Genomic DNA, 72089 nt, shown 5'->3' with positions numbered 1-72089 from the left:
TTCACTGAAATGGAGCAGAAGGAAGAGGTAGATTTGAAACAGGATAAATTTAAGGAGGATGAGCTTGACGGTGGCATGCATGAAGTAGGTCTCTCTAGAAACATGGGCCATTCCAGATCCCTAGGCTGTTGGTGCTGGTTGGACTGGGAGCCTAAGAAACTGAGGCTGTGCTGCACACCAAATGCAGGACAAAAGCTCACAGGTCTGTGGAGGCGCCCCCACCCCACAACTTCCCACAATGGTTGGGGCTGCCACTTGTCTGCTGTCTGGATGATATGGCAGCCTGGACCAGAGGGCAGGAGGTGATCTGTGGAGGGTGTAGAATAGTCTTGAGCCCCATGACCATAACTGTAATAATGCCAAAGCCTTCCAGCACTGGTGTCATTGTGGACTGCAGCTGATCTGACCATCTTCAGCCCTTCTGACACTGGAACCTCCATCTTACCTGGGTGTGTTTCATTTTGCTTGCTGTCTCCCAGGGAGGTGGAAGCAGTGTGAGGTTTGATTTGTTGTCTAGTGCTCATCCTCAATGGATGGATAGATAGATAGTAGACAGATGGATAGATAGATAGAATTATAGGCCTATTATCCTAATGAACATATAAACACAAATTCTCAATAAAATACTTGCAAATAAAGATCAGGATTACATTTAAAAAAATTATCCACCGTGGTCAAGTTGTCTTCACCTCAAACATGCAAGGGTAATTCAACATACACAAATCAACATATTTATTACACCACATAAAATGAGTAAAGGACAAAAACAATATGACCCTCTGAATATATGAAAAAAGCCTATGTAAAACCCAGCTTTCATCAATGATAAAAGTCCTGGAGAATCTAGGGATATAGAGGATGTAAGTCAACATAATAAAGTAATTGTACAACAAGCCCACAGCATCATCATACTAAATAGAGAAAAATGCAGAGCAATTCCAAAAGGGAGGAAGAAGAAAAGGATGTTCACTCCTTCCACTCCTATTCATTATAAAACTTGAATTCTTAGCAGGAGCAATAAGACAAGTGAAGGAGATAAAGGGGATACAAATGGAAAGGGAGAAGTCAAAATGACCTTATTTGCAGATGATATGATTCTAAACAAATAAAACTAATAATTTATCAGAAGTCCCTTAAGCCTGACAAATAGATTCATAAAAGTGAAAGACTGCAAAATGAACACACAAAAGTCAGTTGCCTTCCTGTATACCAATCACAAACCTACTGACAAAGAAATCAGGGAAACAGTTCCACTCACAAAAGACTTAAAAAGTATGACAAGACATTTTATATAAGCACACATTAAAAGCATGCTATTAATAAAAATGCTATGAAGTACCCAAGAGCAATCCTAAATACATGCAAGACCTTCAAAGTTGATGTTCTGAAAGACGCTAAAGACTTAAATGAATGGAAGTTTTAAAAGTTTTGTGGATAAGTAGGTAATATAAATAGTCAATTTTACTAAATTAATAATACTAATGCAATAGATGCTGAATTAGAAAATGTGAATACAATACATCACCCATTTCTGTGGAACTTCATAACGTGACCATAAATGTTCTATTATTGGACAATTTTTAAAGTGGAACAGGCAGGAACATCCAGAGATAATTTGAAAAGGGTAAAGTAGGGAAGCATGTCATATTAGAGAGAAACATGACATATGAGATAAAAAATAAAAAAAACACTTTAATGGAAATATTTAAGCAGTGGGTGTGATTGTTAGAGTAGATACTGCAACAGATTGCAGCATCCAGAAGTTTGTAATTGTTGAAAAAAGTGGCTACAGTCTGGAAGGAGAAGGACGGGCTATGAGAGCATGCCCTGAGAATATGGCAAGTGTTCTAGTTAGCTTTCTATTGTAATAAAAGTCCAAAGAGCCAAATTGGGAAAGTGAAGGGTTTATTCACCTCACAGTTGGCAGTCCATCATCAAGGGAAGCCAAGGCAAGATCCCAAGGCAGGGTCTTGAAACCACAGAGAATGCTGTTTACTGTTCTGCTTAGGTAGCTTTTCTCTGAGGCCCAGGATAACTTGCGCACCCACAGAGGGCTGAGCCATCCTCCATCAGTTAGCAACAAGAAAATGCCAAAAAAGCATGCTTGCAAGCCAGTTTGATGGAGTAAAATCCTAAACTTCCCTTAACCTTAACCTTCCCTTAACCGTAGCCTTAGCCAGGTGCTTGCTTATTTCAGAGAACTCAACCCTCCTCCTCAGTGATTATGACCGAATTCCTTGGCATGCTTTTGCATATTATTGGGTATGGATGTGAGGAGGGTAAGAGGCAATTTTAGGCAGTGTTTATAAAGTGAGTGTTCAACTCCCCATGGATGAATTACTGAAAAAAATTCTTATGAAGCAGAGAGAAATCTCTAGCTTTGGAAGGAGGAGGTGCTGAATGACTTCCCCTGTGTCACAGGAGAGACTCCTGAAAAGGAAACCACAGCTTCTGGCCAGTTCATGGAGAACTAATTAGCAAAGAGGCAAAGGCTTTGCCCCATGACATCAGCAGACCCTTGGCTGGGCATTCTATTGTATCCTGGACAGCTCTTGGAATCCCCAGTGATGTCACTACTGTTGTAGCAACACTGACTGCCTTGAGGACATTTGTTCAGTGACCACAAGCTTGGCCTCTAGACATGCTGTCCAGACTCAGAGGTCTGTTTAGGAGAGGGAATGGACTGCCTGGAGAGACCAGAGTGAGGCACAAGGAAGCTGCTCCTAGGTCTCCCTGGAAAACATGGGAAAAATGGTTCTGGGGAAGACACAGTGAGTTTTGGCAGGGGCTGGGGAGCTTTCTGGATGTGGTGGGCTTCAGCTTTCCATGGCTAGGACTAAAGAACTGGGAACTTCTGGGATGGAGGCACAGAGAAATTAATGATATTTCTGTACCATGACTGGATTTCACTGCCACTGGAGTCATTTATTTATGTGCCAGTGATAACAGGGAAAGGAGAGTACCCTGGAAAATCCTGAGGTTCTCATACATGATATCATAGCCACTAGCAGGGCAGGAGCCCCCAAGTGCTGCTGTCTTCCAGTGACCCCTGAGGTTTCTGAATTACGAGCTGTTGATGGCACACAGGTCTCCAGGTCAGCCAGAAAGCTGTTAGATTCAGTGGACCTGGACTGAGACTGTCCCCTTTCTGCCAGCTGTGGGTGTCCTGGAGTGTCAGTGAAGATGGCTTTGTGAATCTGACAACTATGTTTTGTCCCTGCATGGCTTTTCCATTGACATGAGACTCTGAAGCATAGACCAAGGTACTTGGGCCTCCCAACATTACCAAAGTGATTATAACAGTAGCAATTTTCTCCATGCATCTGAAAGCACATGGCTGAGGGCTCTGCAGCCAAGGTGCATCCTCTACAGTGTGAGTAAGCCTTAAGAGGCTGTCCACTGGGTCCCCTTGTGCAGGGAGACAGAAGAGACCAACTAACTTCTAAGACATTGACCTCCCTATAGAGAGATGGGAAACTGACATCCACAGAGGGGAGACTCAAGTCTGAGCTTTCAGAACCTGCCTGGGCAAAGACTCATCTGTCAGTCACTTTCTGTGTATCCTTCAGTGTGTAAGGATTAACTGAGATGAGGTAGTGTGCAGGGCAGGTGCTGTGCTTTGACTTCTAGAATTGGGTATTACTGAGATAGCTCACCTTGTCTAGCATGACTTGTCAGTGTGATATAACATCTGAAAAGACATAGTTTGCCTCACATCACTCATTTCTTCTGGGATCCACCAAGTATGCTTTTGAAGACACAGTCTAGACTTCTGGTGAATGTTCAATCCAGACCAAACAGGGTGCTAGTTCTTCATTTCAGGACTGTCAGTAAAATGAAAAGTGTGAAGTGTGGCTCTGGGAAAGGTCTATGACGAAGGACCCCTAATAATCTGTCCTCTTTTGCCCTTTGCCTGCCTCTCTCATGCTCCCATGGATGTTGTAATTTAAGCTGGCTGTGTCACCTTTCCTAAGGGCATGCGCATTGTCACAGGAGGCTCCAATCAAAGAATTTGGCTTTTGTGTAGCTCTAGGGGTAGCACCACTGCAGTGACACACTACATATTATCCCCATGACTATGACACATTTGATTTTCTGTAAATGCCTTTGTATATCTGTGTGGAGCCTCTCACTAGCCATTCACCTTTCCTCAAACCCCAGTGCAGGAATGGAGCCTTACGCTTGTGAGAGTGTTTGCTCTTACATCTGAGGGCTCCCTGGAGAACTCTGGTTCTTAGTATCGCCAGGCAGACATGTCACAAGTTGATAACATTTTGGTATTTCATGAGGGCTAGAATGTATTCTGCTGATGATTCGGGGTAATTTTCCTCATTTTTTATGGGACTTATCTTTGTTCTGACAGGACACCCACAATCTCCCACCACATCTGCATATTGTAACAGGATTGGGTGTTCTCCACAATGTGCTTGTTTACATCAGGGGACTGATCTCTCCTCCCCACCATCCTGACCTAATACCCTAGCAACCTTTATTTCTCATGTTATTTATTAGAGATCTGAAGAAGTGATGAACCATTTCGGCAGATTTATTTGGAAGAGAGACTTCAAATTCCCATACTTGAAGTAGTAAAAATATTCTGATGAAGCAGAGAGAGAATGATCACTGGCTTTGTAAATAGGAGGTACTGAAGTTCTTTCCTTATGTTTCTGGAAAGGCTCCTGAGAAGGGCAACATGGCTTTTTGTGCTTTGCAGAAGAGCTAGTTAGTAGGTAGTGGAGGGCTGCTGGAGGTGACCCTAGTAGTCCTTTCTCTATAAATTCTATCTTATCCTGTAGAGACCTTGATATTCTCTGTGACGTTACCAGTGTTGTGGCAACACCTCATGCCTGTCGGGTATTCGTTCAGTGCCCACAGACATGTTAGCAAGACTGAGCTAGCTGCTTGGGAGAGAGAATAGAGAACATGGAGTGACCAGAGGAGGGCAGAAGGAAGCTGGCCTTTGGACTTAGTGTAAAGTCTGGAGAAATAAATGGTTTTGGAGAAGGCACAGTGAGTCCTGAGCAGGGGATTGGGACCTTCATGGAGGAGGTGAAGTTAAGCTGGGCCTTCCAGTATGGGGCTCAGCATCTGGGAGCTTCTGCAAACAATGGGCCTATCCTGCTTCTCCAGGCTTCTTAAGAACAGACCTAGATTCAAGAGTCTCTGATGGTGAGTTTAGGAGAGCCATGAATTATTCAGGCTGCAGCTGCCTTTCTGGGAACTCCTTCATTTCATTCAGACTGGCAAAGAGGGGCAGGAGGAACGGATGGACTAATGATCTGTCCCTCTCTGGGTAGGGTGTTCCTGTAATTCATCTTAGTGGATTCCTACAGTTTCCATGGGAATCTGATGCCAATAAGAAGGGAGGGAAACTCCCCTGGCCATCCACCACAACCTCAGACATTCAGATGCTTTGGTCCTGGGGAAGTGTGATCAGAACTTGGTGCTGCTAAGTTCTAGGCACAACAGGACTTACCTGCATCACATCAGATATGAGCTGACACTGTCCTTCAAATCTACATGGCTGTGCTAGCTTATGCCTTCCAGAGTCAGGGGATTGCATTAGGGAGGGAGACACATGCCTAGCCATGGTGCTTGATACTGTAGCAGGGACATTTGGAGTAGTTGTTGGCTGCCAGCAGCTATGACTTTCCTTGAAGTGTTGTGGTGGAAAAGTTCCCATCAGAGGTCCTGCCCCTTACTACAGAGGCTAGGTCCCAATACAAGCCTGAGTCAGGCATCTGCATGCCAGACATTATATTCTAAAGAAACGGAGGAGTCCATTCTGCTTGATGGTTTGGGGAAGGCTCCATCCCATTTTCAGAGCCATACATGTTGCAAGTTTCTGAAGCTGTACCAGGACATTGTCCAGTGCCAGTATTCTTGGTGACACACACTGCAGTGCCCATGCTCCTCATGGTGGTGTCAATGGTGTCTATTGGTTAAAATATTAAGGCAAGTCCACGTAGTTAAAAGGGAGGTTTATTTTGTGGGGTAACTTACAAGTGAAGGGATAGGTTACAGGGTCTGGGAAAGGTAAAGCATAGTCTGGCGGTGTTCTTGGGAGAACTCTGCTCGGTCTACCTCCAGCATTCAGGGTCCAGGAACCAAGAGAGCCAGCCCAGCTGGATCTCGGTCTTCAGGGGTCCTCTCTCAGCTCCACCTTGTAGGTGTGACAGTTACCGAATCCTCAGTGAGGGTGGTACTTCCAGATCAAAGCTGGAACAGCTACCGACTACAGGTGTCATCTCAGGAATAGAATTCGTATATTGGTGCTGTTGTCTGAAATCCCACTTGTATGACCCCAGGGAAATTTCAAATCTAAGTGAATCCTTTTTGCTTTGAAAGCAATAGAAGGCATCTAGCTGTTGTTGACAGTGAAGACCACACAGTAGTCATCCCAGTCCTTTCTGTTTTAGGAAGGAGTTTTTTTCCCTCACATCACAGGATGTATGGAGTAAGCAATACAAGGTCTGGAAGTGTTCAAGTCAAAATTCACATGACCCGAGACACCATACTCTTTATTACAGGTCCAATGAGCTGTTGTTTTAGGCCTTTCTCTTTTTATTTAAAGAGCACCCCTTTGTTTTACCTATGGACACTTTTTTTCTTAACCACAGTTACTATCAAACAAATTATTTGAATTCCAAATCTTCAATTATACAGAAAGACCAGAATCTTTAAGTACAGGGTTTCTAGCTGCTCTCCTCTTACTCAAAAAACCACAGACTGGTATTTCATCCTTTTTCAGCCATGCATAGACATAAAGCAGCCACTGAAAGTCATCATGACCATGAGATCTCCAGCTGATTCCCATGTTCCTGTTGATTATTGACACTCCTTCCTTTCAACCTCAGATGGAGCCATTTGCTCAGGAATGTTAGTAGATAGGATTAAGACTTTGATGGCTATTTTTAGAAGTCAACATGATGACATCTAGGAATAATATAACCCCAAGATGGAGGGAACACCTGTGGTCTATTTCTGCTTAGTTAAAGTAGGAAGAACTACTTTATTGTGGAACTTTGAGGAATGAAGTCACACCTTTAATTCAGATCTTTAATCTAGATGTAATCTGAACCATTCCTTCTGCTGGAAGCGTATAGAAGGACATGGAAGAAGGAAGCTTTTACTCTTTCTCTGCTTGCTCTCACCTTGTTAGCACATCCATTCTTTCACTGACATTAGAGTCTATTACTTTAAGGTTACAGCATAATATCAGAGACAGCCAGTGTTTAGGCCGAAGAAACTACTGGATACTTGAACTTCCATTCATTTCCAGCCATTGTTGGATTAGCTAGAGTACAGGCTGTAAGTCATTCTAACAAATCCCCTTTTAAAATAAACATTTATTTTTATAACTTATGTTACTCTAGAGGCCTGATAATACACCAGGCACGTAGAGAGGACATTCTAGAGCAGTTTGGGTCTCATAAGAGTCTCAGCTCACTTACAAATTCTCAATGGCCATCTTCCCTTAACCTCAGCATTCCTCAGGTGTTTGCTCAGTTCATAGAACTCCATGCTCCTCCTCCACATCGTCATGATCTAATTCCTTGGCATGCTTTATTTCTCCTATTATTGAGTATGGATGTTAAGGAGAGGAAGGGCCATTCTTGGGTAGTGCTTATAAAGTGAGTGTTCAGCTCTCCATGGGTAAAGTAGTGAAAAGACTCTAAGGAAATAGAAACAATTTCCTAGCATTAGAAAGAGGAGGTACTGAATGGCTTCACCTGTGTCACAGGAAAGACTCCTGGAAAAAAATCTCAGTTTCTTGTCAGTTCAGGGAGAATTTATTAGCAAGGAGGCAAAGGCTGTTCCGTGTGACCTCAGGAGTCCCTTCTCTGGAAATTCTATTGTATCCTGGAGAGCAGAGCTCTTGGAATCCCCTGTGATGTCAATAGTGTTGTAGCAACACCGGGTGCCTTTAGGATGTCCGTTCAATGCCTATACAGTTTGCCTATAGACATTTTGTAAAGACTTAGGCATCTACTTGGGAGAGAGAATGGACTTTGTGGAGATAGCAGAGCAAGGCAGAAGGAAGCTGACCCTAGGTCTCACTGGAAATAATGGAGAAATCAGTGGTCCTGGGGAAGATGCAGTGAGTTCAGGGAAGGTTCTGGGGAGCTTTCTGGATGTGATGGGCTTGAGCCTTCCAGGATCAATCAGGAACTGGCAGCTTCTGAGAAGCAATAGACCTATCCTGCATCTCTGGGTTCCTAAAAAGCAGATCCAGATCAAGGGTTCATGATGGTTAATATGACATAGTCAGGAATTGACAAGGCTGTAGCCTTTGTCCTGGGGACCCTCTGCTGTCACTCTGAGTGGGGAAGGAGGCACAGAGGAATGTTTAGATTTCAGTACCATCATTGCACTTCACTCCCACTGGAGTCCTTAGGGTGTGTGCCAGCAAAACAGGGACAGGAGAGTGCCCTGGCAAAGCCTGAGCTTGTCTTACTTTACATCGTAGACACTAGCAGGGCTGAGGCACCAAGTGCTGCTGTCTTTCACTGACCCCCTAAGATTATGACTTCCCAGCTGTGGGTGGGACGCAGGTCTCCAGTTCAGCCTGAGAACTGTTAGATTCAGTGGACCTGGACTGAGACTGTCCCCTTCTTACAGGATCTAGGTGTCCTGGGATGCCAGTGAAGATGGCTTTGTGAATCTATTGACTATATTCTACTGCTGCATGGCTTCTCCATTAACATGATACTCTGAAGCATTGTCCAAGTGATTTGGGCATCCCTATACTACTTGAGTGCTTGTGAGAGTAGCAATTATCTCCAGGATTATGTCCAGGAAAGGACATGACTGATGGCTCTGAAGCTTGTGTATCTTCTGTAGCTGTGAATAAGCCTTAGGAGGCTGTCCCCTAGGTCACCCTTTGCTGGAAGACAGGGGAAGCCAGGTAACTTCTGAGACACCCATCTCCCTATAGAAAGATGCGAGAACTGAAATCCACAGAGGGAGAGACTCAAGTCTAGTCTTTCAGAACCAGCTAGGGCAAAGTTTCATCTGTCAGTCACTTCCTGATCACCCTTTAGTGTGTCAGGATTGACTGAGAGGAGGTAGTGTGTAGGGCAGGTGGTGTCCATTGATTTCTAGAATTGGTGATTACTGAGATACCTAACCTTGCCTAAAATGTTTGTCAGTATGATATAACATCTGAATGGACATAGTTTACCCCACATCACTCATTTCTTCTGGGGTCCACCAGGTACACTTCCGAAGCCACAGTCTAGACTTCTGGTGAATTTTCAATCCAGGCTGAACATGGTGCTAGCTCTTCATTTTAGGACTGTCAGTAAATTCAAATGTGTGAAATGTGGCTCTGGGAAAGGTCTATGGTGAAGGACCAAAAATAATCTGTCCTCTTGAGCCCTTTGCCTGCCTCTCTCATGCTCCGATGCATATTGTAATTTAATCTGGCTGTGTCACCTTTCCTAAGGGCATGTGCATTGTCACAGGTGGCTCCAGATCAAGGAATTTGGCTTTCATGTAACTCTAGGTGAAGTACCACAGCAGTGACACACTACATACTATCCCCATGACTATGACACATTTGATTTTCTGTAAATACTATTGCATGTCTGTGTGGCCTCTCAATAGCCATTCATCTTTCTTCAAACTTTAATGCAGGAATGGCCCATCATTCTTCATGGGAATTTTTGCTCTTGTGTCTGAGGGCTCCCCTGGGGAACTCTGGTTCTTATATCTCCAGCCTGACATGTCACTAGTTAATCACACTTTCGGTATCTATGATGGCTGTAATGAATTCTACTGAAGGTGAGGGGTAATTTTCATCAATTATGGAAGTTATCTTTGTTCTGACATGACACCCACAATCTCCCATCCCACTAACAGCCTTGTGCATCCTCCACAAGGTGGTTGTTGCTTTCAGGAGACTGAACTTTCCTCCCCACCATCCTTATTTAGTGGCCTAGATACTTTTTTTCTTGTGTTATTGACTAGAGGTTTCATGAGTTGGATGAGCCATTTCCTGGGATGTGTTTGGAAGTGAGTCTTCAACTTTCTGTACATGAAATGGTGAATATATTCTAATGAAGCAAAAAGAGATCCCTGGGTTTGTAATGAGCAGGTGATGAAGGTCTTCCCTTACATTTTTGGGAAGGCTCCTGGAAAGGGCAGTATGGCTTCCAGTAAATTGCAGAAGATGTAGTTTGTAGGTAGGTGAGGGGTACTGCTCATGAACCCAATAGTTCCTTCTCATGACAAGCTATTGTATTCTGGAGCGCCCGTGGCATTCTCTTGATAACACCAGTGTTGTGGAAACACCAGGTGACTGTGGGGTATTCTTTCACTGCCCATAGACATGTCAGCAAGACTGAGAAGGCTGCTTGGGAGAGAGAATGGAGAACATGGGGAGACCAGAGAGAGACAGAAGGAAGCTGGGCTTCAGTTTCAGTGTAAAACATTGAGAAATAAATGGTTCTGGGGAGGGAACAGTGAGTCCTAGGACGGGGTGGGAGCTTTCTGGAGGACGTGCAGCTTGAGCAGGGCCTTCCAGTAGTGGGGCTCAGTATCTGTGAATTTCTGGTAAGCAATGGATTTATCCTGCTTCTCTGGGTTCCCTAAGAGCAGACCCAGAGTCAACAATTTCTGATGGTTAGTTTGGGAGAGCCATGAATATTCAAACCTGAAGTGGCTTTTCTGTGAGATCCTTAATCTCATTCTGAGTGGAAAGGAAGGCCAGCATGAGCAAAGTGGTAACTAATTAGGTGTCCTTCTCTGGGTAGGGTGTTCCTGCACTTCATCCTAGTGGATTCCCTCAGTTTCCATGGGAATCTGATGCTAATAAGAAGGGAGGGAATCTCCCTTGACCATCCATCAAAGTCTCAGACTTTCAGATACTTTAGTCCTGGATACATGTGTTGAGGACTTAGTACTGCTATGCTCTAGGGACAATAAGACTTGCTTGCACCACATCAGATATGAGGTGACACTGTCCTCCAAATCTACATGGCTGGGCTATCTTATGCCTTCCAGGCCTGGGGAATGCATTAAAGAGGGAGGCACATGCCTAGCCATGGTGGTTGAGGACAGATACATAGCTCAAAAGTATTAATTTGAGGATAATTGACCTACTCTTTGGGGCTCTCAGTGGGTCCCTAGCATTTCCTCTTCCTGGAGCTTCCTCTTGGGACTAGCATGGATTCTCCTGGCCCTATGCCATTCAAGTATACAAGTTCACTTTGCTTTATCTACCTGCAGGGACTACTGGGAAAGCACCAACCCAAACCTCCACCTCCACTGAGCAGGAGCAGCAGATGACAAAGTTGGAGAAACTCACCCTTCACCTACAGAGTATAACATACGAGCTAATTGAACTGTATGGATTCCTGGCCAGTTATACCGACAAGGATTTGCAGAACAGGTAGTCATTATGTACACTTCTCTGCTGACCATCTTGACCCCACAGTGTGTAGCTAAGCTTTCCTGAGGAGCTGGAGGCTAAACCTCCAGGGTGTCCTCGTGCCTAAACTAATTTTCCTGAGTGCACAGAATTTGGAACCTGGGTAGGTGTGAGATGGAGACACAGGCTATTCTTATTCATCCAAATGAATAGCAGACCCTGTGGCCTGAATCACAGTCTGGGGATAGGGACATTAGTTTGTGAGTTCTCAGCATGCATTTCAAGAGGCCTTGGCAGGTGTTGGCTTCTGGGAGATGCTAGGTTTTATGAGTTTGTGGTGAGTCTTTGTAGTTGAACAACAGATGATTATGTGCTGAAGGCTCCTGTCAGAGCTGGAGGGGCCTGGTCCCATTCATCCATCTCAGTTTGTGGCTGGAAGGTTTGATGTTTATCAGTGGTTCTCCCTTGTCCTCCTCCTTATACTTTGAGGCAATTCCACCTACCTGCATTTCATGGGCATCCTGACTGTATGTGGTGTGTTTGTGTAGGGGGGATGTAATAGCCTGAAGCTTTTCTTGGCTCCTCCTTATACTCTGAGACAGTGCAAACTCTCTGTATCACATGTGCATTCTGAGCATATGTGGTGTGTGTGTGCGTGTGTGTGTGTGTGTGTGTGTGTGTGCGTGTGTGTGTCTGTGTGTGTATGTGTGCATGTGTGTGTGTTTTGTGTGCGTGTGTGTGTGTGTGTGTGTGTGCGTGTTGTGTTTGTGTGTGTGTTAATGTGTGTGTTAGAGGGCACGAGGGTGTGTGTGTGTACTCCTTGGAGTCTAGGTTCTGTGGCAGGGCCTGAGGATTTGCCATTTTCACATTTTCCATGGGATGCCAGTGATAACACCAGGGAGCTTCATCGTGGCCACTGTTCTCACTTTGGTGAAACTTTGGAATCTCTTGTGGAGTTTATAAAGCCTTCCTGAAGCTGGGACTCCTCCCTATAAATACTCAATGTGTGCTCTGGTCCTCTGTGTAGCAATAGACAGCCATACATGAGAATCCCTGTGGTAAAAACAGGAAAAATGTCACTATAGGTTTCCGGTGGCACCAGATATGTGGCACAGACTCCTGGGAACTTCTCAGGTAGATAATCTATAGCTCCAAGTCCACTGAGGGTGCTCATGCAGCCCTGGATAACTCTCTTGAACAACGTTCTTCTTCTGTCCTAAGGACATGATAGGAAGTTTAATAAGCACCAGGAGGTCCCAGTGTATAAGTGCCAGGCTGTGGCATCCATGGGGCTGAGGTGTCCAGAACATAGCCTGATTCCATAGGATCCTTGTGGCCTGTGTTCATGGGGTCCTTTTCTCCTGGGGCCATGCCCTACTACAGGCTGAATTCTTTTGGGATGCTAAAAACGGAGCATAAGCAGGTGATGTCGGACTTGCAGAAATTGCCCATGGAGATCAGTGATGGTGTGAACAAGGTCAAAGAGCTGATTGAGTAGAATGTATCCTACAGATATGTGCTGGATTTATCTTGGGAGGGACTGATTCTACCATCTTTCTCTTTCACCCAAAGTGAGGGCCCTGGTTCTTGCCTGTGTACCTCTTAACAAGCAGTCTGACATGTGGTCCTTGGCCTTGTGCCTCTTGGACTCAATTTTGCTAAGTGTGAAAAGACACTGAGTCCCTCCAAGAGATGTCCTGTCATCCTTGGGATACCCTTAATAGAAAAATGGTTTGCACCATGAAGAGAGTGTCAGGTATCCTAGTACCTCTGGAGCTCTGACTAGGGCTTCACAGAGCTGTATTCCATGGTAGCCATAGACAGAACTGATTCTGTTTGGGGCTTTTTCCCTCCTTTTGAGACTGTTTTCACTCTACCTGCTGCTGCTTTCCCAATATCATGAACAGTTAAGAACAGGTGTAGACTGCACGCTGTTCTCAGAGGCACAGGATCCCTTTTGGCATCAGGGTTTTCAGAAGTAGTTTGAATCTTTCTGGAATTTGGTTATTCTCTGGATTTGGCCTGCATCTAAGTGATGCTGGCTTGGCTACTGAGATCTTCATTTGTGGGCTCTCCGGGCATCTGGGACTTTTCAGCACTGGTGGTACTTGGACGTAGGAAGGGCAAATGGAGGCTGGCTGGGACACACCATGCTTTGGTGGATTTTCAGTTACCTCCATGGCCAGATCCTCCAAGATTGGACTCATCTGAAGGAGAATGTACATGTGTTGAGATTCAAGAACAGACTGCTGTGGAAGGAGCAGACTGAACTGCAAGAGTCCTGTGAGGAGCTGAAGAGGCTCCTGATGGAGGCCCATGAGATGATCTGTGACCCTCAGCAGGTAGGCTGAGACAGCAGGGGCAGGCTGCCCACTTGTTCAACCATAAACATAGAGACACCCATATAACCATCCACCCTTCCATCCAGACTCCCACCTACATACCATCTAATTGTTGATTTCTATGATCATTCCCGAGTCTTTCTGGAGAGTTAGCCTCTTGCGAGAATCTGGATAATTGTCAAGCAAACCTTCCTGCTCTCCTAGAAACTGCAGTACATTGAGAGAGCTGGGTCAGCCACATATCACACACCCACATGTCATTATGATCAGAGGGCTGCTATGCAGGGAGCTACTTAGTGAACAGCACAAAGCTTTCATTGATGATGTCAGTGGCCTGTGGCTCATTTGCTTTGCATGGGTCATGTGAGATCACAGGTAGGAAGCAGCCTTCAAGGACTAGAGTCCAGCCCCAGTGCCAAGTGAGTGGTTCTCATTGTCAACATTTTGGGTGGCATGTGGTCTTCTCCTTTCTTCCTGCATCCCAGTGTGCTCTCTTCCTCTTGCCAAGCTCTTGGTTCATAGTGACAGAAGCCTGAGTACCACCTTTTCAGTCATTTTTCTGTGTGTGGTGCTGGACAGTTCTCCCATCCTGGAGCTTCCAGTCTGGAGCTGACTGGATGCCCATAGATGTGGGAGGATTTTGACAAGCTGATTGTTAGAGTGACTGATTTGAGGCTATATGAGTACATGTTCTCCTATCACCTCAACAGAGTCTGAATAACTTGTGTGCTCTCCTAGGAATTTTTAGGCCCCAAGGGATGGATAGCCGTGTAGTGGGTGTCAGTTGAAATACCTGATGTGCATATTTTATTCAACTGTTCATACAGCATGATGTACTCTTTATTGTTTTCTGCTCACTCTGATTTCTGTGGTCTGTGTGTGATCTATGCAGGCATGTGTAAATATGTACTTTGGTGTGTGTGTTCTGAGGCTACATAATGAAATCCGTGTTGTCATCTGTTGCTCACTCCCTTATTCCCTTGAGCCCAGGTCTTTCACTGGCCCTGAAATATTCTCTTTGGGCTAATCTAGCTGGCCAGCACTCTTTGGATCTCCTGTCCTCCAAGGTAGCCTTTCTGCCTTGTTTTGTCTAATCCAATGTTACACATTTAAATTGCTCAGAAAGAGGAAGGACACATTTGCTTTCTCTTTTGTCTGTTTACTTTAATGTTTTGATGCTAATGTGTTCTCTAATAAATAACAAAAATCAAACAATACAGCTATTTTAAAAATAAACAGTAGGCTTCTTTCCTTTCAGTGCACAGAGCTAACACCACAGGAAATGTCTGGTTTGTCCCTGGCTTCTCAACAGAGAATCCCACAGTGCATCTCCTTGCTGACATTGTGTTGCTGACTATATCATGTGCACGGCTGTGTCTCAGAACAGATTCCCTCACATAGTTGTGCAGAGTGCTGCATTCCTGAAAAGCACTGCAGGTGATATCACTGGCCTCCTCCTGACTGACATTGGGCTGAATTCATATCATATGCACTGTCATCTGTTGAAATTTCCTGGGTGTTGACCGTGGGTCACTTTATTTTTCTTGGGCTATCAAGGTCATCTGTGGAGGAGCCAGGGTAAGTTTAATGAAGAGACTGTGATAGGTGAACTTGGAACCTGTGGGGTCAGTGAGTTTTGTGATGGATAAAATTCGCTCAAGGAAAAGTAAGTGCAGGCCGAGGTAGCAGTGCATTGCTGAGTCTAAGAGCCTTATAGACAGCATAGAGAACCCACTACCTCCACATGCATCAGAAAAGGTGATGCAAGGCAGCAGTCCTCTCACTGACCATTCTAGGTTCAGGAAGCATTTGTGTGTGTGTGTGTGTGTGTGTGTGTGTGTGTGTGTGTGTGTGTGTGTGTTGTGCTTTTCTGTGCATCTCTGTATGTATGTGTGTATGAACTTCTCCTCTGTGTGTGTGTTTGTGTGAATACTGTCTATTGCTTACACAGTAGTGTTCCTTTGTGTGTGTATGTGACCATGTGTGGATGAGTGTATATGTGTGTGTGTCCATGCTTCCTGTATGTATAGGGATAAGTATTTGTGTGTGTTTGTGAGTACAGGTGCTTATAGGTCCAGGTGTGTGTTTGTACTGTGGATTTTAAATTCTCTTATTTGTTTTTATTTCTACATATTTATATATTCACTTGCTCATCTTTAATGATGATGGAACCAACTTTGTTGAAAAAGTACTGTGCCCCCTCACTTGGAATCCATCAAATAATATATGCTGCTGCCAATCTTTCCGCATGTCCACCTTGTTCACTAGAAAAAAGGGACAAAAACTACTGTATCTCAATGGTTTTCAGGTATTTGTAGAGACAAAAATATTTATCTGCCCAGAAATCCTTGGAGCAAACCAAAGGAATGTGGTACATGAAGTTTAGGAGGAGGTCACTGTGGCAAATCAAGGTGTCTGAGAGGTAGGATAGCCTGGCTGAGGGTTTGTGTCCTCCTCTGCTCTGGGTGAATGGTGACTGCACACTCAATGGTCAGGTGGCTTGCTGTGTCTTCTCTGTATCCTGTTTTGTCCTCATCCACATTGCCTGCTACCACTTGCTTTCCCCTTTTGTCTAACCTTGGCTCCGTTAACCTTGGCCTTGGAGCTTGGCCTGCATGTTAGTGCTTAAGAGATTCTGACTTGCAGTGTGCTTCCAGCTGCATCTCAGTCCAGCAGAAGTCCCCTAGCCATGCTGTGGTGTGAGAATGGGGCTGTCTCAGTACACCCCATTTAGGCTCCTGAGGGTCTAAATTACTCCACATGTGCTGTGTCTGTAGCACTCAGTAACTTCTTTTCTCCAAAGTTGTTTACTCTGAGTTAAAATCAGCCTCACGGAGGTTTTGGAGAAATGAGGACCCTCAGACATTGCTGGTAGTGTAAAATGGTGTAGCACAGTGAGAAGCTACACACAAGTCTTCGGAAAGTTGAATTGCAATCCCCAGGTGACCCAGTGATTCCAGAACATAAAGTAGGTGTCCACATAGTCCCCACATAGCTAGGGGACATCAAGGTTTTATCAGCACTCCTGGGAGCAGCCTCCTGATGCCCATCATTCACTGAGTGGAAAAGCACACTGTGGTCAGGCTCTTTCATGGAATATTGTTCAGCATAAAGTAATACATAAAATCATTTGGTACTGACCTAGTCAGTCATTTGAAACTCAAATAATTCCCTGGCACAAACACCTCACAGGAAGGAACTGTTTTTTTGGATCCTGGTTATGGAGATTTTCTAGTTTTCTGAGCTCTTTGCTTTGAGTCCAAAGTGAGGCAACCTGTGGTAAAGGGAGCCCCTTTTGAAGGAAGTTGCTCACTTTGGGGGAACTGGGAAACAGTGAACAAGACCAGTGGGGTAGTCCACAACCATCCAGTAGTCCTTTGCTGGGGAACATTCCTATATTGCACAGCCTGGGGAACTTCTTAAGCAGACTTTGTCCAGGACTCCAGAGGGCCACCTGTCTGTGCACAAGGTCGAAGGATAGACACTTCAGTGACTGAACTCCCTATCTCTCATACCCTCTGTGTTCTTCTCTCATCCAACAGGTTTATCTTCTTTTCGTTAGTATCCCTGGTGGTTGCTCCTTATGTTAGCATGAACTGTGGAGCTAAACATGTTACTGCATTACAGTGTGATTGTATGTGTGCACACATGTATTTGTGTGTGTTCATGAATTTCTGTGTGTGCATGTGAGTGAGCAAGTCTCCACTGAGAACACAATCTTCTAATGAACAGGAGCAAGAGAGCCTGGATGAGAGACTGAAGGATCTGCTGAAGCAGAAGTAGCTGGTCACCCAGCAAGAGGACTTGGCAGAAAAGCTGCAACATCACTTCAATGTCTCTGAGATGAGGTGAGAGCTCATCCACATTGCCTACTACTGGCTGGGAGAAGTGGTTAGAACCATGTAGGTCACCTATCCCTGGTCTCTGTCCTTTTGGGATTCCCACCATCTGAATAGCTCCCAGCCACAGCAAGGGAAAGAACATCTCAGGATATTGTACTGGCCTGGTCAACAAGAACCTCTCCAGGAAACATTATGTTTGATCTTTAGTGTTTCTGGGTTTGTGTACCCCTTATACCCATCTGAGTTCTCTGGAATCTTCTCACTTTCCCCTGTGTCTCCCCACAAATCTCCCTATACTGTCCTCAGCCTAGCAGGAGGAGGGATAGTTGTGGAGGACAGTGTGTGCCTCTACCACTTTATTTTCCTTCCAGAACATCACCTTTAGGGAGAATTTCCTACCTTTGCACAGATCTGCATGCAGCACACTCTTGCTGATTACAGGTTCTCTGCAGTGTGAATCTGTTTCCTGTGAAAAGATTATTCTGTTATAAGAACATTTAGGAGTTGAGGATTGAACTGAGGGAGGATTCTGTTCTTTACCAATAATCAGATCCTTCACTGCTTTTCTTTTGTAGGCTCTCCTAGAGGGTCTACATTCAATTTCCAAGGTTGCTCATATTCACCTGTATCTAATCAGGGCTGTGTATATCTGCCCTGAACTGTTACACAGTCATTACTACATTTTTTTTCTCAATGTAATATATCTAGACAACTGGAGAAACGTGCTGAATTTTCTTACCCATACAATATATTTCTCAGCTCATCTTCTAGCAGATTTTAAAATCTGAGGAAACAATCAAGGGCCAGGTGCACTCTGATCCTTCTCCCTTGGGGAGTGCAGGGAATGACCTAAGCTGAAAAGTCATGCTGGATTGTCCAGCTGATTAGAGCTGGTTCAGGCTCAACAGCTGACATGGTAGGTCCCCACCAAGCCTGTTCCCTAACTGCCTTCCTCCTCTAGGTCAGAAAATCTCCAGTCTGAGTTTGGAAAGGCCACAGCCCAGGATGAGAGCCTCCTGCAGACAGATCTGCTGCAGCAGGAGCAATAAGTCTCACAGACAAGTGAGCCACCATTGCATCCCATCCCCAGAAAACATGGTGTTGGTGGGAGATTGGGGGCTCTTGACTTTGGCTTCCAGTGTGAATAGGCCTTGATTTTTTTCTGGGTCTGATTGCCTTTCCTTCTCATATAGCAGATCCTGGGAGAACTGAGGAGGCCAAAGAATCTACAGATGCCTAAAACCCATGACATTCTATACTCTGAGATCAAGGCCTCCTCCTCAGAAGACACTCCTTTAGAGCTGTGAACTCACCAGTGATGAAAATACCAGCTGTCTTCCAGGTGATCCAGCCCCAATCAGATATATTGGTCTGCTGACTTAGTCTTCCCAAAGAAAAGAAAGTAACCGAAAATGAGATTGAGACACAGAAAATCTGAGGTAAGAATTACTGAGAACCCTGACATTCAATGGCAAGTGGCCACTGTGAGGGGTACTACAACATGGAGGGTAGAGATGTTGGTCAGCAAGACTATTTCTGTCAGTTTAATGTCGATGGCTTTGGCAAGCTGACTGAGTTCTCAGCCCTCCCTATGCGGTGTGAAATGTGTCATGGATGATTGTGTTGATGTCAAGCTCCTCTAAAAAGACCACACCCAAAAGCATCATATTTTATTCTCCAGTTGAGTGTTGAAGCTGACACAATGTTATGTACCAGTGTTGCTGAAGATAATGCACCAAAGAGATCTCCACAGTCCATCATTCCTCGTATTAGTCATTTTTCCTTCTTATGTAAAATGAGTGGTTAGTCTTCAGTTTCACAGCCTGGCCTGAAGTGACTGGTCCTGAGAAAGGATTTACAGAAGACACCTGAGTCATCTTTGATGTTCTTGGGCACTCAGATGCTGCCCATGGATTTGTTGGGTCTCCAGTAAGCACAGAAGTGTCTGAAAGAATCAAATGGTGACCTGAACATTACAGGATCGGCAGTGGGTGATAATTTATCAAAAGCTTCCCAAGGGGCACAAAGTTTGCTCCAGGAAATGTCTCATTGTTAGTCCCTGTGAGGACTTGGCCTACAAAGCCTGAAGGAGGCGTGGCTATACTAGCTTTGAAAAGGCTTTTCACAATTGCTGACTGCCATCCTCCCATGTTTCCAAGCCCAGCCACAGGCTGTAGGTCTGTGCTGCTAAATGTGCAGCAAGAGAATGCTGCTGACCTTAATTTTTTTGTTTGGTTTTTGGTTGGGTTTTGTTTGCTTAGGTTTTGGGTTTTCTTTGTTATAGATTGAGCTTTTGCTATTTATTTGTTCTTTCATTTGTTCTTGTTGTTTTTTTGGGTATTTTGATAAGGATATTCACTGTTTATGTTGACTGATCTATTTAAGCCCTTATTTAGTAAAATAACTGTATTTTTATTAACAATAAAGTGATGTTGAACTCTTCTGTCTTAGAACCAATTTCTTTGGTCAGGTGTGTTGTCTCACTCCAGTACCCCAGAAACTCCTGTAACATCAGAACACTCTTACGGGCCTTGCTTTTGCTATATATTGAGTTCCCAGTCAGCCAGGTCTACACATAACTTAGGATGTGGATATCCATTGTATGTTGGGAAAACTATTGATACTGTATCTTTGTGTCCATATATTTAGCTCTCCCTAAAAGATACTATTCTGTATACACATTTCCTGAAAAGATAATGAGCACCCAATTAATGAGAAACATAACAATATTGCTCTAAAGCCTCTCAGGAAATGAAAACATTGATTAAGGGAGCATTAAATAAATCCATGGCATGCTTGCCACCTGGGGCTATGAAAATGTCCTTTCCTGGGCTGCTGCCAAGGGCCATGTCCTGTCTTTGGCCCTGAGGAAGCTGTGGGGGTCTGTGTTGATATCCATATCTCATTTTACCAGTGAGGGCCTTGCAGCCACCTGCAGTCTGGGCCACCACCTATGACCATGTTGTTGTCAAAATGATATGCCCCCCAAAAGAGCATGTGTGTCTTAGAAGCCTGTGCTGCCACGTAGAACCATAATGACATCTGGGCCAGGGCTGTTGCTGAGGGGTGTGTCTGGGTCCATGGCCCTGGAGCAGCCAGGGTCTGTTTGATGTCTCAGGCTCCTGTGGCCATCAAAGACAGTGCAGATGCCTGGAATCTGGGCCACTACCTGTGCACATGGTGCTGCTGGGTCCAATCCAATCTGAGTGACCTACACTGCCAACCAGGCCCATGGTCACATCCAGGTCTGGGCTTCTGTCTAGGACCATGTCTGGGTCGATGTTTCAAAGACACCCAGTATCTGTATTCATGTCCATGGCCTGTGTTGACAACAAAGACCACACAGAGGGAGGTAGAGGTCTAGGCTTCCATCTAGGTCCATGTTAGTGCCCAAGGGCTGTCCTTCTGCTGGGGCCATACAGATCTGAGTGGCCAATGCTGCCACTAGGGGCCCTGGTGTCCTCCAGGTCTAGGTTGCTTTTAAAGGACATGTCTGTATCCCTTGCCCTGCAACAGCCTTGTCTATGTTGATGTCATTGGCTCCTGTTACCTCCAAAGACAGGGTAGGTTAACACAGATTAACTTCACCCTTCCAGGCTGCAGCACTGGGGGATCTGTACCTGCTCCTCACCAACTGTAGCAGTCGGGTGAGTGGGTCCTGTACCTGGACCGAGCAGTACATTAGAGAGTACCTTGTTAGTGGTGGTCCAGTGAGCTGTCCCTGAGGTTGTGTGAACAAAGAACTGAGTCCACCTCCTTCTTCCACCTTGTGTTGTTCAGGGTGAGAGAGAGATGTCTGCCCCACCTACTCACATGGTACCTGCAGCTGGTGGGAGAGTTGGCCTCTGGGGAATAAGAACAGGAGAGCTGGGGCAGCCTCTCACCAACTGCAGCAATTGGGATTGTGGGCTCAGCACCTCACCTGGACAAAACAGCAGAGATGTCTCTTGTGGTCCAAGGGTGATTAAGTCAGAAACGAGGGCGTGAGAGTAGGAAAACTGGCCTCTCTCCGTTCTGCCTGCTGAATGGGTGAGCTAGCTGGGACAGTGCTGGAGAGCTTTCCTGGGTGGTAAGGTGAGGAAAGGTGGTGGGCTAAACAAACTGTTACCATCCAGACCAGAACCAGGGCTGAGTTCTCCTACCCTAGCATCATCTTCATCTATGAACTGTGGAGCATTCAAAAGGCCGGGACATGCCTATTCAAAGCTGCAGAATCTCTATGACACAAGGCCTCATCAATAGGATATCCAACAAGTTAAGGTCCACCATCTGTAGTGTAGAGAAGCCAGAGAGGCCTGGAACACTTACAAGAAAAGATCTATGGACTAAAGGGACTCACTGGATCACACTACAGCCTCCTCTCCAAGATTTTTGTTTGTTTCTCATTTTGGGTTTTCTTTTAAATTTTGTTTTGTTTTGTGGGGGAGGTTTCAAGGGCAGAGCTCAGGTGTGAGGGAATGAGTTGGGGGGAAAGTGGGATTGGGATGCATGATGTGAAGCCAACAGACAATCAATAAAACATTTAAAATAAAAAAGAAATTAGGAAAACCAGAACTATAGTTCTGCTGTAGAGGGACTATTCACTCTTGCACACCTGTTCACAAATAACCTGTCCAAGGCTTAATATTAATTCAAACTGTTTGATCTATGGCTCAGGCTTCTTGCTAGTTAGCTCCTTCGACTTAAATGAACCTATTTCTATTCATCTGTGTTTTGCCACATGGCTATGGATCGAACTAGAAAATACCCCCCTGAGTGAGATAACCTAAACTCAGAAAGACAAACATGGTATATACTCACTTATAAGTGGATACTAGATGTAAAGCAAAGGATAACCAGACTACAACCCACAGCTCCAGAGAAGCTAGGAAACAGGGAGACCCTCAGAGGAATGCATGGATCACCTTGGGAAGGGGAAACAGAGGGTATCTCGATGAGTAAACTGGGGTTGGGGAGATGGTAAAGGATAGGGGATGGGAGATGAGAACATAGGGAAACAGGATCGTCAAGCTGGAACATGGATGGAGTGGGAGAGCAATGAAAGAGATACCATGATAGAGGGAGACATCATGGGCACAGGGAGAAATTGGGTGCTAGGGAAGTTCCCAGGAATCCACAAGGATGACCCCAGCTTAGACTACTAGCAATAGTAGAGAGGGTGCCTGAGCTGGCTTACCCAGGTAATCAGATTGGCAAACACCCCAACTGCCATCATAGAGCCTTAATCCAGTAACTGATGGAAGCATTTGCAGAGATCCACAGTCCAGCACCAGGTTGAGCTCCAGGAGTCCAGTTGAAGAGAGGGAAGGGATTCTCTGAGCAAGGGGCATCAAGATCATGATGGGGAAAACTACAGAGCCAACCAAACCAAACTAGTGGGAACTCATGAACTTTAGACCAAAAGCTGTGAAGCCTCCATGGGACTAGACTAGGCCCTCTGCATAAGCAAGACAGCTGTGTAGCTTGGTCTGCTTAAGGGGCCCCCTGGCAATAGGATCAGGATCCATCCTTGGTGCATGAGCTGGCTTTTGGAGCCCGTTACCTATGGTGAGACACCTTGCACAGTCTTGATGCAGGGGGAGGGGCCTGGAACCGCCTTAACTGAATGTATCAGGCTTTGCTGACTTCCCATGTGAGGCCTTACCATTTTGGAAGAGGGAATGGGGTGGTGTGTTGCTGGGGAGGCTGGGGGGAGGGGAGGAGAGAAGAGAAGAGGATCAGTGGTTGGTATGTAAAATGAATAAAACATTTGTTTTTTTGTGTGTGTGTTTTATTGAGACAGGGTTTCTCTGTGTAGTTTTGATGCCTGTTCTGGATCTTTCTCTGTGGACCAAGCTGGCCTCAAACTCACAGAGATCTGCCTGGCTCTGCCTCCTGAATGCTGGGATTAAAGCGTGTGCCACCACCAATCGAATAGAACTTTAATAAGAAAAACAGTAAGTTTAAAAAAAAGGAAAAAATTCTGAGCTATATCTCTAGTCCTTTAAAAAAGTTTTATACCAGGAGGTGGTGGCCCATGCCATTAATCCCAGCACTTGGGAGGCAGAGGCAGGTGGATCTCCATGAGTTTGAGGCCAGCACAGTCTGTAGAGCAAGTTCTAGGACAGCCAAAGCTACAGAAAAACCCTGCCTCAAAAAACAAACAAAACAAATTTCTATAGTTAATATGTAAACAGTGTATGTCTTATAAAATATTTCTAGATAAATTTTAGGTAAAATACTAGTAAGAAATAAACATGCAATGGTTTATGAAGGAAAGTTAAGATATGATTGATTTGGATTGCAAATATAGTAATAAATGTACCAAGTGATGTGCACGTTTAAGGCAAGAGAATAAAGGAAGGGATGTACTGTGTTTGAGAGTAATGCATAGTCTACCTACTAGCACTATATGCTTTAATGGGAATATGATTATAGTGTAAATGAAGTGCAAGAATTTTTTAAGTGTTGCATTCAAACCCACTGTCTCATATTAGGAAAGGATTCCATCACTGACCATATGAAACAGAAAAGCTTCTGTACAGCAAAGGACACCATCATTGGAGAAAGAGGCAGGCTACAGAATGGGAAAAAATCTTTACTAGCTATACAGTTGACAGAAGCCTGCTGCCTAGAATATTAAAACTAACTAACTAACCAACTAACTAACTAACTAGAAAAACAAACATCAAGCAAAAGAGCAACCCAGCTGGACCATGGAGGTGCACGGCTTGAATCCTAGCACATGGGAGGCAGAGGCAGGTAGATCTCAGTGAGTTCAAGGTCAGCCTGGTGTACAAAACAAGTTCCAGGATAGCCAGGGCTGTTGCACAGAGAAACTGTCTATAAATAAATGAATAAATAATAAATAAATAAATAAATAAAAACAATGACAAAAACAAAAATAGGCAACCCAATTTAAAAAATGGGGCACGAAATGTAGCCAGGAGTTTTCCTGTGTCCACCAGGCTCTTGCAGCCACTAAGACTGTTTGGCCTAATGGCTCAGGCTTTTTGCTAGCTAGATCTTACACTAAAATTAACCCATTTTTATAAATCTATACCTTCCCACGTGGCTCGTGCCTTACCAGTATCTTTACATTTTTTGTCCTCTGTGTCTGGCTGGTGACTCCTGACCCTTCCCACAATTCTCTTCTCTACTTGTCCCACCTATACTTCTTGCCTGGCCGATCAGCACTTTACTTATTAACCAATCAGAGCAACACACTCATAGTATACAGAGCAATATCCACAGCAATGGAACTAAACAAATAGTTCCCAAAATATGTAAACCAAATGACTGATAAAGTTTTTTAAAGGGACCTCCCATCTGGACAAGAGGTGAGTACCTGGGGTCAGACCCAAAGAGGTCTGCCCCTAGATCCCATCCCTGGGCACCAGCCATTCCGGGGAAGACCTGCCCAACTGGGCCCCAGGTTCTGGCCATCAGGCAGGATCCCCTACACCCCCACTGCGAAGACCCCTGGCAGACTCTGCAAACTCCACGCCATGCCCCCACGCCCATCTGCCCAAGACCACAGCCACTTCCTGAGACTTAGAGACCAGCCCCCAGCTCCCATACTGCCCCAGACCTCCCATCTGGACAAAAGTTCCCATCCATCCCTGGAGCTCCCATCTTGGCAAGAGAGAGAGGCTTCCTGAATCTCTCAGCTCTGTCTGGACGAAGAGCACTGATAAGACCAAGAATGAATCCACAAGGAGATGGGCAGACATCAAGGCAGAAGTACATACAACAAAATGAAGAGCAGTACAGCATCACCAGAACTTAGCCCTCCTCAGCTATACCTGAACATCACAAAATGGAAAAAGCAGAAGAAAGCAACCTTATGAATAAAACCATGAAGAAGGTAGAGGCTTATATAGAAGAAATCACAAATGAAATTGAGAAAAGACAAACAAAAAATGGGAAGAACGCTATAAAATACTAGAGGAAAGGACAAATAAAGCAGAAGAAAACAATAAATCCCTGAAAGAAAATCATCAAAAAGCAATGAAAGAGATGAAGGAAACAGTTCAAGACCTGAAAAGGGAAATAGAAAAAATGAAGAAGACACAAACAGAGGGAATGCTGGAAATAGAAAATCTGAGTAAAAGATCGGGAACTTCAGATGCAAGTATAACCAACAGAATGCAAGAGATGGAAGAGAGGATCTCTAGCGTTGAAGATACGGTAGAAGAAATAGATTCCTCAGTCAAAGAAAACACTAAAAACAACAAAGTCATGACCCAAAATGTCCAAGAAATTGGGGACACCATGAAAAGACCAAACCTAAGAATAATAGGGATAGAGGAAGAATACCAACTCAAAGGCATAGAAAATATATTCAACAGGATCATAGAAGAAAACTTTCCCAACTTAAAGAAGGAAATGCCTACGAAGATACAAGAAGCCTATAGAACACCAAACAGACTAAACCCCCCAAAAAATTCCCCTCGCCACATAATAATTAAACAACTAAACACACAGAATAAAGAAAGTATATTAAGAGCAGCAAAGGAAAAAGGACAAGTGACTTATAAAGGCAAACCCATCAGAATAACACCCAATTTCTCAATGGAAACTTTGAAAGCCAGAAGGACCTGAACAGCTGTAATGAAGACACTAAGAGACCATGGATGCCAGCCTAGACTAATATACCCAGGAAAACTTTGAATCATCATAGACAGAGTGAACAAGTCATTCCAAGACAAAGCCAGATTTAAACAATACTCATCCACAAACCCAGTCCTACAGAAAGCACTAGATGAAAAATTCCAACCTAAGGAAGTCAGATACACCCTTGAAAACACAGACAATAGATAATGCCACAGCAGTAAAGCCCAAAGAAGAGAAGTACACTACCACTAAAAAATAACAGGAATGAACAATCACTGGTCATTAATATCCCTTAATATCAATGGACTTAATTCACCTATAAAAGACACAGGCTTACAGAATGGATATGAAAGCAGGACCTATCTTTCTCCTGCACACAATAAACACACCTCAAATTCAAAGATAGACACTACCTCAGAATAAAAGGCTGGGAAAAGATTTTCCAATCAAACAGTCTTAAGAAACAAGTCGGTGTGGCCATCCTAATATCCAGCCAAATAGATTTCAAACTAAAATCAATCAAAAGAGATCAAGAAGGGCATTACATACTCATCACAGGAAAGTCCCTCCAAGATGAAGTTTCAATTCTGAACCTTTATGCCCCAAACACAAGCTCACCCACATATGTAAAAGAAACATTACTGAAGCTTAAGCCACATGTAAAACCGCAAACATTAACAGTGGGAGACTTCAACACCCCACTTTCACCACTGGACAGATATCCTAAATCGAAACTTAACAGAGAAACAAAGGACTTAACTGATGTTATGACTCAAATGGACTTAATTGATATCTACAGAACATTCCATCCTAACAAAAAAGAGTATACCTTCTTCTCAGCACCTCATGGAACCTTCTCTAAAACTGATCACATATTTGGCCACAAAGCAAATCTCAACAGATACAAAACAATTGGAATAACCTCCTGTGTTCTATCAGACCACCATGGTTTAAAGTTAGATTTCAATAACAACAAAAACTACAGAAAGCCTACAATCTCATGGAAACTGAATAATGCTCAACTGAATCACCAATGGGTTAAGGAGGAAATAAAGAAAGAAATTAAAGACTTCCTAGAGATCAAGGAAAATGAAGACACCACATACCCAAACTTATGGGACACTATGAAAGCAGTGCTAAGAGGGAAATACATAGCACTAACTGCCCACATAAAGAAGTTGGAGAAATCTCACACTAGTGACATAACAGCACAACTGAAAGCTCTAGAACAAGAAGAAGCAAAGTCTCCAAGGAAGAATAGATGCCAGGAAATAAGCAAATTGAGAGCTGAAATCAATAAAATAGAAACAAAGACAACAATACAAAGAATTAATGAAACGAAGAGTTGGTTCTTTGAGAAAACCAACAAGATAGACAAGCCTTTATCCAAACTAACGAAAACGCAGAGAGAGAGAGAGAGAGAGTATCCAAATTAACATTTTCAGAAATGAATAGTGGGACATAACAACAGACATTGAGGAAATTCAGAGAAACACCAGGTCATACTTCAGAAACCTCTACTCCACAAAACTGTAAAATATAGAAGAAATGGATCATTTTCTGGATAGGTACCACATACCTAAGTTAATTCAAGACCAGATAAACTATTTAAATAGTCCAATAGCCCCTAAGGAAATAGAAACAGTCATTAAAAGTCTCCCAACCAAAAAAAGCCCAGGACCAGATGGTTTCAGCACAGAATTCTACCAGATCTTCAAAGAAGAGCTAATACCAATACTCTTTAAATTGTTCCACACAATAGAAACAGAAGGAACATTACCAAACTCCTTCTATGAGGCTACAATTACCCTGATTCCTAAACCAAACAAGGATACAACAAAGAAAGAGAACTACAGACCGATCTCTCTCATGAACACTGATGCAAAAATACTCAATAAAATACTGGCAAACAGACTCCAAGAACACATCAAAACAATTATCCACCATGATCAAGTAGGCTTCATCCCAGGGATGCAAGGGTGGTTCAACATACTCAAGTCCGTCAATGTAATACACCATATAAACAAACTCAAAGAAAAAAAACCACATGATCATCTCACTAGATGCCGAAAAGGCATTTGACAAAATCTAACACCCTTTCATGATAAAGGTCTTGGAGTGATCAGGAATACAGGGAACATACCTGAACATAATGAAGGCAATTTACAGCAAGCCAACAGCCAACATCAAATTAAATGGAGAGAAACTCAAAGCGATTCCACTAAAATCAGGAACGAGGCAAGGCTGTCTGCTCTCCCCATACTTATTCACTATAGTACTTGAAGTTCTATCCAGAGCAATAAGACAACATAAGGAGATTAAGGGCATTCAAATTGGAAAGGAAGAAATCAAGGTTTCCCTATTTGCAGATGACATGATAGTATACTTGAGTGACAACAAAGATTCAACCAAGGAACTTATTCAGCTTATAAACACCTTCAGGAACATAGCAGGATACAAGATCAACTCAAAAAACTCAGTAGCCCTCCTATATACAATTGACAAACAGGCTGAGAAGGATATCAGAGATACATCACCCTTTACAATAGCCACAAATGACATAAAATACCTTGGGGTAACACTAAACAAGCAAGTGAAGGACCTATATGACAAGAACTTTAAGTCCCTGAAAAAAGAAATTGAAGATGTCAGAAAATGGAAAGATCTCCAATGCTCATGGATAGGAAGAATTAACATAGTAAAAATGCAATCATGTAGTTAGTATTCCTATTTCATTTGTCCTCCTTGCCCTTAAAGCAACACAGCCTTGTCTCAGTGGTGACAGTGTGTTGGCATTTCATTGAGACTGATGTTCTCTCCTAAGAGGTACGTTTGGTAGACCATGAAATTGATTTCTGCCTCCAAGCATCCCTCTCTAGCACTCCCAGAAGTCACCACAATTTTTTGTATTTTCAAACTGCTTTTTAAATAATCCATTGACAAATAAATGCTGAAACCACCACCTGGCTGTTTTTGTGTTCAACAAGCATTTTTGTGTAATGCTGAGTCCTTATAACTCAAAACCTGTCCCAAAATTTACAAGAGGACAGTAATTTTCTTCAGTACCAGGCCTTCGTGAGTACAGTTAAGAGATCCAGTTTCCAGGAGCTGTTGTTAGCAAACTCCAAGAGGAAGGCTTCATTTTATCTTCCACTTTGGAATTCACTACTGCAGAGGATCTGGTACACTGGGCTTTGAACTTACTCTTCAGAATCATGTCCAAAGGGTCACTGTTGAATGAAACCCCAAGAGAGCCTTGAACCTAGCCTTTCCTTTGCTCCCAGTCTTGTCAGCAGCTAACTCACCTGCTGTGGGATGTTCTGTATGGCAAATGTGTTGCTCTGATTGGTTAGTAAATAAAACACTGATTGGCCAGTAGTCAGGCAGGAGGAAGTATAGGCGGGACAAGGAGGAGAATAAAGCTGGGAAGTAGAAGGCTGAGTGAGAGACACTGCCAGAAGCCACCATGACAAACAGCATGTGAAGATGCCGGTAAGCCACGAACTACGTGGCAAGGTATAGATTTATAGAAATGGATTAATTTAAGACATAAGAACAGTTAGCAAGAAGCCTGGTATGGCCATACAATTTGTAAGCAATATAAGTCTCTGTGTTTACTTGGTTGGGTCTGAGCAGCTGCGGGACTGGCAGGTGACAGAGATTTGTCCTGACTGTGGACCTGGCAGGAAAACTCCAGCTACACTCACCCCAAATCCATGAGTTCAGTGATGTCTAATGTTGTATGTGTGTATGTGTGTGTATGTACATGTGTGTGTGTGTGTGTATGTGTTTGTGCCTCTATGTGCTGGTTGTGTTAGATTTACAGCTTGTTCTTGTATGTGACCCCCAGGCTAGCTCTCTGGGGAACTTCCAGGGATTTCCTGTCTTCATCTCCAGTCTCTCAGTAGGCTCCTTCAGACACAGACACACCCTGGCATGAATATCAGGTCTTATGTTGCTTCCTGATACTCAAGCTTGCTTCCTTACAAACAAGTGGCAAGTTTTCTAATGACTGAACCAAATCATAACCCTATATGTTTGGCATAATTTCACACTGTTTCAGGTGTTAGAAGTTTCCCCATAGGCTTCAAAATTGTAGGCTCTACCAATTTTCATGAAGCTTGTAATTAAAAAAGAAATACATGTAGAGACAATTGGCTAAACAGGCCTGCCTCCCAACATGATGCCCTAAGTTCAAAATCCAGAACATAAATGGTAGAAGGAGAGAAGCAACTCCCTGAATTGGTCCTCTCATCTCCACACACCCACACACTGACACACAACCACACACTGGTGTACATAAAAGTAGTTCATCATTCCTGACACTGAAGCAAAGGGAATCCTCAACAGACTACCAACATTCTTGTACATAAACAGTAAACCTTGACACAAGCTCCTTAGTCCTCTTAACCACTGTCCAAACTGAGAACTAAATTACCAATTCTTTTAAAAACTGTCCTGTTGCAAGACTGTCTGTCTTCCAGGACATCTCAGCCTACTGCTTTCTCACTGACTCATAAGCTGAGGGGCACACTTACCTAGACAGAACCACAGCTTGGATATCACCATTGTGTCTAAATACACATAATACAAATCACATTCATCCTCATTGCATCCACAGTATGGCTTTGATGTTGTTACCCTCTGATGTGTCCTTTTTCTTTTTCACTCTCTCCTATAATTCCCCCTTTATTATCCTAACACCCACTATACCTACTATGAGACACTCTACCAAGAGCCATCAGCACACAATTACCTGCTGGTCAAGTACAAAAACTCAACATACACTCACAACACCCTGCACTTCCCGCAAGCCAACACCTGTCAAGACATATTGAAATACATGATGAGCAATCACACAATACTGACCCTATACCCAGACTGTGATTCAGGCCACAGGCTCTGCTCTTCATGAAGCAGACCAGCCTGTGTCCCCATCTCACTCCCACCCAGGCATCAAGTTCTGCCTCTCAGATGCACTCAGGAAAGTTAGTTTGTGCATGAGGACACAAAAGAAGTCATCCTCCTGTCCATGAGGAAAGCTGGGCTTGACATAATGGTTTCAAGTCAGTCAACAGAGAACTAGGCATAATGACTACCTGCTGTTCAAATCATTATTAGTATAATGGTCCAAGATTCAGTGCAGTTCATTCCTCTAACAGGTCATCATCTATAGCTGAATGGTCATTTTCTCCACCTTGTTCATGTCCAGATCCTGCTCAGTGAGTGGAGAGTTGAAATGATGCCTTCCCAGTCATTCATGGAGGTAGATTAAAAAAATGTATTTACAATATTGAATATCATAGGGCCAGAAGAGATAATGCTAACTGTAGGGTAAAAGGGTCAAGGAAAGACTTGACCATGAAGGCTCTGAGACCAGGGCCAAGGAAAGAACATTTTGACCCTGACTTGATTCCAAGCCCATGACCTGGGCCAGGAAAAAGAATCCTATCAATCTCTGAGCTTGCCCCCAAATCAGTTCACAAAAGTCTCATCAATCCCAGGTCAAACTGGAAAGCTTCACACCCCCAAGAAACCCCTTGTATAGACTGCCTTCTGCTCAGTTCCCTGTGGCTTTTCACCAAAGCAGGGGAGCCACCTTCTTGGGGTTTCCATCTCAATAAGTACCTTGTGTGAGTTATGTTGTTTGGTGTGACTTTGTGGAATTTCTTGTCTCCTGATTTCCAGGATACCTATCAGAGTAGAGCTGTAACACTTGCATTGAGAAACCTCCCCCTACCAGAGCAGAGCTGTTAAATTTGCACTGGGGAAACCTTGCCTGCTGGGGGAGAGCTGTAACACTTCTGTTGGGGAAGCCATTCCCCCTAAAGCTGTAATAATTACAAAAAGTCCCAAGTTGAGGCCTGGGGAAGAAGAGCTTGGAACCTTAGTAGCTCTGAAAGAACAGGGCAGCTATCTTCAAGCTGGGGCACATAAGCCACATCTGGGGCCCCAAACCACAATGGCTAGATATGTGCCTCAACACCCACTGCAGTCCCATGGGCCCTGGAAGCCATGCTGGTTTGAAGTACAACCTCAGCTCATATCTGATGTGGTACAGGAAAGTTCTGGAGTCCATAGTGCTTAGCATCACCAAGCCTTGACCATCTGTGTCTAGTACCAAGAGGAACTGAATGGCTGGAACCTTGGTGAATGCCCAAGGGAGTTAATATACCTGTTATTATAATTAGATATCCATGGAACATAAAGGAATCTGCTGAGGGTGAAGTTCAGTAACACTCTATCCTGGCAGGGATTCCTCATCTATCATCCTGTGCCTCTTGCTGCCCTGTTTCCACTCTGAATGAAATTAAGGAGCTCCCCCAGCACAGTATCTGCAGACTTGATAATTTCTAGAACTCTGCCAAACTAACCCCAGAAATCCTTCTCTGTGTCTGCTATTTAGGAACCTAGAGAAGCAGCATAGCCCCATTGTTTTCCAAAGTCTCCCAGCTGCTGAGCCCCATTCCTTGAAGGCCCAGCTCAAGGCCTTCCTCCTCCAGGAAACTCCACATACCCTCCCTGCACAAGACTCATTGAACCTTCCCCTGGAACAATTATTTCTTGATGTTTTACCCTGAGACAGTTGGCCAGCTTCCTTCTGCCTCTCTCTCTCTTCTCTAGGCTGTCCATTCTCTCCCAAGTAGTTTTCTCAGTCTCATAAACATGTCTTTGTGAATCCCAGAGGCACTGTACAAATGCCCTAAATGGCAGTTGGTGTTGCTTCAACAGTGGTGACATCAAAGAGGATGCTCAGGGCTCTCCAGGGTAGAATAGAATGTTCAGGGAAGGTACTGTTAGGGTCACTGCCAACAGACTTCACCTACGTGCCACTGACCTCTTCCCTAATTAACCAATAGTTGCCCTTTCCAGGAGCATTCCCATGGACAGAGGGGATGCCATTCTGCACCTCCTCCTTACAAAACCAGAGGTCTCTCTCTGCCTCATTAGAATCTTTTCATTACTTAACTGTAGAGAGTTCAAGACTCACTTTTCAAAAACAGCCCAGGGAATGGCTCTTCCCTTCCTAAGATCTCTAATCAATTAGATGAGAAATAAAAGTTTCTAGGAAATGAGGTTAGAAAGGGTACTTGTTTGACCCCAGAACAAATGAGTGACATGAGGTGTACTGTGTCCTTTTAGATGGTGTATTACACTGACAAGCCATGATAGTAGCCAAGATTAGCTATCTCAGGAATACCTGATTCCAGAAGCCAAGGGACAGGACCTGCCCTTCACACTGCTTCATCTCAGGCAAAACTGACACACAGAAGCATACACATTCAGGAAGTGACTGGCAGATGAGACTCTGCCCTAGCAGGATCTGAAAGCCTAGTGGAGTCTCACGCCACTTCGTGCCTATCAATTCACCCACCCCTTCATAGGTAGGGTGTGTCTCAGAGGTCAGCTGCTTCTTCTGCCTCCCTGCAGGAGACAATCTCCTTGGGCTGATTCACAGTTGCACAGAATGCAACTTGGCGTCAGAGTCTTCAGTCCTCTTTTGTCAGAGCCAGAGGAAAACTGGTACTAACCACAAGCACTTAGGGAATGGGGTTGTGCCCAAGTTACTTCCTGGATGCTTCAGACCTTCATATTGATAGAAATGTCCTGCAGGACAAAACTTAGTCATCAGATTCACCAACACATCCTCACCCTGTGCTGTCAGGAAATGGACTGTCTCTGTCCTAATACACTACCTCTAAATGCTCTCAGGCTACACTCTAGATATGCGTGTCACCCATGCAGCTGGGATCTCAGACACCTTAGGACACCTTGGCAGACAGCAATGCTTGGTGACTCCTGCCCTGCTAGTGGTTGTGACATAAAGTATGAGAACCTCAGGCTTTGCCAGGGCAGTTTCCTCTCCCTGTTTTTAGTGCAACAATTCCTAAAGGAATGGAGTAGGGATGAAGAGCAGTCATGGTACTAAAATAGCTCCCCTGATTCCTTCCTCACTCAGAGGGAAAGCAGAAGACCTCCAGCAGAGCAGTCTGTAAGCTCCTGGCTCTGACAAACTAAACATCAGAAATCCTTGAATCTGGGTCCACTCTTTAGCAACCTAAAGAGGGATAGGCCCATTGCTTCCCAGAGGAGCTGCTGAGCCCTCCTCCTGGGAGGTCCATGTCAAGTCCAACTCCTCCAGGAAGCTCCCAACCCCCTGTCGAGGAATCACAGTGCCTTCCCTTGGAACATTGATTTCTTGCTGTTTTACACTGAGACCAAAGCCCACCTCCCTTTGGTGTCTCTTTGGTATCTCTGTGTTTTCCATTCTCTCTCTCTAGTAGCGTGCTCAGTCTTTGCAACATGTCTTTGATTGAAACACATAGGCACTGGACAAATGCCCCAAAGGTCATTGGTATCTCCACAACACTGGTAATATCAGATATGATGCCAGAGCTCTCCAAGATACCAGAGACTGTCTGGGGAAGTAATTGCTAATGTCACACCTTACAGTCCTCACCTCCCTGCTAACTATCTCACACCAAACTGACCTGCAGCCAAGGTGCCCTTTACAGGAGCCTCTCATTTTCATAGCAGAAGGATAAGAGAGAAAGTGTCACCAGCTAGACACAGATGGAGCACTGGGTTCAACCAGATCCTGCCCCCTCAGTGAGCTGAAAAGCGATGATAGGCAGGAAGGCTGCAGGGGCTGCTGGGACTGCTGCTCACCTGTGCCCTCTGTGCACTCCTGAGGCTCGTGATGCCTTTCAGGTAGAGAATGGGCATCAGGCAAGACTGTGTCTTCTCCAGCACAGCATCTAAGTACTAGAAGTGGTCCTAACGATGCCAGGTATAATCTTCTTTATTTCCCAATGCCCTGGCACCTCCACAAAAATAACCTGTTTCTGAAGAATGAACTACTTCTCCAGTTTTATAAAGCAGCCAAAGGGAGGTTTACAAACACTCTCTGATGCCCCTGAAAGTGGTGGCATGTGGGAGCTTGCCATAGCACCAATAATTATGCTGGACTGAGGTCTGCCATTACTGGTGTGCAAGATAGCAGCTGCAATCCTCTTCCCTACAAACCCAAGAACAGAAATATGGCTAGAATATTCTGCTAAAGGTCTAAGTCCCTGTACTCTTGCTGTGAAGAGACACCATGACCAAGGCAACTCTGATAAAAGAAAGGATTTAATTGTGGGATTGCTTACAGATTCAGAGATTTATTCTGTTACCATCATGGTGGCACCAATGATGCTGCAGCAGTAGCTGAGAGCTACGTCCTGATCTGCCAAAAGAGAAATGGGCCACACCTGGCTTCTGAAACCTCAAAGCCCAACCCCTAGTGACACACTTCCTCCAAAAATGTCACACATCCTAATCCTTCTCAAATGATGCCACTCCCTGTTGACTAAGCATTCAGATGGGAGCCTATAGGGACCATTCTTATTTAAACCACCACAATATCTCTGTTCCCAATGTGAGATAGAGCTCATCCTTAGCATAAGTCACTAGGCATCCCTGGATGACTCAGGTGTCTTATGCATAAAATAGAATGATAATCCTGAACACAAATCCTGTAGGAGAAAGATGCCTTGGATTTTTTGGGAGCTACCCGGTACTTCCCCACTCCCTGGTACTCTCTAATCTATGTTCAGCTGCCATAAAACACACTTCCTCTTACTTTGAGCATTCCAGAGATCTGGTTACTTTCCTTTTTATTACTTAAAGCAACCTGGCCTCCAGGCAGGTAATATGATTACTATTGAAGGTGGTGCAATTTTTATAGCTCTGGAGGGAAAGGTATCCTGACTTGTAGGGTACTCGGGCTATGCCTGCAAGTGTTATAGCTCTGGAAGGAGTGGTATCCTGACTTGTCAGGAAGTCAGGCCATACCAGCAATTGTTACAGCTCTGGAGGAAATGGTATCCTGACTTGTAGTAAGGCTATACTTACAGCTGTGACGGGAGGAATCCTGGATACCTACAGCTGTGAGGAGAAAGTATACTGACTTGTTGGAAAGTCAAGGTATAATTGAAGCTGGGATGCAGTGGGAGATGGTCTCCAGATAGGATGTAGCAATGTTACTTCCCTCTGAAAGAGAGTCATTACAGATGAGTTCTGCTCTGCCCCTTCCCCCTCAAGAGAGCTTTCCAGCAGAGGTATCCTTTTCTTCTGCTGCTCTGCTCCCCTATATGGTGATATTTTTTTTGTACTGAAATGTCATTTTATTTGTATGCTAATAAATAAAGTTGCCTGGGGGTCAGAACTAATAGCAAGCCATCGCAGAAGCTGGGCGGTTGTGGTGCATGCCTTTAATCCCAGAACTTGGTAGGCAGAGCTAGGTAGATCTCTGTGTGTTCAAGGATACAGTCAGCATTGGAGACACATGCCTTTAATCTCAATACCAACCATAGAACACCTGGAGGTCTGTACAGGCAGGCAGTGACTAGGAGGTCATGTGTTTGGTTTTACAACCAATGAGGAGGCAGAACAGAAACTCTATAAAAAAAAAGACAGCCATAGGAAGTGGGTCTCTTTCGGAGAGGTAGGACCACCGTGATAGTGAAGGGTAAGTTTTTTAGCTCTTAGCTATTGCTCTGACCTCTTGGCTTTTATCTCTGTATTGACTCTCTGTTTCTTATTTAATAAGATGTTTGGTTACATCTACACCCCTATGGAAATGTCCAAGCAGAGATATCCTTTTGTTTTCATGTCTAGCTCAAGATGTTACTTCTTCTGGTTTGCTCTGCAAAAGAAGAACCCCTCCCAGAAATGTAGCAATATGCTCAGGCTCTGACATAAAGTTGTTAATTCTGCCCACTACCAAGGGAGCTTCCCAGCAGAAGTATCTGTTTCTTCTTCTGCACTGCTCTGCTCCCAAAGGACCTTCCCAGCAATTGAAAGATCTTCACCTAAAAATCTTTTAAGTAAGAGATTTATTTTTGAAGGAGGAATCCAAGAGAAGAGCTGCCTCTGCAAGGTTGGAGAAGAACAGCTGATAAATGAACAGACAGAGGTGCTTAGGGATGGAGTTTTTTTCAGGGAGAAGATATTTCTACTCAGGGATTGGTTGGTTTTCCTGCTCAGCAATTGGTTGCTTTAGTTGGTCAAGGACAGAGTTGGCTCTGGTTGCAGGGCCAAAGTGTGTTTCTTTCACTGACCCTTTTTAGACTTTTGGCTCTAATTTCAGGGCCAGGGTGTATTTCTTTGACTGGCTCTGGTTACAGGGACAAAGTGTGTTTCTTTGGCTGTGGTTTCAGGGTCAGGGTGTGTTTCCTTGGTTCTGGTTTCAGGACTAAAGTGATTCTTTCACTGGCTCTGGTTTCAGGGCCAGGGTTGGTTTCTACAAGTGAGCTTCTCCAGAGTTCTGTACATAACAAGTCTTGGTCCTGGCACTCCTCTCTACTGATCAGAAAGAAAAAGAAGCTCATAATGTTTGTGGGAAATTCTGACTGTTTCAGGTTATCCCTATGAGGAGAAGCAAGAGGTCTCAGAGCAGGCACACACACACAGACATGAGTGACCCTGGGAGCTTTCCAACAACAATCTAGTAGCAATTGCTTGGGAAAACAGTGCTGTCATCCCATGGCAATTGATTTCTCTGGTTTCAAGGATTGTGAACTGAACCTGTTTTCTAAGCTTCCTTTATTCATGCAGGAGGCTTCTCTCTCCCTGGAATGATGTCTACCCAAGACTGTCACAGCATTCAGAAGGTTGATAACTACTGCCAATGATGGACTTGTTGACATGCAGATTCCTGAGCTTTGGCCTAGACACTTTGGCCAGGCCAATAATATAATAAGCCTTCTCTGCACACTGTTCACTTTATCAGTAAGACTCCAGTGAGCCAGGCCCACTTGGATCTCCTGTAGGAAGTATCCATGATGCTTATGAAAATATGTAAGCTTGGAGAGCATCCCTGACTTATACCTAATGCTTTCATGTCCAAAGGCCCAGCAATTGTCTCCAAGGCCTTAGATCTGCTGGGTGGCTAGGGAGGGTTCTGCCTGCTGCAGGATCTCTAGGCTGGTCTATCAAATAAGAGGCTTCAGCTCCCCAACTGCTACATGTTCTGGGAGACAGAACCAGACAGCACACAGGGCCAAGTCAGGCCATGTTTCCACATATTGCTCTGTCAGCTCTCTCTCCACTGTGAAGACAGGCTGTTCTTCATTTTTATTTATTTTATTGTCTTAGGGATTGCCTTAGGGAGGGTCTCTTGTAGCCCAAGCTTGCCTCAGACTCCTGATTGTTCTGTTACTACTTGTCTGGTGCTGAGATCAGTGGCATGTCACCACACCACCATGCCTGGTAGCTCATCTTTATTGGATGTTCCCTTCAGTGTTACCCTTTGTGCCTCCTGACACTTATAACCTCCATAATTGTCAGCTGAATGAAAATATTAAGAGAAGAAAAAGAGATTGTTAATGGCTAACAATAATATAAATAGAAGGCAGTAAATGCTAAATGGTAGTGGAATGTGACAGAGACAGTAGGGAAGGAAGGAGGAAGGACATTGCCTCCCCTCTACTGTCGCAACATTGTCAATGTTTCCTCACTGAGGGTCTTTATCCATTTAGAAAACATTAGAGATGTGTGTGTGTGTGTGTGTGTGTGTGTGTGTGTGTGTGTGTGTGTGTGTGTGTGTGTGCTTATTGTCATGCAGAGATCCAAGTCTTCATCCTTGTTGTATGTGAAATAAACCTTCCAGAACATCCAAAGCCTTTAAGGGCCACTCCCTAGCATCATTCTGGCAGCCTCATCTTCTTTCATCCAACATTTGTTTAAAAATCTGGAGGGAAACACGGTTTTCCTTCATCATTTCCCCATAAATGTCTGTGTCACTTGACAAGACTAGGTTGAGAGTTGCCAGGTATGGAATTCTGTTCTCAAAACTTTAATACATTTACACATCTGTATATTTATATATGTGTTTGCACACATGTGCCAGAGCATGGTTGTGGGTCAATGGACAAGTTGCAGCCATGAGTTCTCTACTCTCACCATGTTCATCCCAGGGTCATACTCAGGAGTGCTAATTCTGTGGATTCCTTGACTCTGGGTGGAGTATAGACAGCTCACAGCTAAGAGGAGTGTGGATGACAACAGAAGGCAGAGGTGGTGACCTGGACCAAATTTGATTCATACAGAACATATCATCCTCATTAGAAGAGTTCATCAGCACCAATGAGGCATGGGCAAGCCATAGAGAATGTCTTGACATTCACCACAACATAAGGGCTCTTGGAGAGAATAAGAAAGAGACAATAAATAATTGTTAGCCAGGCATCTATAGAAGATGTGTTGGGGCATTTGAGGAGTAACATAGGTCTTAGAAAATCTACAAATTCAAGATGACAACATACTCTTAATCTGTTTTTCTCATAAAGATTTAATATTGGCTTATTTATTTCTATGGTTCCTGTTGCCAAAATAAGAAAAAGTCCAAATTCACTCAAATGGAACACATAGTAATATATTGATATGAGTGCATCAGATGGAGATATTCTAGCATAAATGAGAAATGGGAAGACAGTTGTCTTAGTTTCAGTGGGTCAAGACTTGGCACCCCCAAATACATGCAACTCAGAGAACAATTTCTGGCAGATTTTTTTATTCTTTCTATCAATAAGGTGGGTCCCAGGGATATAAATGCATGTCTCCAGGCTTGTCTGCATTACCTTTACCTGCTTAGACATTTTCCAGTCCATCATCAAAGCCACAGATTTTAATAAGCTACATATCTCTGTATATGGTCTCTGTGTATATCTATCCCAATTTGGAAATATTTACCCTCAAAATGAATGTTTGTCACAGTTAATGAAGGGGAAGAATCAGAGTTGGGAGAATTTTAAATCTTCTACGATAACTAACAGTTTGATGTATTTCACTTCATAGGATACAACAGGGTGAATTTTCCATCCCCGTCATAAATAATGTACTAATTTTGAACCTAACATATTGCACGTGCTAGGGAGGTATTCTGTCTCCAAGTTGTATTCCTGGCTTTTAACTCTATTCATCTGCTACAGCTACTACAGGGCAGACATCAAAATGAGCTTTAACTGTCAATTTAGCCCTCATAAGAATGACCATGTGAGTAGCTGACAGAATGCTTTGAAGACTAGGCATGCTTATCTGAGATAGAAGAAGTGCCCCAGTACACATTACACACTCTACACAGTTTAGTCTGAGAAAGGTTGATAGTAAACTGTTTTCTCCCTCCACAAATGCAAGGAGAAGAAACCGTGTTAATCTATCTGTAGCATTTATCAAAAGAACCAAAGCTATGCTGAGGATTCACATGGAGGTAAGGCATGACTGAACATAGGCTCCTTCCCAATAATGGAAAGATGGACAGGGAAACATATGCTGCAGTTCAGTGATTGGTAGTGTAGGATGAATGAAATCTCAGCTGGTTCCAGTGTGTCTACAGGTATTATGTCAGAGTCAGTGAAGAATGAGAAAGTGACCAATGAAAGGAAGGAACTGAAGTGAACCACCTGCTTCTGTGGCTTTAGAGATCTTAAAAGCTATGGTTTGAGAGACACAGACTTGAATTTACAAGGATAATTGCTTCACACATTAACTCTCTGACTTACTGTGAGTCTCAGGTCAGATCCATTCCAGGAGAACTTCAGAAGAATAAAGCCCACATCTGAAAGAAACCTTTCCTCAATACACCATGACTTCTGCTGTGGTGAAAGTGTAGCATCAACCATCCCTCTCCCTTTCAAGCCTTGCAGAGATACACTCTCTGCCAGAGGCATGTGGCTTTTGCTGCAGATACTATCCACCCAGACAAATGTGAAGTTTCCACTTAACACTGCTTAGCCGGTGCATCACAGGTATATCTTACCCCATCTCCATCCCCAGGCGGGTCTTAAAAGCCTGCATTTCATCTGACGGGCCTACTCTGCATTGTCATCTAAATGAAAGGTGACATAACTGCTCCAACTCTGACTTAAGAGATGCTGAGCGATGATCCTGAACCCAGGAGCACTCTGCTTGAATGCCTGGATCCCAAGTAATCTCCCATGCCTACCTCATGGTCCTGTCCCTACAGTTCTCCAGAAATATCTCTCTTTGGTTAGGTGTAATCCAGTCCAACTAATGCACTAGAGAGGCTAGAAGGACAAAAGTCAAGTGCAGGGCCTGGAGAGATCACTCATCCTTTAAGAGGATGTGTAGCTCTCCCAGAGGACCCAGAAATCAGCTAATAATCTTATGTGACTCCAGTTCTGTGTGGAATCCATTGCCCTTTCTGGCTTCAGTGCAAACTGATTGCTTGTGGTGCATAGAAAACAGACAAAATACCCATATACATAAATACAAGTAAATGAATCTCAAAAATTTCCATGCAAAATGAATGGTCAAGGCAAGAGCACATTAAAAAGACCACATCTCAATATGTCTTAGAAGGTTACTACCCCTGCATTGCACTGTCACTGGTGCTGTATTTCAGGAAAAGGAAGGCAGATATCTATAGGTTTCCTCATTTCTTCTATACTCCAGTAATGAATGTTCTCACTTCCTGAGATGCATTAGAAAACATAGGTGTATTTCTGAAAAATCTGATATGAATGATCACGTCATGAACATGTGTGTATCTATTCTCCGTTTTTTGAAGTAGCTAGACATGTGAAGTCTAGTTTTATATGGATATTTTTCCATCATGAAGTGGATATTCATGGAGTAGGCCATGAGATTCACACCCAAGATACCATCTTGGTTTGTAACCCTGTCTAGCTGAGAACTCACAATGTAGCCTAAGCTTCCTGGAACTTGCAGAGATCCACCTCTGTCTGTTGAGTTCTAATGTTACCACACCTGACTACAAAGCTACTTTCAGAATTAAGAGAATGTACTAGGTTTATCTGTCCCCTATGGGAGAACTTACCCTGTTGGAGGAGGGCAGGAGGGGTGGGGGAAATGTGGTAGGCAGGAGAGGGAGGAGCGATGAGTGTTGGATCTGTTGTTGGTAAGTAAAGTCAATAAAAATTTAAAGGAAGAATGAAGAGTTGGAAATTTTTTTTTATTTGTGAAATTACAGAAATTTGACTGAATAGGGCCTTAAAGGGGTGTTTAGTATATCCAATGTATAGCTTTAGCAAAATATAAAATCAAAGAAAGAACAAAGCACCAAAAAATAAAAAAAACAGCAAAACAAAACAAAGAAAAACAAAATCCAAATTCATGCAAACCCCAAAACAAACCAAAACTACTTACATAAGAAGCTTTCGCTTCATGCAGATATCCTGCAGTCTGTGGCTGGCTTTGGATGGAAGTTGGAAGACAACCCTGAATTGATATACCCTCATCAAGACAAGTGTAGTCATGCCACTTTGGGGCTTCTAGATTAAGTCCTTGCCAAAGTTGATCTTATGCCATGTTGGCCATTATATGATTCTGTCTGCCAACATGTGTCTGTGTGCCCATTCAAGAGCAAAAAATGACAGGGGGAGCATTTGCTACCAAAAGACATAACAGCTCATGGTGACATCCTTCCTAAACCATCTCTCAGAACAATTCACTTCACCATCACCTGTGCATGAAATTGCGTAGTTCCCACACTGGACTGGAGTGAGAATATGATGTTTCCTTTGTGTGGTCTGTCTGGATAGCAGCATGACATCAACACAGTCTCTGTTGACATATCTCCCTCCACATATGAAGGGCTCAACACTCAGTCAGCTACCAAAAGTTTGTAGCAATAAACTTTCAGAGTAACTATGAGTGGAAACATATTCTGTCTCCATGTTTTTGTGGCCCTCACTGGGAACACTTGCTGGTAGATGTCAGCTTTTTCTGCATAACTCTTGGTGTTTATTCTTTTGAATCTCAAGCATCTTCTTGATGGTTTCTTTATTCCATAACTAGTGAGTCAATAGACACATGGATCAGATTATGGATGGATGATCTTCAGGGCAGATGATATTTGCCTCACTGGTGATTTCACAACTAGTAGTACATGTCTTGTTCTGAGGAGGCCTTGATCATAGAGTGGAAAATGTCAGGGTTTCTAGTTGACTATGGATTCCTTCAGCCTCCTCAGTTCTCATAAAGGGTGCTGTGAGAGAAGAAAAGGCAATCAGATCTAAAAACAGCCTTGCTAGGTCACTAGCTAGATAAATTCAGGGCCTATTCACACATAGGAAACCAGAATCAAGGAAGAACTCCACCCCACAAATGCCGTGTTCCTGGGGATGGGATGTCATGATGGCTCACTTGCTTATGACACTTAGTGGTCCTGCTGCAGCAGCTCTGTCGGCAGGAGGCTCTCATCCTGAGCTGTGGATTGTTCCAGCTCATGTTGGAGACTTTCTGACCTAGAGGAGGAAGTTAGTAAGGGCAGAGTCCTGGTGGGGATCAACCACATCACCTGTCATTCAGTGATATCACAAAACTCAATTGTGCTAGACAGTCAACACTGATCTTTGGCAGCAGTCATTGTATGTACACCTAAGGAATAAGTGTCACAGAATAGTTGAACCTTGAATTATTTTCTGCCCTTAACAAGTATCAGATGTTGATATGAATACTATATGTACTGTGCTCTAATGAGAAAGACCTGGACTTTTTCCTACAGTATAGAGACATCATTTAAATAAAAGGAGTAGCATATTAAAGTCATATATAATAGCACAATGGAGATACACAGACTGTTCATGAGGAGTTTCTCATCAATTACCTCATTTTTTCTTGTCCAATTTCTGTTTATTTCTTTCTAGGCAGTGTTAAAATATGCATCTCTTGCTGATTAGATAGATATTCTAGGATGACTGCAAGAGGCCTGAGATTTCCTGCCTGTGCTCCCAAAGTGCTTGTGTTAAAGACATGAACAATGACATACACCTGTCCTTATTCCTGATTTTAATTGATATGATTTTATTTTCCTCTCCATCTTGTACAATGCTGTCACAGGTTTGATAGAGAAAAACTTAAAATTCCAAGCTGTGTTCCTTCTTTTCTTTTTTAGAGGGATTATATGAGTAAGGGTGGTAAATATCATGATGAGGATATCTATAGAAACAACTGAACCAAGCTCAAAAGAACTCAGGATATTTAGACTGACAGTTGTGAACTTCTGCATATGGGGGACTGTTGTGGAGCTGGTTGTGTTTGAGGGGCCCCTGGCAGTGTGATCAGGATCTATTCCTGGTGCATGAGCTGTCTTTCTGGATCCCATTACCTATGGTCGGACACCATGCTCTTGCTTGATAAAGTGGGCAGGGGCTTGCTCCTGCCTCAACAGAATGTATCAGGCTTAACTGTCCTACCATGGGAGAACTTACCCTGTTGGAGGAGGATATGAAGGGTCAGGGAAGAAGGTGAGTGGGGAGTGGGAGGAGGGAAGAAAGGGGGATCTGTGGTTGGAATGTAAAATGAATAAAAAATAATTTTCAAAAGACCACCTCACTTTATATACATAGACTTAATAAAACTTTGCACCCAGGTAATACACAAGATGGAGCCTCTCATGCTAGAGCAGTATTTCTTGAGCCATGTGTCTGAGAACATTGTCACTGCATGGTGTCTGGCAATAAACAAGAAGAGCTGTGTTATCCTTAGGCCTACAGCTGGGAATCTACATCCTGGCACTCTAGAGGAGTCTGTTCAACAACACTCGGTGAAGGTTCAGAGACATCTACCTGGGTTCATCCTGCCAATGACTAAACGTATTATATCCCCAGGACACTTTACATGGGAAATGCTTAAACAATGAAGACAGCCAGTGTGACATCAAATAATGACAAGGGTGCAAATCTCATCCCACAGGTGCTAATCCTGAATAAAAATGTAATTTCAGTCAGATATGGTGAGGCACACCTTTAAATCCAATCACTTGGGAGGCAAAAGCAGTCAGAGCTCTGTGAGTTCAAGGAAAGCCAGCTGAGAACATACCAGAGAGATCAGAATGGAGTAGACACAAGTGTACAGACCCAGGGAGTATCAAACATATTGTTTGTTGAACAGGAGTTCTTGTTGTTGGGACCAGCATAATACTCTGAGTTCCGAGTTGGTCTACCCATGCTTGGAGCAGGGAGTCTTGCTGATAAGCAAAAGCCCACAAAGGACAGAGAGCCTTGGTACAGGGGACCCAATTAGCTCCATACTCCAACTTCAGCCTGGGTTCCTACCTCATCTGGGAGACAGTCAAATGATGCTGCAGCTTTATTGCCAGGTGTTTTTGCTGTGTGACCAGCTCCTTCTGCTTCAGCAAGCTCTGGAGTCTCTCTTCCATTCTTTGCTGCTCCTGTTCATTACAAGATTGTGTCCTTATTGGAGGGTTGAGTATAGTATAGTCAATACATTCTCACACATGTGCAAGCACACACACAGAATTCCAAGAGCTTATTGGTCAGTCAATCTCACGAAATTTCAAGCTCATGGGCACATGAGAAAGCCTGCTTGAAGTTCATAAGACAGAGACTGACCAAGAGAGAAACCCTGTGGTCTCCTCTAGCTGTCATCCACATGAAATATGCACTGCACTCCCACATGCCTCTATTACACACACACACACACACACACACACACACACACACACACACACACACCACGGAGAGACAGAGAGAGACAGAGAAAGGGGTGAAACGAAAACAACAAAGTGATAGAGGAGCAGTTATCTTTAAAATAAGCACACCAGCCTTTAAGCAAAGTCCCCAAACTCAGCTTTCCATTCCTGGGAACTAAAATCGCCTATGGGGGCATACTCTTGAACTAGTGGAGATTGTTAGAGAAATTTTTACTCTTGAACTCAATTCTGTGTGTAGCAATCCTCCCATCATAATGACATGTAGCTGTGTGATGAGTGATTGACCTGTTTCTCCCCATTGACTACAGGTTCAAGAAGAGTATCAGGGATTGCATGCCAATGACCAAGATTCTCAAAGGAGACTCACTTCTCAGAAATACTAATGCACAGACACAGAATGAACAATTTTATGTCATGAAGTGGGTGGATGGATGGGTGTATGGATGAGGAAAGTGATGAGATAGAGCACAGGTGTCTTGATGGGTAGATTTGGTAAGGTTACATAAGTAAATGATGCTGGACCTAACTGTGACCCAGCTGCCTGTCCCTACCTGCTGTTGCTGGTTGTGGAGGTCACTGATCTCTTCTTGATCCTTACTGAGCACTTGCAAGTCACCCAAGTGGTGCTTCACCATGACCCAATCCTCCAGTATGTTCTCCTTCTCTTGCCTCAGCATATCCAATTTCTTTTTGAGCTGACTCTGCTCCATCAGGAGGCGGCTCTGCAGATCACTGGAAACACACTCCAAATAGTAAGACCATGTCAGCCACCTCTGGTCACCCACAACGCCATGCCTCAACAACCCAACCCTATCCCAGGTTCACAGGAAGATGGAAGCAAGAACCTTTAACAGTAATGACAGTTGCACTCAAGGCCAAAAGCAGAGAACAGTTATTTCCTGCAAGAATCAAACTATTTTTGAACCCCCCCCCCCAAATAACAGAAATTCATGCACTTCCATAAATAAGAGGAGTACTCCACCTGTCCTAATCAGTCCACTGTCATGAGGAAACACCAGCAGGTAATGTGCAAGTACACTTGGGGAAGTAGGAGACCCAAAGGGTGCATAGATCCCGTATCAGTCAGCTCCTGCCTGACAACCTTCTCCTGAGGACAATTGCTCATCTAACCAGTGGTTCTCAGTATGTGGGTTGTGAACCCTTTGGGATCTAAGGAGCCTTTCAAAAGGGACACATATTAGATGGCCTATGTAGACATTTACATTAAAATTATTAACAGTGGCAAAATAAACTTAAGACAATGCTACAAAATAATTTTATGTTTTGGGGTCATCAAAAACAATGAATCAATGTATTAAAGTATCACAGCATTAGGAAGGCTAATAACCACTGATCTGGAGCTACTGAATGACAATATGGTGCTTGGAAGAGCTACTAGTCTCTTTAAACCTTAGCAAACCTAAGTAAAGAGGCATAAGTCCAAAGGCTGCTTGTCAATGCTGCTGGCTAAGAAGCAGAAAATCTAGAAGCACATCTGCAGACCCTGCAGTTCAAACACAAAGAAAATTGGAGTTGGCTATTGTACAACAGTTGGGGTCCCTGCCAAGATAAGCACTTACCAAAAGAAGACTTTCCTTTTGGTCAGCTCACTGAGCTTCTGTGAGGCCTCTAAATTCTCATTCTCAAACTTCTGCAGGGCTGACATGACCTGCTGATGTTCCATCTTGAGCTTTTCCCAGAAAGGATTTGGCCTGTGCTAGGGCCTGGACCCAGAAGCAAAGAATTCCATGAATACAGGCCTCAAGGTTCACATGAATTCAGTGTATGTTCTATATTACTGGAATTAATAAGATGCCACTTAATGGCTCCTATGTACTGGGACCTCTGGCTGCTTATTACACTTGCTCTTCTGGTCCCAGGCCAGCAGAGTCAGGATGTTAAGACGGATACAACTGGGGCTGAATATGCTCCCTCAGGAGTCATGCCCAGCTTGTTATGGAGTTCCCACGAGTTTATCACAGGTCTGGGCCCACCAGAAACTGTGATGTTTCTGCTGTCTTCAAATAAGAGATTCTCATTCCAGGGTGCTTACATTGCCATGGAGGCTAAAATCACACCATGGGAATTTCAGAGGATGGGACTCAATATTATGACAGCTTCATAAATTCCCCCAGGGCATTCCCAGTTGACACCAAGGTGAACACACTGACAAAGGGCTATGCTACTCAAAACGGGGCTCCCAGTACACCAAGTAGACAACACCTAGATACCGAGACAAGCAACACTTCATGCCCAACCATAGACTCTTGATTGCAGGGTGAAGAGGGACACATATGCACAAACACACAAACATATAGATACAGAAAGATGGAGGAGAGAGAGAGAGAGAGAGAGAGAGAGAGAGAGAGAGAGAGAGAGAGAGAGAGTCAGAGGGAGAAACTGAAAGAGGGAAAGGTGATAAAATGCTCTCATTGAGATGACAAATTAATGCATGCAATTGTGTCATCTTAGAGAGGACCAAGCGCAGCAGACATCAGTACCAGGCCTTGCTGCCACATATTAAGATGTGGTACAAAAACTCTCCAGCTGCTACTAGAAGCATCCAGCACACAATGTCTTTCCAGGCAAGTAAAAAAAAAATAACAGCATTCTCACACTAGCCACCACTTGACAGGATCTCTCCAAATGTATGCTGGGAATTCACACACTACTGCCTCAAATCCTGAGTTATGTGATTCAGGTCACAGGCTCTGATTTTCATTTGAAGGAAGCAGTACAGTTTATGTCCCCATCTCACTCCTGCCCATTATGTCAGGTTTTGCTTCAGGGAAGCATTTAGAGAAATGGTGTTGGGCAAAGGGACACCAACCTCCCAAAAGCCTGTTTCTTAGACAAAATAAACTAATGCACAGTGCATTAGTTTAGGGTGAAATTGTGGAACCGAGAAAGTCACCATGGAATTTGAAACAGTAAATACCTGTTGTCCAAGGATCCTTCGGTTACTAAGATGAGGCAATCTCTCAGATCATTCCGTTGGGCGGTCATCACCTGGAGCTGAGTGGTCAGGCTCTCCACCTTCTGCTTCACTTGCTTCTTTGTGAGGCTGGTTGGTGTGGGTGGTGGCTCCTTGGAATGAACACAAGTGAACGTGCATTGTGACAAGACATAGAGAATGAACAGGTCACCCTGAGACCTGAGAAGGTGTTTGAGAAAGGATGTAAGCAAGCAATTCAGTGACACCCCAAAGAATTTTGCCCTGGACTGAGATGCCCCCGTTGGGCATCTTAGGTCTCCCATCTCTGTGATGGGAGATAGGTGTCTCAGCCAGCTGATTTCCTCTGCTCTTTTAGCACATGTTTTAGGTAACTAAGGAGAGAGCCTCCTCAGGCTTATTAACAGCTCTGCACTCTGCATTTAACTTGGCTGCAGGGTTCAAATGCAAGATAAAATTGACACAGTCCACAAGCCTTCAGGTCTTTAAAGATGCAATAATATCCTGACAGGTCAGTATAAGCACATGGCTAAAATGGAGAAGCTACACAACGGCAGAATATGGTCACCATCCTGACCAAGACGCCTCAGTGACAAAGGAGGGTGCATAGAGCTGGTTGGCTGTAGATAAATGAAGACACTGAGGTTGAAGTATATTGATGACCTGCTTTTTGCTAGGCACAGTTCACTTGAACTTCCTACCCTAATGCTGGCCTTTTTGTCCCCTCTCAACCCCTACCCTCCTATAGGATTGAAAGGCAAGATCTCCCAGCACAACATCTTTGGCCTTACTCGCTCCTGATTTCTGGGACAGCCAAATTACTCTTCTGGAATCCTTGAATTTCAGGAGCCATGACAAGCAGGAAAGTCCAGTTGGTTCCCAGAGACTCCTACCTCCTGTGTCCCATTACTGGAAGATTCAGCTCAAGCCCATGTCCTGCAGGAACATCCCAATTTCTTGCCCACAACTTACTGTACCATCTTCTGGACCATTTCTTTCTTGATCGTTCACATTGGAATGGCTGAAGGCCAGCTTGTGTCTGCCTCTCTCTGGTTTCTCTTCCCTCTCCTTTCTCTTGACCCAATAGAGTCCTGAGTCTTCCCAACATGTTCATGGCTGAACTGTAAGGGCACTGAACCAACTGTCCAAAGGCAGTTGGTGTTGCTACAACACAGGTGACATCAGATAACATTCTAAAGTCTCCAGGATACAATAGAATGTCCAGGCATGAGACACCCCTGATGTCATGGGGAACTGACATTGCCTCCCTGCTAACCAGATCTCCTCATAACTCTTCCCAAGTCAGGTTTCCCATTCTAGGAATCTTTCCTGGGACTGAAGAGAAATGCTTCAGTACCCTTTTGTTCCATAGCCAGAGATTGCTCTCTGATTTTTTGGAAATGCCTCAGTACTTCCATGTGGGAAAGAAAGTGAGTGTTCATCCTGTTCAAGTATATATCCCGAAGGTAACAGTATTATAGACATTGATGTGAGGTATGATTCTCCACAAGTACCTGCATCTCCTTACTATCAAGAAATGATAGACTTAATGATAATGGAACGGACACTTTTTAAACAACTTCCTGGTATGGAGCAAAAACCGAAATTACAGCCAGTAGATAATATGCAGCTTATTTGATTTAAATTGATGACCATGGCAGATTGCGTTAGCATGTTACATGGGATCTATAGATAATCACTACCCAGTACATCAGCTTTTAAGAGTTTCTGAAAATGCTCAATGGGTATGACCCAAAATTACATCTAAAAATCCTGTAGAGTTTGCTCTTAGTGAATTTACAGATTGTTCTTCAAAAAGACAAGGAGCATATATTTTATACACAAATTCTTCACACTCCTCAAAATGGATGGTACCTTCCCCTGACTGTACAGCTCAAAGCTAAAAACTTACTATATTCCATCAGTTTGTAGCTAGAGTTTTCCTGCCTGGCCCACAGTCAGGACAAATCTCTATCACCCGCCAGTCCCACAGCCGCTCAGACCCAACCAAGTAAACACACAGAGACTTATATTGCTTACAAAATGTATGGCCATGCCAGGCTTCTTGCTAACTGTTCTTATATCTTAAACTAATCCATTTCTATAAATCTATACCTCGCCATGTGGCTCGTGACTTACCGGCATCTTCACATGCTGCTTGTCATGGTGGTGGCTGGCAGTGTCTCTTAGTATATTTGGTGGTTTTCATCTACAATTATTCTTTCTTAGCTGTCAAGTGTCGAGATGTCTATACTCATAATTGGCTCACTACAGGCATGCATGAAGCCTCTCTCTAGCTAATCAGTTGCAGAGCACAACCTGTGTTTAGCACAGGTCACTGGCATTTCCACAAAAATACAATTGTATCTTATCTAAAACTTGACTTTGTCAAATAGCTCTTATGGGTGTCCATGCTAGGACTCCTTTTACAACTTAAAATTGGTAATGGTCCTGCTTATACTAGCCAATACCTTCAAGAATTTTACACTTTATGGAATATTAACCATGTTACTAAAATCCCTTACTAGCCATAAGATCCAACTGTTGTAAAATGCTGTCTAATAATTAAATTGGCAAGTTTCAAAAATAAAAGGGCAATATTTCTGAACTTAGGTAAAACTACACACAATACTACATTTAGCCAAGTTAACCATTAATTTTTCCACTTTCAAGTATAATTGTTTTCTGCTTCCCTTAAACATTTTGCCTTAAAGTATACATAGACTAAAGAAAATGTTAAGTCAAAAGATAAACAAACTAATCTATGGAGAGAGCCTGATAATCTAATCTTGAGTCAAGGATATGTTTATATTTTTGTGGGAAATTCATGAAGTCCTAGATGGCTTTTGATCTGACCAGGATAGCATCCCCGAGACCACCTAATAATGAAACAACTGAATGTAGACAACAAACCCATGAATGTGGGATGGAGAGTAAACCTATCTTTAACTTGGAGCAAGAGACATCAAAATGCTTTCTGATCACTGAGATTTTGGGGTGAAAACAAGGACACTTACATCACTGAATCAAGAATAATGATTTATTTCTTGACTATATTACATGTTCACACTAACCTTCTCAATGAAAGATATATTTTGATAAGAGGAATAAAAGGCACACCTATAATTGGAAGCACTAAGATGTTGTTTTGCCATGATAAGGTTCATTTGTAAGTTTTTATAACCAATCCCAGGAATGGTTACTGGAATATAAAGAGAGGTGTCAAATATGGCATCTATGATCAGTAAAAATACTATTACAGCAAAATATTAGCAGATACTAATCAAGAGATAGATGAAACGATCAATACCCAAGCAAGGGTATTGGTAGAGTGAGTGCACTACTTTATTCAATCTGACTACTACTCACAGTCATGAACACTACACCAGACCTTACTTTGGGAAGCCTATATCAAAGGATTTTGCAGAGCTCTCACTGAGGCTACTTCATTTCAGGAGACACCAGGTAAACATTCCATCATTGAGATTTTAAGAAAAAATTGTAAGAAAACTTTTCCTGATAGAAGGAGCCCTAACTCTTCCTTTCTGGACATGAGAAAACAGTAGCTGACATTCTGCTCAGCAGGGACCTGACTCCTTGCACATTTTACCTTGTTCTGACCCACTGGCGTAATAACTCTGCTCCTCTGACCAGCACTATCATCTTTGTCTACACAGGGGACAATTCCACCTCAATACAGGATTTGGGAAAGCTCTGATTAGTCTGGAGGAGGCAGGAAGATCCTGAACACCCTGGATATCTACAGTAGCTAGTCTATAACCAGGAACAGTGATTTTTCATTTGATGTCTTTCTTCCACAAGACTTAGTAACAGGTCAAATGATTTTTACCTGGGAAGCACTGTGGTATAATCTTTAGTTCTTCTAGTATCAGGTCTCTTGACTAGCTGGGTAAATAACTAGGGCTTGACAGAAAATGGCTACAAAACAAGCAAGAGAAATCGAAATCAGAGTTATTTGGGTTTGTAGGAAGGCACCAAATGGCTGAAACGTCTACTGAGATTGTTCAATGTTGCTCCCTCATTCAAAATTTTTTCTTTCATGTTTCCTATAACCATGAAGCATAACAATGATGCTGGGGCAGTGAGAGTGTTAATTTTTAATTACTCTTATATTTACACAAACTAGAGTCTCCTGGGAAGAGAGAGCCTCAATGAGGAATGGTTTAGATTAAGTTGACTTTGAGCACATCTGTTGGAGATTATAGATTGTTAATCAGATGGAGATCTCACCCTAAAGTATGCAGAACCACTTCATTGCTGGGACCTAAACTGTGTAACAGTGAAAAAGCTGGAGCATATGCAGAGGCAAGGAGGCAGCTTGGCTGCATTTGTATCTCTCTGCTCTTGACTGTGGATGTGATTGACACAGTTCCTGCCTTGATATCCCCCAAAATGGACTATTACCTGGACCTGTGGGCTAAAATCAATTCTTGTCCTGCTGTGCTTGGGAAATTAATATAAAGAAGATGCTAAGAAACCACTCTGTGACACGGGTTTGCACAAGTCAGGGAAATGGGAAAGTAATTCATGACATGCTCAACAGCAGCGTATCTGTCCAAAAGCAGGAGGTCTTGTTTCTTCCTGTACCCAAAATGTGTTTCCCTATCACAGATTTATAAAGAGACACCCATTGACTCAAACATCATCACCTTGTCAACCAATGGCTCTTGGTAGTGTCTTCCCTCTCAAGTGCTGTTCTAAATTCTTTTTTTTGTTGTTTTTTTGTTTGTTTTTTTTTTTTTTTCTGAGACAGGGTTTCTCTGTGTAGCTTTGCGCCTTTCTAGGATCTCACTTTGGAGACCAGGCTGGCCTCAAACTCACAGAGATCAGTCTGCCTCTGCCTCCCGAGTGCTGGAATAAAGGCATGTGCCACCTTGCCCGGCCTAAATTCTTTTCATCTATAAAATAATACAACATTAACTTCAATGTAATGTATTGTTCTACGGGTTTCCTGACTCTTAAAATTTGGGGATATGGGGAAATGGATCTGAAATCACAGTCCTAGAGATGAATCTCAACCTTATTCTATGTCCTTCTTTGGAGGTCAGGAGAAGCTCATTAAAGGTCAGATCAGGGAAGTACCTCAGCTGCCAGGTATGCCGAGTGTTAGTAATGTGTGGCAATGTGTCCACTAATTACCTTAGGCCAGAGATTAACCCTAGGGCTGATGCACACACATGCCTGTGAAGAACTCTTGGTTGCCCTCTAATTCTGTGCTTCTTCAGCAAGATTTCTGGAAACAGATCTTTGACAAACTTCCTTCTTCAGAAATAAATAGAACTACTTATAAGGGAAAAGTCATTTTGAGTTTGTCCTTCTCCTTCTAGAACATGTGACAGCCCCTTCTGAGCAACTTCAAAGGGCTATAGAAGGAGGCTAAGGTCTCGGCCCAGGAACTGCAATAACCATAGTTACAGGGACAGAGTGCAGGTCTGAGGAACAGAGTGCAAAAGCCAGAAGTTCAAGGAGGACTCAGCAGGGACACTCATGAAATGCTCTGTTATGTGGTTGCCATTTTAGCCTCTCTGTATGTGAATTTCTTCCACCTAAAGAAAGGAGGGTGGAGATGGACCATGGAGGTAGGTGCTGCAACCAGGAACAACTTGTAAAATAATGTCATTCATCATTGGGACTTTTAATGGTCACAGAAACAGGTCTTCTTAAACTCTAGCCCACAAATTGCTAAAGGATTTTGTTTTTTTTTTGCTTTTGTTTTTGCTTTTTATACTTTTTTTCCAGCTCCCTGCATTCTCTTTCCTTTACCAGCTTATGGCTACTGATTTTGTTATGTGGATTAATTCACACTCAAGTAGTCAGGACCCACAGAAGACTCACTCACATGCTCTTTCAATGGTTGCATGTATTAAATATGCAACACACGATAATTCAAATCTTGGCATTAAATCCTTCTTGAGCAATTTAATCACAGCAGCCATAGTTGACTATTTTGTTAGAATATAAATAATAGATAGAGCACATACAAATAATGGCATTTCGCCGTGGTAAGGTAAAGTTTCTGCAAGGATACACACCATGAGTGCGAGCTCTCCTCCTTCCTCTGCTCTATGCCTTCCACTCTCAGCTCACTCAGGACAAGCCTATCATCAGGAACAAACTCCCAGATATGGTGATATTTTATTTGTATTAAAATGTTATTTGTATGTTAATAAATAAAGTTGCCCGGGTGTTAGAGCTATTAGCAAGCCATAGGAAAGCAGGTCAGTGGTGGCGGACGCTTGTAATCCCAGCACTTGGTAGGCAGAGCTGGGTAAGTCTCTGTGTGTTCAGGGATACATCCATTATTGGATACACATGCCTTTAATCTCAATACCAATCATGGAAAACCTGGAGGCCTATACAGACAGGCCGTGATGAGGCGGTCATGTGGTCGGGTTTACAACCAATGAGAAGGCAGGACAGGAACTCTATACAAAGACTTTAACACATGGGTAGCTCTGGTTCAGAGAGGTAGGACCACTGCTGGAGGAAGGGTAAGGTTTTAGCTCTTGGCTCTGACCTCTTGGCTTTCTTCTTTGCATTGGTTCTGTGTTTCTTATTTAATATGAAGGTTGGTTACATCTACACCCAGAAGAACCCCTCACTGAATACACACTCATGAATCAGTCACTTCCACATCAAGAACACAGTTCCAAAGGACAGCACTCACAGGAATCAGTCACCATCTCTCTTCCAGTGGGAACTCAGCCCTCAGGGAGGGAACTGAGCCTCACCAACCATTATAGGATTTTGACATGCTACCATGTACCTTCCTAAACTCGGCTATTACTTCCTAAAGCAAAATGAGTATGGCATTGTGCATAATTCACAGGTAATCTGGACCAGAAAAGATACTGACCTCCAGGAAGCAAGAAGGAATAAAGCACAGAGAGAATAGACACTCGTGATACTTAAATGGATAGGCAGGATCAAAACTTAGGCTTTGTACCCCCAGTGTAGAAACTCTTTTTACTGATTCCAACTTCTGGTGAGGAGTTTGAAAAGAGGACGAACCACATCTTTGCAAGGTGTTCCACCACCTCCACATGACACAGGACATCATGTCCCACTGAGGAAAACCAGGACAGGGAAGGAAAGGCTTCTGCTATTGTTATCATGCTATTGTTGCTTGAGAGAATCACAAGAGAGGCAGTAGGTATAAATTCACGTCCAGCCACAGGTCCCTTCCCTGTGGGCTAAGAGACAAGGTGTCACCCTGGACATTCAGGTAGAGTAGTGGCCACTACCAGATCTAGACACACTGAGTGAGCTGCAGAGAGAAGAGGTGGGTGGCAGTCCAGGGGAGCCCCAAGGAACTACTACTCACCCATGCCCTCAGTGTGCTGTGGCAGTCTGAAGATGCCCTTCAGGCAGAGAATGGGCAGCAGTTGAGGCTGTATCTGCTCCAGTGAAGTAAGCAAGTCCTGGAATTCATCCTGCCCCTTAGGAGGGTGCACCTGGAGCAGCAGCTACTCTTTGGTGTCCCCAGCCTCCTTATCAAGCTGCTGCCACTTGCCTGGGCTCAGAGCACCCACTGCCTTGAAGCATAGCCTTCATCTTGGTTATGACCTGGGCCAGGGTCTGAGGCCAAATGCCTAGCAGTTCCTGGTGATGAGTCTCTATACTGTCTGACCTACCTGCCTCACCTTGCCCAGCTCTGTGGGATGGCACCAGGGCTATCAGAGACCTTGGTGCTGAAGGTTGAAATGGGTGGCGTTTTAGTGTACTGATAGGCCCCAGAAAACAGGGGCCATGGGCTGGAATCTATGGGCCTGGGTCTCCAGAATTCCAGTGGTGCACAACGCATACACCCTGGGATCCCAGGCATAGCCAAGATGACTGAAAAGGCAGGAAGATTGGAAGAGGAGGAGGAGGTAGAGAAGACAGAAGGGACCCTGGTGGGGATGGTAGCCAGGAGGGCCTTAATGAGCAAAATCTTATTTAAAAACATATGATAATGTATAATATAGAGCAGCAACAGTAAAATGATGTTTAGAATGATTTATTTTGAGTACAAGATGCAAGGGTCATCTCCTTATTTTCTTGGCTGCCTATAGTGGGTGAGGTTTAAACTCTATTCATCCCAAATGTCAGCCTTCTCACTGGTTGAATTGGCAAAGCTCTAACTATCAATATTCCCAGAACACTATACAAATTAGGCAGGATTCTGTGTTAGACCTGTGCTTGACCAACACAGCTCTCCCTTACCACACACAGCAATAACTTCATATATTGTCTTGTTGGAGAAAATGAAGTCTCTTCAATGATCTATCTTGAATTTTTGTCATGGTGTTTTATTATCGTGACAACAGGAACTTCTTGACAACAGATTTCCCATTTCCACAATAGCTTTTACTACATTTACTATTCATACTTATTATGCTAGTAACAATTAAATAACTTTTTGTGGGGTGTTTTTTGTTCTACTTATTCATAGTTAATACTATCATAAATACTGACAGAAGAGGAAATACTGATAACTACGAAGTTGGTACTTCCCTTTTACATGGAAACTTGTCAGTATGAAGGCTTTAAAAGATTGTCAGATTTTTTGGCCAAATACCCTAACTGTCATGATAGAACTCTCATCCAGTGACTGGTGGAAGCAGATGCAGAGATCCACAGGCAAGCCCCAGGTGGAGCTCCAGGAGTCCAACGGCATGAGAGAGAGGGATTATATGAGCAAGAGATATCAAGACCATGATGGAAAAAGCACAGGGCCAAATAGCTAAACAAGCGGAAACACATGAACTGTGAACCAACAGCTGAGGAGCTCCCATGGAACTGGACCAGGCCCTCTGGATAAGTGAGACAGGTGATGAGCTCGAACTGTTTAGGAGGCCTCCAGGCAGTGGGACCAGGACCTGTCCTCAGTGCATGAGCTGGCTTTTTGGAACCTGGGGACTATGCTGTGAAACTTTGCTCAGCCTTGGTGCAGGGAGGAGGGGCCTGGACCTGCCTCAACTGAATCTACCAGGCTAGGCTGACTTCCCAGGGGAGAACTTGCCTTGGAGGAGGTGGTAATAGGGGGTGGATTAGCTTGGGGGAAGCCTGGGTGTTTGGAGAAGGGAGGACAGGGGAATCTGTGGCTGATATGTAAAATTAAATTAATTATAAAACAAAAATATTTATTAAAAAATAAAATAAAATGACCATACAGGTACCTCTGAACTGAGAACTTGGCCAGAGGCAAGGGGGAAGAAACATTCAGTTCAGATTTCAAAATAAATTCAACAGAAGGATGGTGCTGGTTGTAAGAACAACTCAGGGCAAGCATTCATTCCAAGCCAGTTCCTCTTTATTTTCCTGTTCTACTTTATATAAGTGCATTTTACTTTCAGGTCACTTTTCAAGAAAGAGAAAGCAATACATTTTCAATGAGAAACAGAATCAGAGCTCACGTGATTTCATTTTGTTAGGATTATTACCACAAAATCGCAAAGGCCTACTGCTTTTGCTGCTGTTCATCTCCATATTCTCTGTGGCCTTGCTTGGCACCTCAGCAATGATCCACCTCATTCATGTGGATCCCAAACTCCACACCCCCATGTACTTTCTGCTCAGTCAGCTCTCTCTCATGGACCTGATGCATATCTCTACCACTGTTCCCGAGCTGGCATTCAACTTCCTCTCTGGCCAGAAAAGCATTACCTTACTGGCTGTAGAGTGCAATCCTTTTTCTTTCTGAACATGGCAGGTTCTGAGGGCTTGTTCCTGGCCTCCATGGCCTATGACCATTTCGTGGCCATCTGCCACCCTCTTCATTATCCTATTCCCATGAGCAAAATGATGTGTCTGGAGACGATCATAGGATCTTGGACACTGGGCTCCATTAACTCCTTATCACACACAGTCTATCTCCTTCACATTCCTTACTGCCACTCTAGGTCCATTAACCATTTTTTCTGGGATGTCCCTGCCATGTTGCCCCTGGCCTGTATGGACACTTGGGTTTATGAGTACATGGTATTTGTGAGTACAAGCCTGTTTCTTCTGCTTGCTTTCCTTGGCATCACAGCTTCCTGTGGATGGGTCCTTTTTGCTGTCTTCCATATGTGCTCAAGGAAAGAAAAAGGCCTTCTCCACATGTTCAACTCACTTAACTGTGGTGACATTTTACTATGCATCTTTTGTCTACACTTACCTTCATCCCAGGAGTCTCCGTTCCTCAACAGAAGATAAGATTCTGACTGTCTTCTACACTATACTCACCCCTATCCTCAACCCTATCATCTACAGCCTGAGGAATAAGGAAGTCCTGGGGGCCATGACAAGAGTCTTTGGGACATTCTCTTCCACAAAAACTTTGTCATTTCCTCTCTACTCATATTTCAGTCCCTGGAGAATGACAGAATAGTGTTGCCTAATGGAAATGTAATGTGTCCCCCACACATGTCATACCTTTCTGGTGACTTATAATTGGTTAAGATTAAATAGTGTGTTCATTATTACATAGCATAGCAATTACTCACATGTTTAAATCACAACATTATAGTCAATTATATCAATAACAGAAATTTGGCAATTACTATTCTAACATAATATGACACATTATACCTTATGAGTGTATAAATATTACTGTAAAATGATATTGTATGCTGATATTGACTTGTTTCTACAAAATTAACATAATTAATTGCTTTGATTATATGTTTTGCTTTCATTTTTTTATTATTAAAAGTTTATGTATATTGAATATTTAAAAAAGTTTGTCAGAGTTTTTAATGATTATGATTTGTAAAAAAGATTCTGAGAATTGATCTATATCACACTTTTAAAGTGACAATTAGTCTAATCTATAAGACAACACTTGAGGTAAACTTCATTTCCTCATTCAATAAATAGACTGTGAGTAGTCACTTACTGCATGCTAGGCCATTACCTAACCAATGAGGTTACAGTGGTAAGTAGACCAACACCTACTGGAATTGCAGTATACATAATTTTCAATAAATGAGACAGGCACACAGATAGACGTATAGTAGTTAGAGGAGAAAAAGCAATTTTTCTGGACTGTAGGGGAAGATGGAAGGAACTTAAACGAGTAGGACCAATTGGGAGAAGTTGCGAACATGGCATATAAGGAAAATGGAAGGAAATATAAGAAAAGCCTTGTTCAGCCTTGCTGCATGGGGGTGGGCTTAGTACTGCCTCAACTGAATGTGCCAGGTTCTGCTTACTCCACATGAGAGTAGCCCTGACACTTTTGGAGGAGGGAATGGGGAGGGTGGCTCGAGGGAAAACTGGGGGAGAAACAGAAGGAAGGATGATACAGGGATCTATGGTTGGCATGTAAAAGGAATAAAAAAAATTGTCTTTAGAAAAAGACTTAAAAAAAAAGAAAAGAAAAGCCAGACAAAAAAGATTCAAGAACAGGAAGATGCTGGAGTGTTCAGTGTCACTTCCCTGCAGGGACAGGGACAGAGAAATCCAAGTTCAAGTCAGAGATGAAACAGGAGCCAGATCTATCTGTGTCAGGAGACACTGGCAGGTACTGTGAGTGGAACTGGAGGCAAGTGTGTTCTTGGTGAGGAACAGCAGTCTGACTTCTGTGTGGATGAATTCCTCTAACCACAGGACAAGGCAATGGGCTTCACTCACATTTGCCAGCTGTGATGATTGGATTTGTATAACAATGCTTTCCATGTAAGTAGAAATGGGATCCAACTATGTAAATGATTGTGATACTGAGAAATGCCTGCCTATGGCCTTGAGTATAACCCATCACAATAAAATATGTTCATCATGAATGTTAGCCCAAAAGAGAATTTGTTTGTAAGTCAAACATGATTATCTATTTTCAACACATGTCAGAGTCTTACTTATTCTTTTCTCCTGTCTCCTTAATAACAGAATCCTAGCTGTGAGTATTCACACTGTGTCTTTGTACAGTGGGTTCATTTACCTTGTGCTACAGCAGCAGTAACAACAGCTGTAAACGCATGCAGCAGAAGCAGCTGCAGCAGAGGCTGGAGCCTCTGGAGAGGAAGCAGAAGCAAGAGATCAGAAACAGCAGAAGCAGGAGCAACAGCAACAGATGTGGAAGTGGAAACAGAGTCAGAAGCAACAGTTGAAGTGTTTCTGTGACCAGAGTTCTCCAGTGTGAACTCTGGTTCCTGGAGTCAGTACTTACTCTCTCTTGAGCCTTTAAGAACAATTTGAGATGTGTTATTTTTCATAAAAAAAGGAATGTTACATTTTCATTCATTTTATCACTTGTCAATGCCATGGTCTTGATTTTAGTCCACAAATATTTGTATATTCCTTTCAATTTTATCATTAGAGACCACAAACATTTTTTAACCTCTGCTTCATTTCTACTTGAGTAAGAGACCCATGGTTTCATAAATCTCAAAAGCAGATATGATCAACTGGCTCTAAAAAAATCTACACTTTGTTACCTAACACATTCATTTCCAGCATGATGGAATATGTATACAGAAAAGGTCAAAATGTGTCCTCTCTAGTCTACATGACCTGGTTGTTTAACAGCCAGATTGAGAGAATGTGACAATGAAGGGCTTTTAGAAGGAAAGGAACCTCTCCCTTCTGCAGTCCATTTACCCTTTCCCATAGCCTTTCACAATTGCCCATTGGGATCCTGGGATAACAAGAGTGAAGGTGAACTCAAAATGCATGAACAAAGTGTGCCACCAGCTGCTGAGCTGCAAGTATGGATTCTGCAGATGCCTTCTGGCTTCTCCCTCCTTTTCCATGACTGTTAAACCTGTGAGATGTAGACTAATGGCCTGCTCCAGCAACATTGTCTACTTTGAGTAGGAATATTGTGAACAAAGCCTCAAGAATTCATTCAAAGCTCTGAAATGATGCTACCCATCCATTTATGTCACAAAACAGTTGATAAAATTTCCACAAGGCTGACTCACATAGGTTACCCAAAAACCCATTCTACCTGCTAAATTGAAGAGGTGTGTTCTCGGGTCTTAGAGAGATCACTTAGTATTTAACATTCCTTGAATTCGGTTCCTGACACCCAGCTGGGGGCTCATATCTGTCTAAAACTCCAGTCCTAGGGGATCCAGTTCTTTCTTCTGTCCTCAGTGAATACTAGGCTTGCACAGGGTGCACAGACATATATACAGGGAAATCAATCACACACAAGCATGCACAACAGTAAAATCAAGTGGGAGTTTTACAAACTGACTCAATGCTATTTGGTAGATAAGCAGTCTCCTCTGCTTTTACATAATGTCTCTAGATTTTTGTTAGTATTCACAAGTCAGTCAACATCAGAATTCAGGATCCTATTTTGGCATCAAATACCACATTTGCTCATTTTATATGCTACCCAAAGTTTAAAACAAATGCAAAACTTGCCTAAATAATATAGCCTAAAACGGTTATAAAACAAAAAAATAAGACAGATTACTCCTAAAATAAACACATGGAAGTGTATATACTTGTTAAAAGTACTTAAAGTAGTCATGGTGAATGATCTCAAAGGTCCTAGTTAGAGATGAACTTAAACCACTATGGACACAGTGCTGCCTGCAACATCTCTCCCATCCTATAGAGGGTGCTCCCTTGCCTCAGTCCTTGGAGATGGAGAGGTGGGTGAAGATGGGGTGGCTGACACCTGGGTCCAGGCTGGAGGAATCAACACTGTTGAGGAGCCTGAGCTCTGCAAGAGCTGTCTTGGTCCCATAAATTCTGCATCTCTGGGCAGCGTCTTGATCATGGGCAGATGGGACAGACAGGAAGGCAGCTGGAAACCAAAGTTAGGCCAGGACATGCAGGTCAAGAGAGATTTAGCAGGGGGCAGCACCTTGCATGTCATCCCTGCTGTCTGCTGTGGTAGTCAGTAGGATGCAATCATAGCCTCTAATCGTTGGGTCTAGTTGGTCTAGCATTTGATGAGATGTTCGGCCCTGGCCCAAGGCAAAGACTTATTTTTATGGGAGGCCATGCATCTGGTTGCTGAAGGGGCACCACGGAAGAACAGCAGGTTGGGGGCGCCCAGGGGGGTAAGTTCACTGAAATGGAGCAGAAGAAAGAGGTAGATTTGAAACAAGAAAAATCCAAGGAGGATGAGCTTGGCTGTGGCATGCATGAATTAGGTCTTTCTAGAAACATGGGCAATTCCAGATCCCTAGGCTATTGGTGCTGACTGGACTGGGAGCCTGAGAAACTGAGGCTGTGCTGCACACCAAATGCAGGCCAAAAGCTCACAGGTCTGTGGAGGCATCCCCACCTCACATCTTCGCACAATGGTTCGGGCTGCCACTTGTCTGCTGTCTGGATGATATGGCAGCCTGGACCAGAGGTCACGAGGTGATCTGTGGAGGGTGTAGAATAGTCTTGAGCCCCATGACCATAACTGTAATAATGCCAAAGTCTCCCAGCACTGGTGTCATTGTGGGCTGCAACTGATCTGACCATGTTCAGCCCTTCTGACACTGGAGCCTCCATCTAACCTGGGTGTGTTTCATTTTGCTTGCTGTCTGTCTCCCAGGGAGGTGGAAGCAGTGTGTGGTTTGATTTGTTGTCTAGTGCTCATCCTCAATGCTAGCACAGGACCCACTGTATAGTAAGCACTTTAAACATGCAGGTCACAAGGAGGACATGGTGGCCCATGCCTTTGATCCTGCACTCAGAAGGCAGAGGCAAGTAGATGTCTGTGAGTTTGAGGCCTGTTTGTCTACTGAGTCCAGGATAGCCAGAGCCTCATAGGAAGACATAATCTCCAAAAACAAACAAAGAAAGAAAAAGTGGGTTTGAGAGTTGTATCAGCAGTTAAGAGCACTGGCTGCTATTGTGGAGGATGAGGGTTCAGTTCCCAGCAACCATACAGAGGCTCAAACACACTCTTTCAGCCTCCTCAGGCACCAGGAACACATGCAGTGCTCAAACATACCCGCAGGAAAATTACCCGTATACATAAAAAATGAAATAAACATTTAAAAGGGGGAAAAATTAAAATAAGATAAAAATGCAAGTCAGGGCCTTAGGAAATGGCTCAGCATGTAAAAAGTAGTAAATCAGCAGCTCTTCCAAATTCTTTTTTGAGCCAGGGATAACCTGGTATTGAGAGATGATGACAGGTAGATAGATGGATGGATGGATGGATGGGTGGGTGGGTGGGTGGGTGGGTTGAAGGTTGGGTGGATGGATGGATGAATAGATAGATAGTAGATAGATGGATAGATACAATTACAGGCCCATTATGCTGATGAACATATAAACACAAATTCTCAATGTAATACTTGCAAATAAAGTTCAGGATTACATTAAAAAAACCATCCACCGTGGTCAAGTTGTCTTCACCTCAAACATGCAAGGATAATTCAACATGCACAAATCAACATATTTACTACACCACATAAAATGAATAAAGGACAAAAACAATATGACCCTCTGAATATATGAAAAAAAGCCTTTGTAAAACCCAGCTTTCATCAATGATAAAAGTCCTGGAGAATCTAGGGATATAGAGGATATAATTCAACATAATAAAGTCATTGTACAACAAGCCCACAGTATCATCATACTAAATAGAGAAAAATGCAGAGCAATTCCAAAAGGAGGAAGAAGAAAAGGATGTTCACTCCTTCCACTCCTATTCAATATAGAACTTGAATTCTTAGCAGGAGCAATAAGACAAGTGGAGGAGATAAAGGGGATACAAATGGAAAGGGAGAAGTCAAAATGACCTTATTTGCAGATGATATGATTCTAAAAAAATAAAACTAGTAATTTATCAGAAGTCCCTTAAGCCTGACAAATAGATTCATAAAAGTGAAAGATTGTAAAATTAACACACCAAAGTCAGTGGCCTTCCCATACACCAATCACAAACATACTGACAAAGAATTCAGGTAAACAGTTCCACTCACAAAAGGCTTAAACTGCCTAACAAGACATTTTATATAAGCACATTTTAAAAGCATGCTATTAATAAAAATGCTATTAAGTACCCAAGAGCAATCCTAAATACATGCAAGACCTTCAAAGCTGATGTTCTGAAAGATGCTAAAGACTTAAATGAATGGAAGTTTTAAAGGTTTTGTGGATAAGTAGGTAATATAAAAGGTCAATTTTGCTAAATTAATAATACTAATGCAATAGATACTGATTTAGAAAATATGAATACAATACATCACCCATTTCTGTGGAACTTCATAATGTGACCATACATGTTCTATTATTGGACAAAGGATAATTTTTAAAGTGGAACACGCAGGAATATCCAGAGACAATTTTAAAAGGGTAAAGTAGGGAAGCATGTCATATTAGAGAGAAACATGACATATGAGATAAAAAAAAATAAAAAACCACTTTATGGAGATATGTAAGCAGTGGGTGTGATTGATAGAGTAGGTATTGCAACAGATTGCATCGTCCAGAAAGTTTGCAATTGTTGAAAAAAGAGGAGAAGGACGGGCTATGAGAGCATGCCCTGAGAATAGGGCAAGTGTTCTAGTTAGCTTTCTATTGTTGTAATAAAAGTCCAAAGAGCCAATCTGGGAAAGTGAAGGGTTTATTCACCTCACAGGTTGCAGTCCATCATCAAGGGAAGACAAGGCAAGATCCAAAGGCAAGTCTTGAAACCACAGAGAATGCTGTTTACTGCTCTGCTCAGCTAGCTTTCCTCTGAGGTTAAGGTTCACCTGCCTAGGAATGGCACTACCCACAGAGGGCTGAGCCATCCTCCATTGGTTAGCAACAAGAAATGCCAAAGAAGCATGCCTGCAAGCCAGTTTGATGGAGTCAAATCCTCAACTATGTGTCAAGTAGACAGCCAAGATTAGCCATTACAGCAAGTCCGAAGGGGTAAACATAAACCTCGCTTACTGCAAAGAGCATTGACCCTCCATGAAAAGGATTCTAAGTCCATAGTGAAATTTCAACTGTAGGAAGGATAATTTAAAAGGATTTATGTCAAAAATGAAACAATAAGTCAAATAATGAGTGACAATAAGCCCAAGTCACAAAGGAAAAGTTGGTAAATTTGGAGGCTGCAGGGTAGACATGGGGAGGGGCTGTTGGCTGACAGGACCTTTGACCATCCTTCCAGTGTTTTCATGGAGGAGTTCTTATCAGAAACCCTACCCTTTACTACAGAAGCTAGGTCCCAAATACAAGCCTGAATCACCAACTGAATGCCAGAGCTTATGTTCTATAGAAATGGAGGAGTCCATTGTGCTTGATGATTTGGGGAAGGCTGCATCCCATTTTCAGAGCCATGGAGGTTGAAAGCTTCTAAAGCTGCACCAGGCACATTGTCTATGGTCATTACTCTTGGTGACACACACTGCAGTGCCCACACTCATCATGATAATGCCAGTGGTGAGCTCTGTAACATGATTTAATTCTGGAGTATGATTTGTTTCCTATTGCTGCTGTCTCCAATCCTGCCTCTTTGACCATCAAAGAAACTTCAAATTTTAATAAATCATTTTTGTTCTTAAAGCAGCTGGAGGCTTCTAGCTCCTGTTTACAATGAAGACCCCACAGAAGGCTTTCCTGGGTCATCCTTTTAAACTGGAGTTTTTCCTTTCTGAGAATGCATGGAGTAAGCAAGATGTGTTCTGGAGGAGTTCAAGTGCAAATTCATGTGGCTCTTCCTGACACTCTGCTCTCGAACAGGTACAGTCTGTTATTCTTCTCTTTTCTTAAAGAGAACCCATTTTCTGTCTCTTGGACCCTTTTTCATCACAGCTACTACCAGCTATAGCATAATTATTTGAATTTCAAATCTACACTTATAGAAAGAGACCCGATAATTTTGTATCTGTGTTTCCAGCTAATCCTCTCCTAAGACTGGTATTTCATCCTATTATAGCCAGACCAAAAAAAGGCCACTAAAAGTCATCATGACTATGAGATCTACAGGTGACTCAGATGTGATTTTTGATTATTATCACTCCTTCCTTTCACTCACTAAGTGAGCCTTTTTGTCATGAATATTAGTGAAGAGGGGAATAAGACTGTGATGACTATTCTTGGTTGTCAATGTGACTGTTTCTGGATTAACAAACAACAAAAAATAGAGGGCACACCGGTGGGAGAGGTCTGCTTATTTTGAAGTATGAAGATCTAATTCTAGTTTGGATCTTTGAGGCATGAAGTCACAGCTTTAATTCAGATCTTTAATCCAGATATAATCTGGACCACTCCTTTTGTTGGAAGGACTTGGAAGAATGAAGCTCTTACTCTTTCTCTGTAGCATGAATCTTCAAAGTTCTTATTAGTAAAAACAAATCTGGGCTGGTTATTTGGGTAAATGCTGGAAGATCAGAGAATCAGAATAAGCCACAGCTTCCTCACCTCGCCATTTCCTCAGCTGATTCTGTTTCCTCAAGCTGGAAAGCCTTTGAGTCCTCATCCAAATGGATCTCAGCTGAACTGATTCTCGAAATCCTAAAAGCTTAACTAGGTCAAGTTCCTGGTCCTCACATCTTATATACCTTTCTGCTTTCTGGGATTAAAGGCTCACTTCCTGGGATTAAAGGCGTGAGTAATCATGCCTGTCTGTTTCTAGTGTGGCCTTCAACTCACAGAGATCCAGAGGGATTTCTGCCTTTGGAATGCTAGGATTAAAGGTGTGAGTGCCACCATTTTCTAGCCTCTGAATCTAGTGGCTGTTCTGTTTTTTAACCCTAGAGAAGTTAATTAGGGTGCACAATATTTTGGGGAACACAATACCACCACATTTCCCCTTTTTTGCCTAAAATTAAAAAAGGTTATAATTAATACATGAAAAAGTATCCAATAAGTATATACAATATATAAAGTCAAGAATTACATTAACAATATCTAGTTCACCAATATTTGACAAATTCAGACAAAGAACTCTGTTAATATATATTAACAATGTCCAGTCCAGTAACATTTGATAAACTCAGACCAAAAAAATTTCATTACTTATCCTATTTAAAACAAGTAGTTCCTTTTTAAAAGTGGATTCAAAAATTTACCTTTTTATCTTATCACATTCATATTCTCTCTTTTTTCTTTTCCTAATAGATTCAGTAATCTACTTTTTTGTCATTTTTATATCTTCCCCTTTTTCTTTTTAGAGTAGATTCAATGATCTACCGATTTATCCTATTATTTCTTCCTCCTTTTCCTCAGAGTAGATTCAATGATATACCTCATACCTATATTCTCTTTTTCTCTTTTTCTTTCTTTTTTTTCTTTGAGCAGCACCATTCAGCTGAGATTCATTCTGGATGAGGGCTGAGAGGCATCCAGTCTGAGGAAACAGGATCAGCTGAGGAACTGGCAAGGTGAGGTGGCTGTGTCTTGTTCTGCTTCTCTGATCTTCCAGTGGTCGCCCCCAATACCTGGCTCCAGATTTGTTTATATTAATAAGATCTTTTAAGATTCATACTACATATCACTGCTTGCTCTTAACTTGTTAGCACAACCATTTCTTGACTGGCATTAAAGCCTGCTTCTTTAAGATTCCAGCATATACTGCAAACCAGCTGAGACATCCAGTCTTGAGGAGTGGGCATCTACTGGATTATTGGACTTTCCATTCACAACCAGATATTGTTGTATTAGATAGAGCATGGCCTGTAAGCCATTCTAACAAATACCCTTTCCATAGAGAATTATTGCATTACTTCTAGAGAATGCTGCTTAAGACACCAGGCATGTAGAGAGGACATTCTAGAGCAGTTAGGGTCTCATAACAGTCTCAGCTCACTTACAAATTCCCAATAGTCACCTAAACCATAGCCTTCCCCAGGTTCTTGCTCACTTCAGAGAACTCAACCCTCTTCCTCGATGATCATGACCGAATTCCTTGGCATGCTTTATTTTTCATATTATTGGCTATGGTCATGAGGAGGGTAAGTGCCAATTTTAGGCAGTGTTTATAAAGAGAGTGTTCAACTCCACATGGGTGAATTACTGAAAAAAATTCTTATGAAGCAGAGAGAAATCTCTAGCTTTGGAAGGAGGAGGTGCTGAATGACTTCCCCTGTGTCACAGGAGAGACTCCTGAAAAGGAAACCACAGCTTCTGCTCAGTTCATGAAGAACTAGTTAGCAAGGAGGCAACGGCTGTGCCCCATGACATCAGCAGACCCTTTGCTGGGCATTCTATTGTATCCTGGACAGCTCTTGGAATCCCCAGTGATGTCACTAGTGTTGTAGCAACACTGACTGCCTTGAGGACATTTGTTCAGTGACCACAAGTTTGGCCTCTAGACATGCTGTCTGGACGTAGAGGTCTGTTTGGGAGAGGGAATGGACTGCATGGAGAGAACAGAGTGAGGCAGAAGGAATCTGGTCCAAGGTCTCCCTGGAAAATATGGGAAAAAATGGTACTGGGGAAGAGACAGTGAGTTTTGGGAAGGGGCTGAGGAGCTTTCTGGATGTGGTGGGCTTCAGCTTTCCATGGCTAGGACTAAAGAACTGGGAACATCTGGGATGGAGGCACAGAGAAATTAATGAGATTTCTGTACCATGACTGGATTTCACTGCCACTGGAGTCCTTTATTTATGTGCCAGTGATAACAGGGAAAGGAGAGTACCCTGGAAAACCCCGAGGTTCTCATACATGATATCATGGCCACTAGCAGGGCAGGAGCCCCCAAGTGCTGCTGTCTTCCAGTGACCCCTGAGGTTTCTGAATTACCAGCTGTTGATGGCACACAGGTCTCCAGTTCAGCCTGAGAGCTGTTAGATTCAGTGGACCTGGACTGAAACTGTCCCCTTCCTACCAGCTGTGGGTGTCCTGGAGTGTCAGTGAAGATGGCTTTGTGAATCTGACAACTATGTTTTGTCCCTGCATGGCTTTTCCATTAACATGAGACTCTGAAGTCTAGAGCAAGGGACTTGGGCCTCCCTAGACTACCCAAGTGATTATAACAGTAGCAATTTTCTCCATGCATCTGAAAGCACATGGCTGAGGGCTCTGCAGCCAAGGTGCATCCTCTCCAGTGTGACTAAGCCTTAAGAGGCTGTCCACTGGGTTCCCTTGTGCAGGGAGACAGAGGAGACCCACTGACTTCTAAGACATTAACCTCCCTGTAGAGAGATGGGAAACTGACATCCACAGAGGGGGAGACTCAAGTCTGGGCTTTCATAACCTGCCTGGGCAAAGACTCATCTGTCAGTCACTTTCTGTGTATCCTTCAGTGTGTAAGGATTAACTGAGATGAGGTAGTGTGCAGGGCAGGTGCTGTGCTTTGACTTCTAGAATTGGGTATTACTGAGATAGCTCACCTTGTCTAGCATGACTTGTCAGTGTGATATAACATCTGAATGGACATAGTTTACTCCACATCACTTATTTGTTCTGGGATCCCCAAGTACACTTCTGAAGCCACAGTCTAGACTTCTGGTGAATTTTCAATCCAGACCAAACATGATGCCAGTTCTTCATTTCAGGACTGTCAGTAAATTGAAAAGTGTGAAGTGTGGCTCTGGGAAAGGTCTGTGGTAAAGACCCCTAATAAATCTGTCCTCTTGTATCCTTTTCTTACTTCTCTCATGCTCTGATGGATATTGTAATTTAAGCTGGATGTGTCACCTTTCCTAAGGCTTGTCACAGGAGTCTCCAATCAAAGAATTTGGCCTTGTTGTAGCTCTAGGTTTAGCACCACCATAGTGACACACTACATACTATCCCCATGACTATGACACATTTGATTTTATGTAAATGCCTTTCTTTGCATATCTGTGTGTGGCCTCTCACTCGCCATTCACCTTTCCTCAAACCCCAGTGCAGGAATGGAGCCTTACACTTGTGGGACTGTTTGCTCTTATGTCTGAGGGCTCCCCTGGGGAACTCTGGTTCTTAGTATCCCCAGGCAGACATGTCACAAGTTGATCACCTTTTGGTATTTTATGAGGGCTAGAATGTATTTTGCTGATGATTCGGGGTAATTTTCCTCATAGATTATGGGACTTATCCTTGTTCTGACAGGACACCCAAAATCTCCCACCACACCCACATACTGTAACAGCCTTGGGGATTTTCTATAATGTGCTTGTTTACATCAGGGGACTGATCTTTCCTCCCCACCATCCTGACCTAATAACCTAGCAAACTTTCTCATTTTATTAATTAGAGATCTGAAGAAGTGACGAGCCATTTCGCCAGATATGTTTGGAATAGAGACTTCAAATTCCCATACATGAAGTAGTAAAAATATTCTAATAAAGCAGAGAGAGAGAGATCACTGGCTTTGTAAAGAGGAGGTACTGAAGTTCCTTCCTTATATTTCTGGAAAGGCTCCTGAGAAGGGCAACATGGCTTTTTGTGCATTGCAGAAGAGCTAGTTAGTAGGTAGGTCAGGGTTGTGGAGGTGACCCTAGCAGTCCCTTCTCTGGAAATTCCGTTGTATCATGTAGAGTCCTTGATATTCTCTGTGATGTTATCAGTGTTGTGGCAACACCACATGTCTGTGGGGTATTCATTCAGTGTCCACAGACATGCTGGCAAGATTGAACTGGCTGCTTGGGAGAGAGAATAGAGAACATGGAGAGACAAGAGAGAGGCAGAAGGAAGCTTGCCTTTGGTCTTAGTGTAGAGCCTGGAGAAATAAATGGTTTTAGGGAAGGCAGAGTGAGTCCTGAGCAGGGGATTGGGAGCTTCATGGAGGAGGTGAAGTTAAGCTGGGCCTTCCAGTATGGGCCTCAGCACCTGGGACCTTCTGGGAAACAATGGGGCTATTCTGCTTCTCCAGGCTTCTTAAGAACAGACCTAGATTCAAGAGTCTCTGATGCTCAGTTTAGGAGAGCCATGAATTATTCAGGCTGCAACTGCCTTTCTGGGAACTCCTTCATTTCATTCAGACTGGCAAAGAGGGGCAGGAGAAACAGATGGACTAATGAGCTGTCCCTCTCTGGGTAGGGTGTTGCTGCACTTCATCCTAGTGGATTCCTACAGTTTCCATGGGAATCTGACGCCAATAAGAAGGGAGGGAAACTTCCCTGGCCATCTACCACAACCTCAGACATTGAGATGCTTTGGTACTGGGGAAGTGTGATCAGGATTTGGTGCTGCTAAGTTCTAGGCACAACAGGACTTACCTGCATCACATCAGATATGAGGTGACACTGTCCTCCAAATCTTCATGGCTGGGATAACTTATGCCTTCCAGAGTCAGGGGACTGCATTAGGGAGGGAGACAAATGCCTAGCCATGGTGCTTGATACTGTAGCGGGGACATTTGGATTAGCTGTTGGCTGCTAGCAGCTTTGACCTTCCTTGAAGTGTTGTGGTGGAAAAGTTCCCAAGAGGCCCTGCCCCTTACTAGAGGCTAGACCCTAATGCAAGCTTGAGTCAGACATCTGCATGCCAGAGATTATATTCTAAAGAATCGGAGGAGTCAATTCTGTGTAGCTAGAGTTTTCCTGCCTGGCCCACAGTCAGGACAAATCTCTCTCACCTGCCAGTCCCACAGTCGCTCAGACCCGACCAAATAAACACAGAGACTTATATTGCTTACAAACTGTATGGCCGTGGCAGGCTTCTTGCTAACTGTTCTTACAGCTTAAAT

The 72089-nt window shown here is 43.3% G+C and overlaps 1 protein-coding gene and 1 pseudogene across 1 annotated transcript; one reads left to right on the top strand and one right to left on the bottom strand.

The window, feature by feature from the left end:
* Positions 1 to 43338: 43338 nt before the first annotated feature.
* LOC128106989 (disks large homolog 5-like) lies at positions 43339 to 47320 on the bottom strand. Its single transcript, XM_052732352.1, has 4 exons — positions 47217 to 47320; positions 46188 to 46368; positions 45239 to 45354; positions 43339 to 43426 (listed from the first exon to the last, which is right to left on the bottom strand). The coding sequence occupies exons 1-4, from the start codon at positions 47318 to 47320 to the stop codon at positions 43339 to 43341; spliced, it is 489 nt and encodes a 162-aa protein (XP_052588312.1).
* Positions 47321 to 54176: 6856 nt separating this feature from the next.
* LOC128106988 (olfactory receptor 2L13-like) lies at positions 54177 to 58964 on the top strand (annotated as a pseudogene).
* The last annotated feature ends 13125 nt before the right edge of the window (positions 58965 to 72089 follow it).

This window comes from Peromyscus californicus, unplaced genomic scaffold (genome assembly GCF_007827085.1).
Source record: "Peromyscus californicus insignis strain IS unplaced genomic scaffold, ASM782708v3 Scaffold_12__1_contigs__length_115047231, whole genome shotgun sequence".
Lineage (NCBI taxonomy): Eukaryota > Metazoa > Chordata > Mammalia > Rodentia > Cricetidae > Peromyscus > Peromyscus californicus.
This window is presented reverse-complemented; position numbering and strand designations above follow the sequence as displayed.

Coding starts and splice junctions, on each gene's coding strand:
- LOC128106989 (XM_052732352.1), bottom strand. CDS start 47,320: ATGGAACATCAGCAGGTCATGTCAGCCCTGCAGAAGTTTGAGAATGAG. Junction 46,369..47,216: donor AAAAGGAAAGTCTTCTTTTG/GTAAGTGCTTAT, acceptor GTGTGTTTCCAG/TGATCTGCAGAGCCGCCTCC. Junction 45,355..46,187: donor TCCACAACCAGCAACAGCAG/GTAGGGACAGGC, acceptor TGTAATGAACAG/GAGCAGCAAAGAATGGAAGA.